The sequence below is a fragment of the Oncorhynchus mykiss genome, chromosome 17 (assembly GCF_013265735.2).
Source record: "Oncorhynchus mykiss isolate Arlee chromosome 17, USDA_OmykA_1.1, whole genome shotgun sequence".
Lineage (NCBI taxonomy): Eukaryota > Metazoa > Chordata > Actinopteri > Salmoniformes > Salmonidae > Oncorhynchus > Oncorhynchus mykiss.
In genome coordinates this window covers 93,080,023-93,144,815 of record NC_048581.1, presented here as the reverse complement: position 1 = coordinate 93,144,815, position 64,793 = coordinate 93,080,023, and the positions used below count along the sequence as shown (strand labels likewise).

At 45.8% G+C, this 64,793-nt stretch overlaps 2 protein-coding genes across 2 annotated transcripts; one reads left to right on the top strand and one right to left on the bottom strand.

The window, feature by feature from the left end:
- Positions 1-13,178: 13,178 nt before the first annotated feature.
- On the bottom strand, positions 13,179-44,675 carry LOC110494838 (inositol-pentakisphosphate 2-kinase). Its single transcript, XM_036950972.1, has 14 exons — positions 44,417-44,675; positions 43,966-44,025; positions 43,189-43,284; positions 39,970-40,036; positions 38,920-39,044; positions 33,715-33,804; positions 33,082-33,140; positions 22,880-22,952; positions 22,055-22,183; positions 20,138-20,288; positions 17,565-17,700; positions 14,971-15,073; positions 14,635-14,714; positions 13,179-14,265 (listed from the first exon to the last, which is right to left on the bottom strand). The coding sequence occupies exons 1-14, from the start codon at positions 44,495-44,497 to the stop codon at positions 14,007-14,009; spliced, it is 1,509 nt and encodes a 502-aa protein (XP_036806867.1). The 5' UTR covers positions 44,498-44,675; the 3' UTR covers positions 13,179-14,006.
- Positions 44,676-62,543: 17,868 nt separating this feature from the next.
- Positions 62,544-64,469, top strand: LOC118940168 (elastin-like). The gene is made up of 4 exons (XM_036948448.1): positions 62,544-62,553; positions 62,786-62,808; positions 62,914-63,711; positions 63,860-64,469. Exons 1-4 carry the CDS (start codon positions 62,544-62,546, stop codon positions 63,935-63,937), a joined length of 909 nt encoding a protein of 302 aa, XP_036804343.1. The 3' UTR covers positions 63,938-64,469.
- Positions 64,470-64,793: the final 324 nt, after the last annotated feature.

Here is a 64,793-nt window from a genome sequence, read left to right as displayed (position 1 = left end):
GAGAGCCCACTACAGCTGTATCAGACGGGACTGAGAGCCCACTACAGCTGTACCAGACGGGACTGAGAGCCCACTACAGCTGTACCAGACGGGACTGAGCCCACTGCAGCTGTACCAGACGGGACTGAGAGCCCACTACAGCTGTACCAGACGGGACTGAGCCCACTACAGCTGTACCAGACGGGACTGAGAGCCCACTACAGCTGTATCAGACGGGACTGAGAGCCCACTACAGCTGTACCAGACGGGACTGAGAGCCCACTACAGCTGTACCAGACGGGACTGAGCCCACTGCAGCTGTACCAGACGGGACTGAGAGCCCGTTACAGCTGTACCAGACGGGACTGAGAGCCCACTACAGCTGTATCAGACGGGACTGAGCCCACTACAGCTGTACCAGACGGGACTGAGAGCCCACTTCAGCTGTACCAGACGGGACTGAGAGCCCGTTACAGCTGTATCAGACGGGACTGAGTGTGCCTACAGCACTTTGCCTCCAGATAAATCACACCGGCCCCTTTAAACCAGGGATGTGTTATTTCAATAAAAGGTGGCTCTCTGTGAAGCCACCAGAGTGTTACACTACCTCGGGGGAACGAGAGTCATCTGGCTTCTCATAGCGGAGAATGAAAAAGCATACACAGTCACTCCCTAAGGATTGGCTGTCTATTACGATGGGATGCAAGCTTCAGTTCGTTATGAAATCCTACATTTTCTACTGGGTTCTATTTTCAAATATAGCCAACCGCAACAAAATAATTGCCACGATGCAGGCCCCATGGCAGCCCATTGGTTCAGCCTCACAGCTGGGAGGAGACAAGCTGGCCTTGGGGGACTGAGTTGATGCAGCAGGCCCCTGAATCAGGCCAAACCTGAAGGGAAGCAGTCATACGAGGCAGCAAGGACAGCCAGAGCCTACGGCTCCCTGTCCTTACGGGACTCTTTGGGTTTAACTGCTGCTACTCCTTCCCCTCTCAGAGTTTCACAGCATTGGGAAGGTTGGGCTGTGTTTAGACAAAACCAGCAGAGTGCCTCACTCCCCCTCCGCCCTGGTGCGGCTACTCTACAACAAGACAGGAACCCTACCATTCACCCCTACCCTACCATTCATGCATCGGACCCGGTTCTAATGTTTAACCCTCTACAGTCTAAGCCGGGGGTTTTAAACTAACACATGGAATTGCTTTCAGATGGTCATACCGATGATCATTTAACTATTTCATTTAGAATTTTAAGACCCCTTAAGCATTAAGGTATCAAAAAATAAATAAATTGGGTGGAACATGGAATTTGGTGGAACATTGAATTTGGCATTACTGCCAATATAAAGGAATAACAGATAGTCCCCCCCCAAAAAAAAAAAATCTAAAGGAAGTTTGTTCTGAAATGTCTGTTCTATATCTGAGAGAAGAAGAAAGAACAGGAAACATGTTTTTTATTTTTTATTTTAGGTATTAAACTCTCCATATATATATTTATATATACACTGCTCAAAAAAATTAAAGGGAACACTTAAAGAACACAATGTAACTCCAAGTCAATCACACTTCTGTGAAATCAAACTGTCCACTTAGGAAGCAACACTGATTGACAATAAATGTCACATGCTGTTGTGCAAATGGAATAGACAACAGGTGGAAATTATAGGCAATTAGCAAGACACCCCCAATAAAGGAGTGGTTCTGCAGGGGGTGACCACAGACCACTTCTCAGTTCCTATGCTTCCTGGCTGATGTTTTGGTCACTTTTGAATGCTGGCGGTGCTTTCACTCTAGTGGTAGCATGAGACGGAGTCTACAACCCACACAAGTGGCTCAGGTAATGTAACTCATCCAGGATGGCACATCAATGCGAGATGTGGCAAGAGGTTTGCTGTGTCTGTCAGCGTAGTGTCCAGAGCATGGAGGAGACAGGCCAGTACATCAGGAGACGTGGAGGAGGCCGTAGGAGGGCAACAACCCAGTAGCAGGACCGCTACCTCCGCCTTTGTGCAAGTAGGAGCAGGAGGCGCACTGCCAGAGCCCTGCAAAATGACCTCCAGCAGGCCACAAATGTGCATGTGTCTGCTCAAACGGTCAGAACAGCCCTCCATGTGCTCGCCAGAGGTAGCCTGACTGCCATTAGGTACCGAGATGAGATCCTCAGACCCCTTGTGAGACCATATGCTGGTGTGGTTGGCCCTGGGTTCCTCCTAATGCAAGACAATGCTAGACCTCATGTGGCTGGAGTGTGTCAGCAGTTTCTGCAAGAGGAAGGCATTGATGCTATGGACTGGCCCGCCCGTTCCCCAGACCTGAATCCAATTGAGCACATCTGGGACATCATGTCTCGCTCTATCCACCAACGCCACGTTGTACCACAGACTGTCCAGGAGTTGGCTGATGCTTTAGTCCAGGTCTGGGAGTTTAATAATGACATCACAATACCCCATAATGATATCACAATACCCCATAATGACATCACAATACCCCATAAAAATAAAAATAAACAAATACCTTATTTATATAAGCATTCAGACCCTTTGCTACGAGACTCTATATTGAGCTCAGGTGCATCCTGTTTCCATTGATCATCAATGAGATGTTTCTACAACTTGATTGGAATCGACCTGTGGTAAATTCAATTGATTGGACATGATTTGGAAAGGCACACACCTGTGTATATAACATCCCACAGTTGACAGTGCATGTCAGAGCAAAAAACAAGGCATGAGGTTGAAGGAATTGTCCGTTGAGCTCTAAGACAGGATTGGGTCGAGGCACAGATCTGGGGAAGGCTACAAACATATCTGCAGCATTGAAGGTCCCCAAGAACACAGTGGCCTCCATTCTTAAATGGAGTTAGTTTGAAAAGACCAAGACTCTTCCAAAAGCTGGCCGCCAGGCCAAACTGAGCAATCAGGGGAGAAGGGCCTTGGTCAGGGAGGTGACCAAGAACCTGATGTCACTCTTACAGAGCTCCAGAGTTTCTCTGTGGAGATGGTTGTTCTTTCTGGAAGGTTCTCCCATCTCTGCAGCACTCCACCAATCCAGCCTTTATGTTAGAGTGGACAGAAGGAAGCCATTTCTCAGGAAAAAGGCAGATGACAGCCGGCTTGGAGGATGCCAAAAGACACCTAAAGGACTCTGACCATGATAAACAAGATTCTCTGCTCTGATGAAACCAAGATTTAACTTCTTGGGCACCATCCCCATGGTGAAGCATGGTGGTGGCAGCATTGCTGTGGGGATGTTATTCAGTGGCAGGGACTGGGAGACTAATCAGGATCGAGGGAAAGATGAACAGAGAAAAATACAGAGAGAGCCTTGATGAAAACCTGCTCCAGAGCGCTCAGGACCTCAGACTGGGGTGAAGGTTTACCTTCCAAACAGGTCAACGACCCCAAGCACACAGCCAAGTCAATGCAGGAGTGGCTTCGGGACAGGTCTCTGAATGTTCTTGAGTGGCCCAGCCAGAGCCTGGACTTGAATTTGATGGAACATCTCTGGAGAGACCTGAAAATAGCTGTGAAGCGACGCTCCCTATCCAACCAGAGAATGGGAGAAACTCCCCAAATACAGGTGTGCCAAGCTTGTAGTGTCATACCCAAGAAGACTCAAGGCTGTAATCGCTGTCAAAGGTGCTTCAACAAAGTACTGAGTAAAAGGTCTGAATATTTGTGTTACATTGAAGTTAATTTTTTTATAAATTCTAAGATTTCTAAAAACGTGTTTTTGCTTTGTCATTATGGGGTTATTGTGTGTAGATTGATGAGGGAAAGAAACAATTTAATCAATTGTAGAATAAATGTAACGTAACAAAATGTGGAAAAGGTCAAGGGGTCTGAATACCTTCTGAATGCACTGTGAAGATCGAATGCGGTCTAATTCTTCCATTCGGCCTTCGTGGGGTCACCTGTTTTTTTTTTAAATTGCAGCTGCAGAGATTTAAAACACACTATCACTCAAATATCGTTGCATTAAAATCAGTGCACTCATGAGCACGGTCTTTCTCTCTCCATCAACTCCATTCAAATTGCATCCAACAGAGAAAATCCTGTTCTAGATTGATATACAAACGTCCTAGCCTACCTCTTTCAAATAAATTCAATATTAGACTTATATTTAACTAATTAATGATGGGTTATGCATAATGATTGTAATTTTCGCCTCTGTCTCTTGCGCAATACGCGAGCATGTCAGCCCTCCGCGCCTCTCTGATTCAGACGGGTTGGGTTACACGCAGAAGACATTGAGTTGTACAACTGACTAGGTTATCCCCTTCAACTTTCCTTGTGCTCCACTGGCCTGTCTCCCTAAAAGAAACGCTCATTAGCTCTTATTACAAATTCGTATTTACAATGGCGGCCTAGGAACAATAGGTTAACTGCCTTGTTCAGGGACAGAACGACTGATTTGTACCTCGTCAGCTCGTGGTTTTGAACGGTTACCAGTCCAACTCTCTAACCACTAGACTACCCTGCCGCCCCAAATTGTCAATTCAAAGAGGGACACAAGCGCTTGTTAAATACAGCAGCCAATAAAACTCTGTTAATGTGAAAGAGCGAACGCGTGACGGTGGGAGAAAAAGGCAGTTATTTATTCAATCTATGTGAAGCGAAGTGAAAGCCTTCTGCGTCCAACACTGCGCAAGTCGGCGTCGCCTAATGAACACACCCCCGCTGCCCAAGTCTGCGTCGCCTAATGAACACACCCCCGCTGCCCAAGTCTGCGTCGCCTAATGAACACACCCCCGCTGCCCAAGTCTGCGTCGCCTAATGAACACACCCCCGCTGCCCAAGTCTGCGTCGCCTAATGAACACACCCCCGCTGCCCAAGTCTGCGTCGCCTAATGAACACACCCCCGCTGCCCAAGTCTGCGTCGCCTAATGAACACACCCCCGCTGCCCAAGTCTGCGTCGCCTAATGAACACACCCCCGCTGCCCAAGTCTGCGTCGCCTAATGAACACACCCCCGCTGCCCAAGTCTGCGTCGCCTAATGAACACACCCCCGCTGCCCAAGTCTGCGTCGCCTAATGAACACACCCCTGCTGCCCAAGTCTGCGTCGCCTAATGAACACACCCCCGCTGCCCAAGTCTGCGTCGCCTAATGAACACACCCCCGCTGCGCAAGTCGGCGTAGCCTAATGAACACAACCCCGATGCGCAAGTCTGCGTCGCCTAATGAACACACCCCCGCTGCCCAAGTCTGCGTCGCCTAATGAACACACCCCCGCTGCCCAAGTCTGCGTCGCCTAATGAACACACCCCCGCTGCCCAAGTCTGCGTCGCCTAATGAACACACCCCCGCTGCCCAAGTCTGCGTCGCCTAATGAACACACCCCTGCTGCCCAAGTCTGCGTCGCCTAATGAACACACCCCCGCTGCCCAAGTCTGCGTCGCCTAATGAACACACCCCCGCTGCGCAAGTCGGCGTAGCCTAATGAACACAACCCCGATGCGCAAGTCGGCGTAGCCTAATGAACACAACCCCGATGCGCAAGTCGGTCTCGCCTAATGAACACACCCCCGATGCGCAAGTCGGCCTCGCCTAATGAACACACCCCCACTGCGGAAGTCGGCCTCGCCTAATGAACACACCCCGCTGCGCAAGTCGGTGTAGCCTAATGAACACACCCCCGCTGCGCAAGTCGGTGTAGCCTAATGAACACACCCCCGCTGCGCAAGTCGGCGTAGCCTAATGAACACAACCCCGATGCGCAAGTCGGCCTCGCCTAATGAACACACCCCCACTGCGGAAGTCGGCCTCGCCTAATGAACACACCCCGCTGCGCAAGTCGGTGTAGCCTAATGAACACACCCCCGATGCGCAAGTCGGCCTCGCCTATTGAACACACCCCCACTGCGGAAGTCGGTGTAGCCTAATGAACACACCCCCGATGCGCAAGTCGGCCTCGCCTAATGAACACACCCCCACTGCGGAAGTCGGCCTCGCCTAATGAACACACCCCGCTGCGCAAGTCGGTGTAGCCTAATGAACACACCCCCGCTGCGCAAGTCGGTGTAGCCTAATGAACACACCCCCGCTGCGCAAGTCGGTGTAGCCTAATGAACACACCCCCGCTGCGCAAGTCGGCGTAGCCTAATGAACACACCCCCGCTGCGCAAGTCGGTGTAGCCTAATGAACACACCCCCGCTGCGCAAGTCGGCGTAGCCTAATGAACACAACCCGGATGCGCAAGTCGGTCTCGCCTAATGAACACACCCCCGATGCGCAAGTTGGCCTCGCCTCATGAACACACCCCCGATGCGCAAGTCAAGAATCCAGTGGTCATTTTATTCAATATGTAACACCTATTTCCAATCACCTATTTAGAAATATCGATACTTGACACCCAGTGTCATAACATGTTCATAACACTGTTGTGACATATTGTGTTATTTTATGGCTGGTTATAACACCTCCACAAGGGTCCAAACGAACAAGGCAAATCATTCCAGTCCATCAGCCTACTGGTCAACAGTATGTTAAATGTGACATAGCATTTTCTTAGATTGACCTATTAAATTAATAATTGTAATCTCATACACATTGATGTCAGACATGCACCTACACCGCCCAATGCTCTGTTTCTGATGACTGGGATGAATGCAGGAGCAGGACAAGACCCCTCTATGTGACTGATGACTGGGATGAATGCAGGAGCAGGACAAGACCCCCTCTATGTGACTGATGACTGGGATGAATGCAGGAGCAGGACAAGACCCCCTCGATGTGACTGATGACTGGGATGAATGCAGGAGCAGGACAAGACCCTCTCTATGTGACTGATGACTGGGATGAATGCAGGAGCAGGACAAGACCCTCTCTATGTGACTGATGACTGGGATGAATGCAGGAGCAGGACAAGACCCCTCTATGTGACTGATGACTGGGATGAATGCAGGAGCAGGACAAGACCCTCTCTATGTGACTGATGACTGGGATGAATGCAGGAGCAGGACAAGACCCCTCTATGTGACTGATGACTGGGATGAATGCAGGAGCAGGACAAGACCCCCTCTATGTGACTGATGACTGGGATGAATGCAGGAGCAGGACAAGACCCCTCTATGTGACTGATGACTGGGATGAATGCAGGAGCAGGACAAGACCCCCTCTATGTGACTGATGACTGGGATGAATGCAGGAGCAGGACATGACCCTCTCTATGTGACTGATGACTGGGATGAATGCAGGAGCAGGACAAGACCCCCTCTATATGACTGATGAATACAGGAGCAGGACAAGACCCCCTCTATGTGACTGATGAATACAGGAGCAGGACATGACCCTCTCTATGTGACTGATGAATACAGGAGCAGGACAAGACCCCTCTATGTGACTGATGACTGGGATGAATGCAGGAGCAGGACATGACCCTCTCTATGTGACTGATGACTGGGATGAATGCAGGAGCAGGACAAGACCCCCTCTATATGACTGATGAATACAGGAGCAGGACATGACCCTCTCTATGTGACTGATGAATACAGGAGCAGGACAAGGCCCCCTCTATGTGACTGATGACTGGGATGAATGCAGGAGCAGGACAAGACCCCCTCTATGTGACTGATGAATGCAGGAGCAGGACAAGACCCCCTCTATATGACTGATGAATGCAGGAGCAGGACAAGACCCCCTCTATGTGACTGATGACTGGGATGGATGCAGGAGCAGGACAAGACCCCCTCTATGTGACTGATGACTGGGATGAATGCAGGAGCAGGACAAGACCCCCTCTATATGACTGATGAATACAGGAGCAGGACAAGACCCCCTCTATGTGACTGATGACTGGGATGAATGCAGGAGCAGGACAAGACCCCCTCTATATGACTGATGAATACAGGAGCAGGACAAGGCCCCCTCTATGTGACTGATGAATGCAGGAGCAGGACAAGACCCCCTCTATGTGACTGATGAATACAGGAGCAGGACATGACCCTCTCTATGTGACTGATGACTGGGATGAATGCAGGAGCAGGACAAGACCCCCTCTATATGACTGATGAATACAGGAGCAGGACATGACCCTCTCTATGTGACTGATGAATACAGGAGCAGGACAAGGCCCCCTCTATGTGACTGATGACTGGGATGAATGCAGGAGCAGGACAAGACCCCCTCTATGTGACTGATGAATGCAGGAGCAGGACAAGACCCCCTCTATATGACTGATGAATGCAGGAGCAGGACAAGACCCCCTCTATGTGACTGATGACTGGGATGGATGCAGGAGCAGGACAAGACCCCCTCTATGTGACTGATGACTGGGATGAATGCAGGAGCAGGACAAGACCCCCTCTATATGACTGATGAATACAGGAGCAGGACAAGACCCCCTCTATGTGACTGATGACTGGGATGAATGCAGGAGCAGGACAAGACCCCCTCTATATGACTGATGAATACAGGAGCAGGACAAGGCCCCCTCTATGTGACTGATGAATGCAGGAGCAGGACAAGACCCCCTCTATGTGACTGATGACTGGGATGGATGCAGGAGCAGGACAAGACCCCCTCTATGTGACTGATGACTGGGATGAATGCAGGAGCAGGACAAGACCCCCTCTATGTGACTGATGACTGGGATGGATGCAGGAGCAGGACAAGACCCCTCTATGACTGATGACTGACATAAGGTCATGTAGCTGATAGGTCTATCTGGCTTATATGATGATGGTGGTCGTAATGCTTCATACCAGTGTTATAAAGAGACATAATACTTCATGATAGTGTCATAAAGAGACATAACACTTCATGATAGTGTTATACTGTATATTTTCTACAAGTTATTTAACATTTTAAAAAACAAAATGACTAAAGACTTCATTACAACAAAGGACTTAAAGAAACAAACGTTGAAACGAAAGGAAACTTCTTGGCAGAGAAAACACATTTTAATAAATGTTGGTTTGGACACTTATGGCAGGTGTCCTAACCAGCTATAAAGTAACAACATGTCACATGTGTAAATATACATTTGAGTGTTGTGACAACAGTTGAGATGGTTACGCCAGCGTCATAACATGCTATGACGCTGGGTGTCGAGTGTTACCGCAATATCTGGTAATGCCACATGTACACATTTATATGCATGTCAATATAGCATTAGTACGATATCTAAAAAAATAAATATTTAAATAGAAAATGCTAAACAGCAATGTCCTATGTATTTTAAAATAGTTCTCTTTCTTTGTATTTATACTGTACACACACACACAGCTGTTATATCTTAGGTTTCAAAGTGCGCATAAAAAATGGCACCCTATTCCCTAGATAAGGCACTACAGCGTCAAAAAGCAGAGCACTATATAGGGAATAGGGTTCCATATCAGAGCCACATGTTGGTCAATCCAGTCATTCTGACAAAGATACTAATCAGATCAGTGGTTTGCTTCTCCATCCGCCTGTTCCAATGTTCCTGGATCTGTCCTGAAACGGTCCGTCTACAGGCCCTGGCCACTAGTGTCCTGAAGTGAATAGGGGGCCATTGAAGTAGTGTCCTGTAGTGAATAGGGCGCCATTGAAGTAGTGTCCTGTAGTGAATAGTGGGCCATTGAAGATAGTTCTGCTGTTACAGCCCCCGCCCAGGCACACCCAGAGACCCCCCATCCAGGCAAACCCATGACCCGGGCAAACCCATGAGCCAGAGACCCCCACCCGGGCAAACCCATGACCCAGAGACCCCCACCCAGGCAAACCCATGACCCGGGCAAACCCATGACCCAGGCAAACCCATGAGCCAGAGACCCCACCCGGGCAAACCCATGACCCAGAGACCCCCACCCGGGCAAACCCATGACCTGGGCAAACCCATGACCCAGTGACCCCCGCCCGGGCAAACCCATGACCCAGTGACCCCCGCCCGGGCAAACCCATGACCCAGGGACCCCCGCCCGGGCAAACCCATGACCCAGGGACCCCCGCAAACCCATGACCCAGGGACCCCCGCAAACCCATGACCCAGGGACCCCCGCAAACCCATGACCCAGAGACCCCTGCAAACCCATGACCCAGAGACCCCCGCAAACCCATGACCCAGAGACCCCCGCAAACCCATGACCCAGAGACCCCCGCCCAGGCAAACCCATGACCCAGAGACCCCCGCCCAGGCAAACCCATGACCCAGAGACCCCCGCCCAGGCAAACCCATGACCAAGGGACCCCCGCCCAGGCAAACCCATGACCAAGGGACCCCCGCCCAGACAAACCCATGACCAAGGGACCCCCGGGCAAACCCATGACCCAGGGACCCGGGCAAACCCATGACCCAGGGACCCAGGCAAACCCATGACCCAGAGACCCCCGCCCAGGCAAACCCATGACCAAGGGACCCCCACCCAGGCAAACCCATGACCAAGGGACACCCAGGCAAACCCATGACCCGGGCAAACCCATGAGCCAGAGACCCCCACCCGGGCAAACCCATGACCCAGAGACCCCCACCCGGGCAAACCCATGACCCGGGCAAACCCATGACCCAGGCAAACCCATGAGCCAGAGACCCCACCCGGGCAAACCCATGACCCAGAGACCCCCACCCGGGCAAACCCATGACCTGGGCAAACCCATGACCCAGTGACCCCCGCCCGGGCAAACCCATGACCCAGTGACCCCCGCCCGGGCAAACCCATGACCCAGGGACCCCCGCCCGGGCAAACCCATGACCCAGGGACCCCCGCAAACCCATGACCCAGGGACCCCCGCAAACCCATGACCCAGGGACCCCCGCAAACCCATGACCCAGAGACCCCTGCAAACCCATGACCCAGAGACCCCCGCAAACCCATGACCCAGAGACCCCCGCAAACCCATGACCCAGAGACCCCCGCCCAGGCAAACCCATGACCCAGAGACCCCCGCCCAGGCAAACCCATGACCCAGAGACCCCCGCCCAGGCAAACCCATGACCAAGGGACCCCCGCCCAGGCAAACCCATGACCAAGGGACCCCCGCCCAGACAAACCCATGACCAAGGGACCCCCGGGCAAACCCATGACCCAGGGACCCAGGCAAACCCATGACCCAGAGACCCCCACCCAGGCAAACCCATGACCAAGGGACCCCCACCCAGGCAAACCCATGACCAAGGGACACCCGGGCAAACCCATGACCCAGGGACCCGGGCAAACCCATGACCCAGGGACCCTCGCAAACCCATGACCCAGGGACCCTCGCAAACCCATGACCCAGGGACCCCGCAAACCCATGACCCAGGGACCCCCGCAAACCCATGACCCAGAGACCCCCGCAAACCCATGACCCAGAGACCCCCGCAAACCCATGACCCAGAGACCCCCGCAAACCCATGACCCAGAGACCCCTGCAAACCCATGACCCAGAGACCCCCGCCCAGGCAAACCCATGACCCAGAGACCCCCGCCCAGGCAAACCCATGACCAAGGGACCCCCACCCAGGCAAACCCATGACCAAGGGACCCCCACCCAGACAAACCCATGACCAAGGGACCCCCGGGCAAACCCATGACCCAGTGACCCCCGCCCGGGCAAACCCATGACCCAGTGACCCCCGCCCGGGCAAACCCATGACCCAGGGACCCCCGCCCGGGCAAACCCATGACCCAGGGACCCCCGCAAACCCATGACCCAGGGACCCCCGCAAACCCATGACCCAGAGACCCCTGCAAACCCATGACCCAGAGACCCCCGCAAACCCATGACCCAGAGACCCCCGCAAACCCATGACCCAGAGACCCCCGCAAACCCATGACCCAGAGACCCCCGCCCAGGCAAACCCATGACCCAGAGACCCCCGCCCAGGCAAACCCATGACCCAGAGACCCCCGCCCAGGCAAACCCATGACCCAGAGACCCCCACCCAGGCAAACCCATGACCAAGGGACCCCCGCCCAGACAAACCCATGACCAAGGGACCCCCGTCCAGACAAACCCATGACCAAGGGACCCCCGGGCAAACCCATGACCCAGGGACCCGGGCAAACCCATGACCCAGGGACCCGGGCAAACCCATGACCCAGAGACCCCCGCCCAGGCAAACCCATGACCAAGGGACCCCCACCCAGGCAAACCCATGACCAAGGGACCCCCGCCCAGACAAACCCATGACCAAGGGACCCCCGGGCAAACCCATGACCCAGGGACCCTCGCAAACCCATGACCCAGGGACCCTCGCAAACCCATGACCCAGGGACCCCGCAAACCCATGACCCCCGCAAACCCATGACCCAGGGACCCCCGCAAACCCATGACCCAGAGACCCCCGCAAACCCATGACCCAGAGACCCCCGCAAACCCATGACCCAGAGACCCCCGCAAACCCATGACCCAGAGACCCCCGCCCAGGCAAACCCATGACCCAGAGACCCCCGCCCAGGCAAACCCATGACCAAGGGACCCCCACCCAGGCAAACCCATGACCAAGGGACCCCCACCCAGACAAACCCATGACCAAGGGACCCCCGGGCAAACCCATGACCAAGGGACCCCCGGGCAAACCCATGACCCAGGCAAACCCATGACCCAGAGACCCCCGCCCAGGCAAACCCATGACCAAGGGACCCCCACCCAGGCAAACCCATGACCAAGGGACCCCCGCCCAGACAAACCCATGACCAAGGGACCCCCGGGCAAACCCATTACCCAGGGACCCGGGCAAACCCATGACCCAGGGACCCTCGCAAACCCATGACCCAGGGACCCCGCAAACCCATGACCCCCGCAAACCCATGACCCAGGGACCCCCGCAAACCCATGACCCAGAGACCCCCGCAAACCCATGACCCAGAAACCCCCGCAAACCCATGACCAAGGGACCCCCGGGCAAACCCATGACCCAGGCAAACCCATGACCCAGAGACCCCCGCCCAGGCAAACCCATGACCAAGGGACCCCCGCCCAGACAAACCCATGACCCAGGGACCCCCGGGCAAACCCATGACCCAGGGACCCCCGGGCAAACCCATGACCCAGGGACCCCCGGGCAAACCCATGACCCAGGGACCCTCGCAAACCCATGACCCAGGGACCCCCGCAAACCCATGACCAAGAGACCCCCGCAAACCCATGACCCAGAGACCCCCGCCCAGGCAAACCCATGACCCAGGGACCCCCGCCCAGACAAACCCATGACCCAGGGACCCCCGCCCAGGCAAACCCATGACCCAGGGACCCCCGCCCAGGCAAACCCATGACCCAGGGACCCCCGCCCAGGCAAACCCATGACCCAGAGACCCCCGCCAGGCAAACCCATGACCCAGAGATCCCCGCCCAGGCAAACCAGTGACCCAGGGACCCCCACCCAGGCAAACCCATGACCCAGAGACCCCCACCCAGGCAAATCAGCGACAAAAGGGACCCCCATCATATGTTAGCAAAAACATTGAAAAGTCACATCTTATATCATCGCGTAAATAATAAATAGCAAGCAGAAGTAAAATCAACATTTTAAAATGAATAGATTTGGTAGACCGTTCAAAATAATGAAACTACCTACATTTAATTGCAAGAGGACGTGTAAACTAACAGTCTATTGACTTTAGTCGTCAGATTAACAGGAACAGCTAGCATACTAACTGTTCCTGTAACGCTAGTTAGCATTGACTTGTGAAACTACCTCTGACCTCCTTCATACTGGCAGCAGAGACAAACATGGTACCCGGGATGGTATTCTGTTGCAGCTGGCAGTAGTCATAAAATCATTTAATTAGTTAGCATTGACTTGTGAAACTACCTCTGACCTCCTTCATACTGGCAGCAGAGACAAACATGGTACCCGGGATGGTATTCTGTTGCAGCTGGCAGTAGTCATAAAATCATTTTTTACCAGGTCTAGAAAACCAAAAACATATGCCATACTATGTTTCGTTTTTAAAGAGAAAACACAAATCTAAAATAAGGATAAGTTTCTCAGTTCATTCAAATCATTATTTCAGTTCCACAGCAGCGGTTGGTCTGGGGGTACGAGGTGGGGGTTAGGGTCCGGGTACAGGGGAGGGGGTAACAGCCAGACAGCACAAGGCCAGGCAGCGGAGGGAGTTGCTATACAGGATGGAACACCAGAGTACAATCCTCTCCGTCTCTGTCCCGGCCCAGGAACAGGCTCTGATTGGCCAGTTCCTCCAGGTTGTCTAGTTCCTGGTTGTTGGGCTGTGTCCTCCTCAGGTAGTGGTTGACTATCTTGGAGTCCAGTCTGCTCTGGTGAGAGATGCTCTCGTAGGGTTTAGGGTCCAGGTCTAGGATGGACACGGAGCATGTGAAGCGAGGCTTCGTAGTCTGGATCTCCAGGCTCTGGTCCAACCTACACGGACGAAACATACCGGAAAGCTTGAATTTGTAAAGTATAATTTTAACTTTAAAAAGTAGACAAGACACTAGCAACAAGCACAAGGTCAGCTAGAGAGCAGTGCCCCAAGAGCACATTTGTACACTTTAAAAAGCATGGTTGGACAATATATATATATATATATATATATATATATATATATATATATATATATATATATATATATATATATATATATATATATATATATATATATATATATATATATATATATATATATATATATATATATATATATATATATATAAATATAAATATAAATATAAAGGTGTCTGGGTGTGCGTGCAGGGTGTTGTTCCAGCCCAGCAGTAAGAGTTCTCTCACCCATCGTCTTCCCCACAGGTTGCTATGGCGACCATGATGGAGCAGTCCTTGGCTGTCATGGCAACTCTGTACTGGTGGACCTGATGGGAAGCAGCCATATTATACAACATGATATTACATTAAACTGCATGTATCATATTGTACACATTGACATTTCAAAGGAACAATGTATTAAAATATAATTGCATCTAAATGGAAAACACTAATCACAAAAGGGCCATCATCAATTCGACTGATATGTATTAAACAGTCTTCTGTAAAGAACCAAGACTGTTTTCTTCAATACTGTCGGTTTACCTCCTTACGTCACATTGGTCAGGAAGAAGAGATTCTCACCTTCCCGACAGCGTATTCCAGGGAGCCGTCGTCTTCAGCGGGACAGTTCTGGACCTTCTCCAGGAAGCTGGCATTGTACGGCCCGTCCATCTGAAGCCTGCATCTGGAGGAGAGAGAGAGTCAGTCACCGTCTGTAAAGGTCCACTCTGATATTTGCAGTAGCTTTTGATCATTTAAATGAATGATCCATATGTTGGACATGTGCCAGTCACAGCCATTAAGAGACTGGAAGAAGTCATGATTCTAGTATTGACGACCAGAAACACCAATCAGATCATGATTCCAGTGTTGACGACCAGAACCACCAATCAGATCATGATTCCAGTATTGACGACCAGAAACACCAATCAGATCATGATTCCAGTGTTGACGACCATAAACACCAATCAGATCATGATTCCAGTATTGACGACCAGAAACACCAATCAGATCATGATTCCAGTACAGACGACCAGAAACACCAATCAGATCATGATTTCAGTCGACCAGAAACACCAATCAGATCATGATTCCAGTGTTGACGACCAGAACCACCAATCAGATCATGATTCCAGTATTGACGACCAGAAACACCAATCAGATCATGATTCCAGTGTTGACGACCAGAAACACCAATCAGATCATGATTCCAGTCGACCAGAAACACCAATCAGATCATGATTCCAGTCGACCAGAAACACCAATCAGATCATGATTCCAGTCGACCAGAAACACCAATCAGATCATAATTTCCAGTCGACGACCAGAAACACCAATCAGATCATGATTCCAGTCGACAACCAGAAACACCAATCAGATCATGATTCCCAGTCGACGACCAGAAACACCAATCAGATCATGATTCCCAGTCGACGACCAGAAACACCAATCAGATCATGATTCCAGTTGACGACCAGAAACAACAATCAGATCATGATTCCAGTCGACGACCAGAAACACCAATCAGATCATGATTCCAGTCGACGACCAGAAACACCAATCAGATCATGATTCCCAGTCGACGACCAGAAACACCAATCAGATCATGATTCCCAGTCGACGACCAGAAACACCAATCAGATCATGATTCCCAGTCGACGACCAGAAACACCAATCAGATCATGATTCCAGTACAGACGACCAGAAACACCAATCAGATCATGATTCCAGTATTGACGACCAGAAACACCAATCAGATCATGATTCCAGTCGACGACCAGAAACACCAATCAGATCATGATTCCAGTACAGACGACCAGAAACACCAATCAGATCATGATTCCAGTATTGACGACCAGAAACACCAATCAGATCATGATTCCAGTCGACGACCAGAAACACCAATCAGATCATGATTCCAGTACAGACGACCAGAAACACCAATCAGATCATGATTCCAGTATTGACGACCAGAAACACCAATCAGATCATGATTCCCAGTCGACGACCAGAAACACCAATCAGATCATGATTCCAGTCGACTACCAGAAACACCAATCAGATCATGATTCCCAGTCGACGACCAGAAACACCAATCAGATCATGATTCCCAGTCGACGACCAGAAACACCAATCAGATCATGATTCCCAGTCGACGACCAGTAGCACCAATCAGAACATGTGTAAGCCTACATGACTGATTTGCAGGGTTATAGAGCACACATAATCTGATTACTAAAAATAAACTTACAAGAGAAATAAATAGTTGTGAAAAACTAGGTGATGACTCGTTGGATGACTTCAGACAAGATGTTGGTAAAATACATGACACCTTTGTTCTGAATGACATTCAATTCAGCACTGAACAAAGGTGAACATTAAAGTAGGGCTGGGCAATATATCACATCAAATCATTTCAAATAGTTTTAGTTTTAGTTTTAGCATGATATTCACCTCTTCCTCTCTGTCTACACACAACAGAGCTTATTTAAAGACATCATTATTAAATTGCCCATGAGTTTAATAAAATAGACTTCCAGGCCATATGGCCCAGCTCTAGCTAAGAACGTAGCACCCGAGTTTAATAAAATAGACTTCCAGGCCATATGACCCAGCTCTAGCTAAGAATGTAGCACCAGAGTGAGTCACAATCAGAGACCACTATGACGACACACCAAATGGGTCTGACGGATCCTTATTGTCATCTAACGCCCTTTAAAGGGGGGAAAGTCACCTAAAAGTAACTGAAAGTGATCCGATTACATTACGGAGTTGGTGTTATCCAAAATGAGGTTACTGATTACAATTGTATTACCATAACTAGTAGCTAACGTATTACATATAGAAAGTAACCTACACTGGTGATTTGACCGCATGCACACGTCATCTAGCGGTCTATGCATGTTAGTACACGCCAAATTAGACACATTTACACAGTACAAAAACCATCCAACACTATGGTACACTCAATATGGCCGCCGGGCCAACCCATGATAGAACAGTGAGTTGAATGGGAAGGTCCACAGTACATCTAATACTTCACTGAAGAACAGTAAAAAAAAAAAACATCCAACACTATAGTTATGGTACACTCAATATGGCCGCCGGTCCATGATGGAACAGTGAGTTGAATGGGAAGGTCCCATTCAAGTCATTCATCTGGTTCAGGTTCTCACCTCTCTTTGGGGAACATTTGTAGATGCTGTTCCACTCGTTTAAGAAGGGGGCTCAAACCCTCAATATCTAAATTATCCAACATCTGAGTCCCCAGGATTTTGTCCAAGACACAATCTTTGGGTAGGCAGTGGTTACCTGAAAAATAAAAATGGATTAGACTCAAAACAATACTCAGTCGGGCCCCTTTATGCTTCCAAAACAGCCTGAATTCTTCTGCGCATGGAAACATTGCTCAATTGGTATCAAGGGACCTAACGTGCCAGGAAAACATTCCCCGCGCCATTACACCACCCGCCTGTACCGTTGACACCAGGCAGGACGGGGCCATGGACGGACTCATGCCGTTTACGCCAAATCCTGACTCTGCAATCAGAATGACGTAACAGGAAGCGGGATTCGTTGGACCAGGCAATGTTTTTCCACTGCTCATTTGTCCAGTGTTGGTGATCGTGTGCCCACTGGATCACACATATATCTTAACTCTAGGCTTAGGGGCTCCATTTTCACATCCGGATGAAAAGTGTGCCCAGAGTAAACGGCCTACTACTCAGGCCCAGAAGCTAGGATATGCATATAATTGGTAGACTTGGATAGAAAACACTCTAAAGTTTCTAAAACTGTTTGAATGATGTCTGAGCATAACAGAACCGATTTGGCAGGCGAAACCCCGAGCACAATCCATCCATGGAATTTTTTTTTTTTAGGTCAATCTGTTTTCCATTGGTTTCTATGGTAAGCCCGTTTTAAAATAAATATGTTTGCAGTTCCTATAGCTTCCACTAGATGTCAACAGTCTTTAGAAATTGGTTGATGTTTTTCTTTCGAGAAATTAGGTAGCACGGCTGTCCAGAAGCAGGGTCCAGCCAGGGCTCTCTAATGTTTTGATGAGCACAACCCTGGAACGCGCTTTCATTGTTTTCCTCCAGGTATTGAACACAGTTTATCCCGTCTTAAATTTTATTGATTATTTACGTAAAAAAAATACCTAAAGTTGTATTAGGAAAGTTGTTTGAAATGTTTGGATCAAGATTACAGGTAACTTAGATATTTTGTAGTCATGTTGCGCGAGTTGGAACCAGTGTTTTTTTAAAAATAAAATGCCCCAAATAAATGGACATTTTGGAGATATGACGGAATTAATCGAACAAAGGGACTATTTGTGATGTTTATGGGACTTATTGGAGTGCCAACAGAAGAAGATCTTCAAAGGCATGAATTATATCATTATTTCTGACTTTTGTGTTGTGCCTGGCGGGTTGAAATATGATTGTCTGTTTGTTTGATGGGGTGCTGTCCTCAAATAATAGCATGGTTTGCTTTCACCGTAAAGCCTTTTTTGAAATCTGACACCGTGGCTGGATTAACAAGAAGTTCAGCTTCAATTTGGTGTGTGGTTTGGTGTGGGGGTGTGGTTTGCTCTTGTGAATGTATGAAAGTTAAATATTTGTTATATTTCTTTTTGAATTTGGCGCTCTGCCATTTCACCGGATGTTGCCAAATCGGTCCCGTTAATGGGATTTAAGCCACTTAAGAGTTAAAACGGGCCATTCGTTGACATCCCCGATTCACTCCCTGATGAAGGCATAACAGCCGAACCACATCTGTGAAGTCATTAGAAACACTGCAGTGAAGCGTAAACCTGGTCCTGTGCCCCAGAGCAGCCTAGAGCCAAGTCTCACCGTTGCGTAGCAGGTCCCGTGCCCCAGAGCAGCCTAGAGCCAAGTCTCCCTGCCAAGTCTCACCGTTGCGTAGCAGGTCCTGTGCCCCAGAGCAGCCTAGAGCCAAGTCTCCCTGCCAAGTCTCACCGTTGCGTAGCAGGTCCTGTGCCCCAGAGCAGCCTAGAGCCAAGTCTCCCTGCCAAGTCTCACCGTTGCGTAGCAGGTCCTGTGCCCCAGAGCAGCCTAGAGCCAAGTCTCCCTGCCAAGTCTCACCGTTGCGTAGCAGGTCCCGTGCCCCAGAGCAGCCTAGAGCCAAGTCTCCCTGCCAAGTCTCACCGTTGCGTAGCAGGTCCTGTGCCCCAGAGCAGCCTAGAGCCAAGTCTCACCTTTGCGTAGCAGGTCCTGTGCCCCAGAGCAGCCTAGAGCCAAGTCTCACCTTTGCGTAGCAGGTCCTGTGCCCCAGAGCAGCCTAGAGCCAAGTCTCACCTTTGCGTAGCAGGTCCTGTGCCCCAGAGCAGCCTAGAGCCAAGTCTCCCTGCCAAGTCTCACCTTTGCGTAGCAGGTCCTGTGCCCCAGAGCAGCCTAGAGCCAAGTCTCCCTGCCAAGTCTCACCGTTGCGTAGCAGGTCCCGTGCCCCAGAGCAGCCTAGAGCCAAGTCTCCCTGCCAAGTCTCACCGTTGCGTAGCAGGTCCTGTGCCCCAGAGCAGCCTAGAGCCAAGTCTCACCGTTGCGTAGCAGGTCCCGTGCCCCAGAGCAGCCTAGAGCCAAGTCTCCCTGCCAAGTCTCACCGTTGCGTAGCAGGTCCCGTGCCCCAGAGCAGCCTAGAGCCAAGTCTCCCTGCCAAGTCTCACCGTTGCGTAGCAGGTCCCGTGCCCCAGAGCAGCCTAGAGCCAAGTCTCCCTGCCAAGTCTCACCGTTGCGTAGCAGGTCCCGGTGCAGCAGGCTGGCCTCACACGTCACTCTGCCCTCAGACAGTTGTGTATTCCTGAGATGCCCGGAGCGAGGACAGTCCCAGGAGCTCAACAGGGCGCTCACGATCACCTGAATCAACTCATTCAGAACCACCTGGGGTAGAAACAAAAGTTACAGGTTAAGAGGACATATTAGACATATTACACAAATATCCTGTATTGTGTGTTGACAGAGTAAATATAAATATACAGATATAAATATATAGTATATAAATATACATATATAAAATATACTGAACAATATAAAAATGCAACATGATCTAAAATAAAAAGATCCCAGGAATGTTCCAAACACACAGAGAACATATCTATCAAAATGTTGTGACCAAATGTGTTTACATTCCTGTTAGTGAGCATTTCTCCTTTCCACCTGACAGGTGTGGCATATCAGCAAGCTGATTAAACAGTATAATAATTACACAGGTGCACCTTGTGCTGGGGACAATAAAAGGCCATTTAAACAATGTGCAATTTTGTCACAGATGTCTCAATGCATTTGGCATGCTGACTGCAGGAATGTCCACCAGAGCTGTTGCCAGAGAATTGAATGTTAATTTCTATACCAATCCAGGCTGTATCACATCCGGCCGTGATTGGGCGACGCACAATTGACCAAGCATCGTCCGGGTTTGGCCGGGGAAGTCCGTCATCGTAAATAACAATTTGTTCTTAACTGACTTGCCTAGTTAAATAAAAGGTGAAATAAAAAAAAAAAAGAGAATTTGGCAGTACGTCCAACCGTCTTAGGGAAGCTCATCTGTGTGCTCGTCGTCCTCACCAGGGTCTTGACCTGACTGCAGTTTGGCATCGTAACCGACTTCAGTGTGGAAAATGCTCACCTTCTATGGCCACTGGCACGCTGGAGAAGTGTGCTCTTCACGGATGAATCCCGGTTTCAACCGTACCGGGCAGATGGCAGACAGCATGTGTGGTGTTGTGTGGGTGAGCAGTTTGCTCTATTGTGATTAGAGAGCCCCACGGTGGGGTTATTGGTATGGGAAGGCATGAGCTACGGACAACGAACACAATTGCATTTTATCGATGGTAATTTGAATGCAGAGATACCGTGATAAGATCCTGAGGCCCATTGTTGTGCTGTTCATCTGTCGCCATCACCTCATGTTTCAGCATGATAATGCACGGCCCCATGTCACTAGGAACTATACACAATTCCTGGTAGCTGAAAATGTCCAAGTTTTCCATGGCCTGCATATCCACCAGACATGTCACCCATTGAGCATGTTTGGGATGCTCTGGATCGACGTGTACGACAGCGTGTACCAGTTCCCACCAATATCCAGCAACTTCACACAGCCATTGAAGATAAGAGGGACAACATTCTACAGACCACAATCACCAGATTAACTCCATGTGAAGGAGATGTGTTGCGCTGTATGATGCAAATCTAGTTCACACCAGATACTGACTGATTTTCTGATCCACGTCCCTGCCTTCTTTTTTTTTTTTTAAGGGATCTGTCACCAACAGATGCATATCTGTATTGCCAGTCATATGAAATCCATAGATACGGCGCCAAATTAATTTATTACACTGATTTCCTTATGAACTGTAAACTCAGTAAAATCTTTGAAATTGTTGCATGTTGCGTTTCTATTTTTGTTCAGTGTAAATAAACTTGCATGTGCAGGGCGAGTGGGAAAACGACGGGAGCGTTTTACCCATAATAACAAGGACAAAGTATCCAACACAGAAACATTTTACATCAGTTCACCAATTTTCGACGCTCCCAAACATGACCAAAGAAATCCTGCTTGTAACCAGAAACCGTCACCCACAACAACCAACATTAAAAAGGAAAGTGAAACACTAAATATGCGGATGTCTAGTTTGGATACCAACTTTACTAGACTGCTGCCTGTTGAGAAGGCTGCCACTAGGGAGGAAGTACGGCCGTAGATGCTGAGCCAATTCATCCAGGTCCTGCAACACGTCGGCATCGTCATTACAGCTGTAGATACACTCTCCACCCTGGATAGACAGAGTAAGGAAAGATGTAAAAAAATAAATTTAAAGGGCGCTGTAACTGATTTGTCAAGCCCCAAAAGGGCAGGGAAATGCCAGGGACCAAACGATATCACAATACTTAAGATGCAGATTCTATAGGTATTGGGATTTTGTGGATTCGCTTTTTCCGAACATATTGCTCACCATATGTCTGCTGCAGAGTGATAAGCGAGAGCCATGAGAAAACACATTTTGATCAGTCATGGAAATGGAAATAAAATAAGTGCTGAAAACATGTTGGCTCACTACTCAAAAAAAAACAGAACAAGCTATGATGGAAAAAATACTGGAGTTTTGGTGCAGGTACAACCAACTACGGCAAAAATATTATTGAGAAAAATAATAGTGTGATATATCATCAACTATAATATCCCGATATGCAACAATCGGTTTCCCCACCCTCACTACAAGCCAATCAGTGCCCACCCCCCCTACAAGCCAATCAGTGTCCGCCCCCCCTACAAGCCAATCAGTGTCCGCCCCCCCCCCAGGTCTGCAGGGTCTATACTATATAACAGAAATGAAACTACATCTTGGTTACCTCGACGGGGGCACAGGATAAATCACATTTTACTGGTCACGGTTAGCAGATATTGCGAGTGTAGCGAAATGCTTGTTGGCATTCGGATAACAGCAGACCTGGTGAAAGCTCTGACATACCTTGAAAATGTTGAAGTTATTCTGTGGTTCCTCTATCAAGTGCTTGATGGCGAGGGACATTCTCTGTTTGTTCCTGGACAGAGAGATTCAGGGTGAGTATTCATGTATCTTTATTGCTGTGGAATCAAAGAGCACCAGGCTCTACTCTGAACAGGGCTTGATATCGGTCTACATAAACGAGGCAAGTCAAAAATAAAAAAGGTCAGATAATCAGAATATAGAATACAGTTGTCCGATTGGACATGTACAAAACCATATATACACATACTACATCAGCATATCTACAGTGCCTTGCGAAAGTATTCGGCCCCCTTGAACTTTGCGACCTTTTGCCATATTTCAGGCTTCAAACATAAAGATATAAAACTGTATTTTTTTGTGAAGAATCAACAACAAGTGGGACACAATCATGAAGTGGAACGACATTTATTGGATATTTCAAACTTTTTTTAACAAATCAAAAACTGAAAAATTGGGCGTGCAAAATTATTCAGCCCCTTTACTTTCAGTGCAGCAAACTCTCTCCAGAAGTTCAGTGAGGATCTCTGAATGATCCAATGTTGACCTAAATGACTAATGATGATAAATACAATCCACCTGTGTGTAATCAAGTCTCCGTATAAATGCACCTGCACTGTGATCGTCTCAGAGGTCCGTTAAAAGCGCAGAGAGCATCATGAAGAACAAGGAACACACCAGGCAGGTCCGAGATACTGTTGTGAAGAAGTTTAAAGCCGGATTTGGATACAAAAAGATTTCCCAAGCTTTAAACATCCCAAGGAGCACTGTGCAAGCGATAATATTGAAATGGAAGGAGTATCAGACCACTGCAAATCTACCAAGACCTGGCCGTCCCTCTAAACTTTCAGCTCATACAAGGAGAAGACTGATCAGAGATGCAGCCAAGAGGCCCATGATCACTCTGGATGAACTGCAGAGATCTACAGCTGAGGTGGGAGACTCTGTCCATAGAACAACAATCAGTCGTATATTGCACAAATCTGGCCTTTATGGAAGAGTGGCAAGAAGAAAGCCATTTCTTAAAGATATCCATAAAAAGTGTTGTTTAAAGTTTGCCACAAGCCACCTGGGAGACACACCAAACATGTGGAAGAAGGTGCTCTGGTCAGATGAAACCAAAATTGAACTTTTTGGCAACAATGCAAAACGTTATGTTTGGCGTAAAAGCAACACAGCTCATCACCCTGAACACACCATCCCCACTGTCAAACATGGTGGTGGCAGCATCATGGTTTGGGCCTGCTTCTCTTCAGCAGGGACAGGGAAGATGGTTAAAATTGATGGGAAGATGGATGGAGCCAAATACAGGACCATTCTGGAAGAAAACCTGAAGGAGTCTGCAAAAGACCTGAGACTGGGACAGAGATTTGTCTTCCAACAAGACAATGATACAAAACATAAAGCAGAATCTACAATGGAATGGTTCAAAAATAAACATATCCAGGTGTTAGAATGGCCAAGTCAAAGTCCAGACCTGAATCCAATCGAGAATCTGTGGAAAGAACTGAAAACTGCTGTTCACAAATGCTCTCCATCCAACCTCACTGAGCTCGAGCTGTTTTGCAAGGAGGAATGGGAAAAAATGTCAGTCTCTCGATGTGCAAAACTGATAGAGACATACCCCAAGCGACTTACAGCTGTAATCGCAGCAAAAGGTGGCGCTACAAAGTATTAATTTAAGGGGGCTGAATAATTTTGCACGCCCAATTTTTCAGTTTTTGATTTGTTAAAAAAGTTTGAAATATCCAATAAATGTCGTTCCACTTCATGATTGTGTCCCACTTGTTGTTGATTCTTCACAAAAAAATACAGTTTTATATCTTTATGTTTGAAGCCTGAATTGTGGCAAAAGGTCGCAAAGTTCAAGGGGGCCGAATACTTTCGCAAGGCACTGTATTTCTTTACATAATGGAACTGCTATATTCACACAAAGCAAGAGAACAATGTAAACAGAGCCAACAGTCTCAGCAAAGTGGTGAAAAATATCAGCTCAGAAAATATAGTTTCTCGAATGTTGGATGATCTGGGCCAATAGCTGAAAGGTATTTTCTAGAAGACACTCCAGGATCTGTCTGATTGTTGTATCAAACCCCTCAGTGGATATGAATATGACCTGGTCTATTAAACCCCTCAGTGGATATGACCTGGTCTATTAAACCACTCAGTGAATATGACCTGGTCTATTGAACCACTCAGTGAATATGAATATGACCTGGTCTATTAAACCCCTCAGTGGATATGAATATGACCTGGTCTATTAAACCACTCAGTGGATATGACCTGGTCTATTAAACCACTCAGTGGATATGACCTGGTCTATTAAACCCCTCAGTGGATATGAATATGACATGGTCTATTAAACCCCTCAGTGGATATGAATATGACCTGGTCTATTAAACCCCTCAGTGTATATGAATATGACCTGGTCTATTAAACCACTCAGTGGATATGAATATGACCTGGTCTATTAAACCCCTCAGTGAATATGACCTGGTCTATTAAACCCCTCAGTGGATATGAATATGACATGGTCTATTAAACCCCTCAGTGGATATGAATATGACCTGGTCTATTAAACCACTCAGTGGATATGACCTGGTCTATTAAACCCCTCAGTGAATATGACCTGGTCTATTAAACCCCTCAGTGTATATGACCTGGTCTATTAAACCACTCAGTGGATATGAATATGACCTGGTCTATTAAACCCCTCAGTGAATATGACCTGGTCTATTAAACCACTCAGTGAATATGAATATGACCTGGTCTATTAAACCCCTCAGTGAATATGAATATGACCTGGTCTATTAAACCACTCAGTAGATATGAATATGACCTGGTCTATTAAACCCCTCAGTGAATATGAATATGACCTGGTCTATTAAACCAATTAGTGGATATGACCTGGTCTATTAAACCAATTAGTGGATATGACCTGGTCTATTAAACCCCTCAGTGAATATGACCTGGTCTATTAAACCACTCAGTGGATATGACCTGGTCTATTAAACCACTCAGTGGATATGACCTGGTCTATTAAACCACTCAGTGGATATGAATATGACCTGGTCTATTAAACCCCTCAGTGAATATGACCTGGTCTATTAAACCACTCAGTGGATATGACCTGGTCTATTAAACCACTCAGTGGATATGACCTGGTCTATTAAACCCCTCAGTGAATATGACCTGGTCTATTAAACCACTCAGTGGATATGAATATGACCTGGTCTATTAAACCCCTCAGTGAATATGACCTGGTCTATTAAACCCCTCAGTGAATATGACCTGGTCTATTAAACCACTCAGTGAATATGACCTGGTCTATTAAACCCCTCAGTGAATATGACCTGGTCTATTAAACCACTCAGTGGATATGAATATGACCTGGTCTATTAAACCATTCAGTGGATATGACCTGGTCTATTAAACCACTCAGTGGATATTAATATGACCTGGTCTATTAAACCACTCAGTGGATATGACCTGGTCTATTAAACCACTCAGTGGATATGACCTGGTCTATTAAACCACTCAGTGGATATTAATATGACCTGGTCTATTAAACCCCTCAGTGGATATGACCTGGTCTATTAAACCACTCAGTGGATATGACCTGGTCTATTAAACCACTCAGTGGATATTAATATGACCTGGTCTATTAAACCCCTCAGTGGATATGACCTGGTCTATTAAACCACTCAGTGGATATGACCTGGTCTATTAAACCACTCAGTAGATATGAATATGACCTGGTCTATTAAACCACTCAGTAGATATGAATATGACCTGGTCTATTAAACCACTCAGTAGATATGAATATGACCTGGTCTATTAAACCACTCAGTGGATATGAATATGACCTGGTCTATTAAACCACTCAGTGAATATGACCTGGTCTATTAAACCACTCAGTGAATATGACCTGGTCTATTAAACCACTCAGTTGATATGACCTGGTCTATTAAACCACTCAGTGGATATGAATATGACCTGGTCTATTAAACCCCTCAGTGTATATGACCTAGTCTATTAAACCACTCAGTGAATATGACCTGGTCTATTAAACCACTCAGTGGATATGACCTGGTCTATTAAACCCCTCAGTGTATATGACCTGGTCTATTAAACCCCTCAGTGAATATGACCTGGTCTATTAAACCCCTCAGTGGATATGAATATGACCTGGTCTATTAAACCACTCAGTGGATATGAATATGACCTGGTCTATTAAACCACTCAGTGGATATGACCTGGTCTATTAAACCACTCAGTGGATATGACCTGGTCTATTAAACCCCTCAGTGAATATGAATATGACCTGGTCTATTAAACCCCTCAGTGAATATGACCTGGTCTATTAAACCACTCAGTGGATATGACCTGGTCTATTAAACCACTCAGTGAATATGACCTGGTCTATTAAACCCCTCAGTGGATATGACCTGGTCTATTAAACCACTCAGTGGATATGACCTGGTCTATTAAACCCCTCAGTGAATATGAATATGACATGGTCTATTAAACCACTCAGTGGATATGAATATGACCTGGTCTATTAAACCACTCAGTGGATATTAATATGACCTGGTCTATTAAACCACTCAGTGGATATGACCTGGTCTATTAAACCACTCAGTGGATATGACCTGGTCTATTAAACCACTCAGTGGATATGACCTGGTCTATTAAACCCCTCAGTGAATATGAATATGACATGGTCTATTAAACCACTCAGTGGATATGACCTGGTCTATTAAACCACTCAGTGGATATGACCTGGTCTATTAAACCACTCAGTAGATATGACCTGGTCTATTAAACCACTCAGTGAATATGACCTGGTCTATTAAACCACTCAGTAGATATGACCTGGTCTATTAAACCACTCAGTGGATATGAATATGACCTGGTCTATTAAACCACTCAGTGAATATGAATATGACCTGGTCTATTAAACCACTCAGTGGATATGACCTGGTCTATTAAACCACTCAGTGGATATGACCTGGTCTATTAAACCACTCAGTGAATATGACCTGGTCTATTAAACCCCTCAGTGGATATGACCTGGTCTATTAAACCACTCAGTGGATATGACCTGGTCTATTAAACCCCTCAGTGAATATGAATATGACATGGTCTATTAAACCACTCAGTGGATATTAATATGACCTGGTCTATTAAACCACTCAGTGGATATGACCTGGTCTATTAAACCCCTCAGTGAATATGAATATGACCTGGTCTATTAAACCACTCAGTGGATATGACCTGGTCTATTAAACCACTCAGTGGATATGACCTGGTCTATTAAACCCCTCAGTGAATATGACCTGGTCTATTAAACCACTCAGTGGATATGAATATGACCTGGTCTATTAAACCACTCAGTGGATATGACCTGGTCTATTAAACCACTCAGTGGATATGACCTGGTCTATTAAACCCCTCAGTGAATATGACCTGGTCTATTAAACCACTCAGTGGATATGAATATGACCTGGTCTATTAAACCCCTCAGTGAATATGACCTGGTCTATTAAACCACTCAGTGGATATGAATATGACCTGGTCTATTAAACCCCTCAGTGGATATGACTTGGTCTATTAAACCCCTCAGTGGATATGAATATGACCTGGTCTATTAAACCACTCAGTGAATATGACCTGGTCTATTAAACCCCTCAGTGAATATGACCTGGTCTATTAAACCCCTCAGTGAATATGACCTGGTCTATTAAACCCCTCAGTGAATATGACCTGGTCTATTAAACCCCTCAGTGAATATGAATATGACCTGGTCTATTAAACCACTCAGTGGATATTAATATGACCTGGTCTATTAAACCACTCAGTGAATATGACCTGGTCTATTAAACCCCTCAGTGGATATGAATATGACCTGGTCTATTAAACCACTCAGTGGATATGACCTGGTCTATTAAACCCCTCAGTGGATATGACCTGGTCTATTAAACCACTCAGTGGATATGACCTGGTCTATTAAACCCCTCAGTGGATATGACCTGGTCTATTAAACCACTCAGTGGATATGACCTGGTCTATTAAACCACTCAGTGGATATGACCTGGTCTATTGAACCACTCAGTGGATATGAATATGACCTGGTCTATTAAACCACTCAGTAGATATGACCTGGTCTATTAAACCACTCAGTGAATATGACCTGGTCTATTAAACCACTCAGTGGATATGACCTGGTCTATTGAACCACTCAGTGGATATGAATATGACCTGGTCTATTAAACCACTCAGTAGATATGACCTGGTCTATTAAACCACTCAGTGAATATGAATATGACCTGGTCTATTAAACCCCTCAGTGGATATGACCTGGTCTATTAAACCACTCAGTGGATATGAATATGACCTGGTCTATTAAACCACTCAGTGGATATTAATATGACCTGGTCTATTAAACCCCTCAGTGGATATGACCTGGTCTATTAAACCACTCAGTGGATATGAATATGACCTGGTCTATTAAACCACTCAGTGGATATGAATATGACCTGGTCTATTAAACCACTCAGTGAATATGACCTGGTCTAATAAACCCCTCAGTGGATATGACCTGGTCTATTAAACCACTCAGTGAATATGAATATGACCTGGTCTATTAAACCACTCAGTGAATATGAATATGACCTGGTCTATTAAACCCCTCAGTGGATATGAATATGACCTGGTCTATTAAACCACTCAGTGGATATGAATATGACCTGGTCTATTAAACCCCTCAGTGAATATGACCTGGTCTAATAAACCCCTCAGTGGATATGACCTGGTCTATTAAACCACTCAGTGGATATGACCTGGTCTATTAAACCACTCAGTGGATATTAATATGACCTGGTCTATTAAACCCCTCAGTGAATATGACCTGGTCTAATAAACCCCTCAGTGGATATGACCTGGTCTATTAAACCACTCAGTGGATATGACCTGGTCTATTAAACCACTCAGTGGATATGAATATGACCTGGTCTATTAAACCCCTCAGTGGATATGACCTGGTCTATTAAACCCCTCAGTGGATATGACCTGGTCTATTAAACCCCTCAGTGGATATGACCTGGTCTATTAAACCACTCAGTGGATATGACCTGGTCTATTAAACCACTCAGTGGATATGAATATGACCTGGTCTATTAAACCCCTCAGTGAATATGACCTGGTCTAATAAACCCCTCAGTGGATATGACCTGGTCTATTAAACCCCTCAGTGGATATGACCTGGTCTATTAAACCACTCAGTGGATATTAATATGACCTGGTCTATTAAACCCCTCAGTGGATATGACCTGGTCTATTAAACCCCTCAGTGAATATGACCTGGTCTATTAAACCCCTCAGTGGATATGACCTGGTCTATTAAACCCCTCAGTGGATATGACCTGGTCTATTAAACCACTCAGTGGATATGAATATGACCTGGTCTATTAAACCCCTCAGTGGATATGACCTGGTCTATTAAACCCCTCAGTGAATATGACCTGGTCTATTAAACCCCTCAGTGAATATGACCTGGTCTATTAAACCCCTCAGTGGATATGACCTGGTCTATTAAACCCCTCAGTGGATATGAATATGACCTGGTCTATTAAACCACTCAGTGGATATGACCTGGTCTATTAAACCCCTCAGTGGATATGACCTGGTCTATTAAACCCCTCAGTGGATATGACCTGGTCTATTAAACCACTCAGTGGATATGAATATGACCTGGTCTATTAAACCCCTCAGTGGATATGACCTGGTCTATTAAACCCCTCAGTGGATATGAATATGACCTGGTCTATTAAACCCCTCAGTGGATATGACCTGGTCTATTAAACCACTCAGTTGATATGACCTGGTCTATTAAACCACTCAGTGAATATGAATATGACCTGGTCTAATAAACCCCTCAGTGGATATGACCTGGTCTATTAAACCCCTCAGTGGATATGAATATGACCTGGTCTATTAAACCCCTCAGTGAATATGAATATGACCTGGTCTATTAAACCCCTCAGTGAATATGAATATGACCTGGTCTAATAAACCCCTCAGTGAATATGACCTGGTCTATTAAACCCCTCAGTGAATATGAATATGACCTGGTCTATTAAACCCCTCAGTGAATATGAATATGACCTGGTCTAATAAACCCCTCAGTGGATATGACCTGGTCTATTAAACCACTCAGTGAATATGAATATGACCTGGTCTAATAAACCCCTCAGTGGATATGACCTGGTCTATTAAACCCCTCAGTGGATATGACCTGGTCTATTAAACCCCTCAGTGAATATGACCTGGTCTATTAAACCACTCAGTGAATATGACCTGGTCTATTAAACCACTCATGAAGACCATACAACCATCACAAGACAAACAGCCAGCGAGGCTCCTTGACTGTCACCTGCTCTATCTGCACGCTGCTACCACAGATCAGATCTAGACTACTACACATCTCTATAGTACCAGATAGACCTAGACTACTACACATCTCTATAGTACCAGATAGGCCTAGACTACTACACATCTCTATAGTACCAGATAGGCCCAGACTACTACACAGCTCTATAGTACCAGATAGACCTAGACTACTACACATCTCTATATTACCAGATAGACCTAGACTACTACACATCTCTATAGTACCAGATAGACCTAGACTACTACACATCTCTATAGTACCAGATAGACCTAGACTACTACACATCTCTATATTACCAGATAGACCTAGACTACTACACATCTCTATATTACCAGATAGATCTAGACTACTACACATCTCTATAGTACCAGATAGGCCTAGACTACTACACATCTCTATAGTACCAGATAGGCCTAGATTACTACACATCTCCATAGTACCAGAGCACCACCAGAGAGGAATACGCAACTAGAAAACATTTGGCTCCCCTAAATATCTTTTGTCAATGACTCAACATTGTCAGTCTATGGATAGTCTATGTATAGTCTATGTATAGTCTACGGATAGTCTACGGATAGTCTACGGATAGTCTACGGATAGTCTACGGATAGTCTACGGATAGTCTACGGATAGTCTATGTACAGTCTACGGATAGTCTAAAAAAAATAAAAAAAACGTAGACTGTTACTTTCTTACTTCACTCATTTCAGTCTAACTTTTCGCCGACGTGGTTACGGACCTTTTTGTTGTCGGGACAAGAGGCTAAAATCTGTCCTGTTATCTGAAGGACAAGAGGCTAAAATCTGTCCTGTTATCTGAAGGACAAGAGGCTAAAAATCTGTCCTGTTATCTGAAGGACAAGAGGCTAAAATCTGTCCTGTTATCTGAAGGACAAGAGGCTAAAAATCTGTCCTGTTATCTGAAGGACAAGTGGCTAAAAATCTGTCCTGTTATCTGAAGAACAAGAGGCTAAAATCTGTCCTGTTATCTGAAGGACAAGAGGCTAAAATCTGTCCTGTTATCTGAAGGACAAGAGGCTAAAAATCTGTCCTGTTATCTGAAGGACAAGAGGCTAAAATCTGTCCTGTTATCTGAAGGACAAGAGGCTAAAAATCTGTCCTGTTATCTGAAGGACAAGTGGCTAAAAATCTGTCCTGTTATCTGAAGAACAAGAGGCTAAAATCTGTCCTGTTATCTGAAGAACAAGAGGCTAAAATCTGTCCTGTTATCTGAAGGACAAGAGGCTAAAATCTGTCCTGTTATCTGAAGGACAAGTGGCTAAAATCTGTCCTGTTATCTGAAGGACAAGAGGCTAAAAATATGTCCTGTTATCTGAAGGACAAGTGGCTAAAAATCTGTCCTGTTATCTGAAGGACAAGAGGCTAAAATCTGTCCTGTTATCTGAAGGACAAGAGGCTAAAAAAGTTCAATATCAAGCCCTCCAAGGGACAGTGATAACTGGGGGGGGTGAAGGGTACTGTTACTTACCCTGAGAACAGGTCCAAGGGACAGTGATAACTGGGGGGGGTGAAGGGTACTGTTACTTACCCTGAGAACAGGTCCAAGGGACAGTGATAACTGGGGGGGGGGGGGTGAAGGGTACTGTTACTTACCCTGAGAACAGGTCCAAGGGACAGTGATAACTGGGGGGGGTGAAGGGTACTGTTACTTACCCTGAGAACAGGTCCAAGGGACAGTGATAACTGGGGGGGTGAAGGGTACTGTTACTTACCCTGAGAACAGGTCCAAGGGACAGTACCGGCTCAGCCGTTTCCACTTTCCATTGGCTAACTGTTTATTTAGAGAGAAGACCACAACAGTCAGTCAATCTGTCTCCATCGGGTGCAATTCTACAATCCCACCACCAGGGGGCAGATACCGATTACACCAGAACAGTCAACTTTCACAACAAATGCCTACTAGAATATTTCAAACCCATTTCTATTGTTTGGTGTCGTCAAAACAAGCGGTAACATTAAACATATGCAAATTAATAGATTTAATTTGTCACAGACATGTTTAGCAGATGTTATTGTGGGTGTAGAGAAATGCTTGTGTTCCTAGCTTCAACAGTGCAGTAATATGTAACAATTCACAACATATACAAGTCTAAATGTATAAATATTAGGATGAGCTATGTCTGAGTGGCATTGACTAGAATACAGTAGAATGTAGTATATACATATGAAATGAGTAAAGCAGTATGTCAACATTAAAGTGACCAGTGGTTCCATGTCGTTCTATGTAGATTATCTTGTTCTATTCATTCATTCAAAATGTACATGTCATTTCTACTGATGAAGAACCCTCAACCAGTAGTACAACAGGTTCTTCCAGTTTCATTTCCAAAACAATATCAACTCGCCTTGAAATGTTGATGCATACAAAACCGGCACACCTTCCTCTTGACGTCTTTCGTAATGTGTCTGGAGGCTGGTAGAAATCCACATTTGGGCTGTAAAACACAAGACAAGAGTGAATAAACAAAAGTGAGTCAGCCAAACGGTGGCTGGCGGATGAGTCGATTTGATAAATCGTTTTCCAAACAAAACGTCTCTTTTCAAGCGCAACACAATCATCCATTTCTTATAATGACTTCCAAACCCACGCTCCCAAGCCCACCCTTCCCTTATAGCCTGTTCTCAGTAACCCAGGGCCGTACCTATTCATTATACTAGGAGTATCATCAGGTATTTGTCTTTCAAGTACTCTGTCAAGTTCGTTTATCCAGGAAATGTCAATTGATTTGAGAACCAGTTCTGTGTTTTGACTCGCTGATCAGTAAAATCCTACTTTTAATATTAACTGTTGTTAATGGCATTTTCAGTCAGCCATTGTGTGGCTATGAAGTGAGGACAACTGGTCATTCATAACAGAAACAAAATCCTCTGATCTCATGTTAACAACAAACTACCTCATCTATAGACCTTAATATCCCTATATAGAGAGGAGAGACACCTCACCTATAGACATTAATATCCCTATATAGAGAGGAGAGACACCTCACCTATAGACATTAATATCCCTATATAGAGAGGAGAGACACCTCACCTATAGACATTAATATCCCTATATAGAGAGGAGAGACACCTCACCTATAGACATTAATATCCCTATATAGAGAGGAGAGACACCTCACCTATAGAACTTAATATCCCTATATAGAGAGGAGAGACACCTCACCTATAGACATTAATATCCCTATATAGAGAGGAGAGACACCTCACCTATAGACATTAATATCCCTATATAGAGAGGAGAGACACCTCACCTATAGACCTTAATATCCCTATATAGAGAGGAGAGACACCTCACCTATAGACATTAATATCCCTATATACAGAGGAGAGACACTTCACCTATAGACCTTAATATCCCTATATAGAGAGGAGAGACACCTCACCTATAGACATTAATATCCCTATATAGAGAGGAGAGACACCTCACCTATAGACATTAATATATCAGAGGACAGACACCTCACCCAAGACAATATGCCGTGCCTTATACCTTAAAGTAAATCAGACCGCTTGACGTTTCACATTTTGTTAAGTTACATCGGGCCGTTGTCCTGTTGGAAGGTGAACCTTCACCCCAGTCGGAGGTCCTGAGTGCTCTGGAGCAGGTTCTCATCAAGGATCTCTCTGTACTTGGCTCCGTTCTTTCCCTCGATCCTGACTTGCCTCCCAGTCGCTGAACAACATCCTCCACACAGCGTGATGCTGCCAACACCATAAGGATGGTGCCAGGTTTCCTCCAGATGTGACGCTTGGCATTCAGGACAAAGAGTTCAATCTTTGCCATATGGCATGTGAAGGCCAAACTCCAAGCGGGCGTTCACGTGCATTTTACTTAAGAGTTGCTTGTGTCTGACCACTCTAGCAAAAATGCCGAATTGCTCATTAAAATAAATAATTGACTTGCCTAATTAAAGGTTAAATAAAAAATTGAAAACATTGGTGTTGTTGCAGAGATTGTTGTCCTTCTGGAAGGTTATCCCATCTCCACAGAGGAACTCTGGAGCTCTGTCAGTCTCCATCGGGTTCTTGGTCACCTCCCTGACCAAGGCCCTTCTCCCCCCGATTGCTCAGTTTAGCCTGGTGGCCAGCTCTAGGAAGAGTCTTGGTGGTTTGAAACTTCTTCCATTTCAGAATGATGGAGGCCACTGTGTTCTTGGGGACCTTCAATGCTGCAGAAATATTTTGGTACCCTTCCCAGGATCTGTGCCTCGACACAATCCTGTCTCGGAGCTCTACAGACAATTCCTTCGACCTCATGGCTTGTTTTTTTGCTCTGACATGCACTGTCAACTGTGGGACCTTATATAGACAGATGTGTGCCTTTCCAAATCATGTCCAATCAATTGAATTTACCACAAGTGGACTCCAATCAAGTTGTAGAAACAACAAGGATTAACAATAGAAACAGGAGGCACCAGAGATAGATAGATGGGAGGGGTTGAATGGACTGGATGGTGTTGAGAGATAGATGGGAGGGGTTGAATGGAGCTGAAGGGACTGGATGGTGTTGAGAGATAGATGGGAGGGGTTGAAGGGACTGGATGGTGTTGAGAGATAGATGGGAGGGGTTGAATGGAGCTGAAGGGACTGGATGGTGTTGAGAGATAGATGGGAGGGGTTGAAGGGACTGGATGGTGTTGAGAGATAGATGGGAGGGGTTGAAGGGACTGGATGGTGTTGAGAGATAGATGGGAGGGGCTGAATGGAGCTGCAGGGTGGGACTGGATGGTGTTAAGAGATAGATGGGAGGGGCTGAATGGAGCTGAAGGGACTGGATGGTGTTGAGAGATAGATGGGAGGGGTTGAATGGAGCTGAAGGGTGGGACTGGATGATGTTGAGAGATAGATGGGAGGGGCTGAATGGAGCTGAAGGGACTGGATGGTGTTGAGAGACAGATGGGAGGGGTTGAATGGAGCTGAAGGGACTGGATGGTGTTGAGAGATAGATGGGAGGGGCTGAATGGAGCTGAAGGGACTGGATGGTGTTGAGAGATAGATGGGAGGGGTTGAATGGAGCTGAAGGGACTGGATGGTGTTGAGAGATAGATGGGAGGGGCTGAATGGAGCTGAAGGGACTGGATGGTGTTGAGAGATAGATGGGAGGGGTTGAAGGGACTGGATGGTGTTGAGAGATAGATGGGAGGGGCTGAATGGAGCTGAAGGGACTGGATGGTGTTGAGAGATAGATGGGAGGGGCTGAATGGAGCTGAAGGGACTGGATGGTGTTGAGAGATAGATGGGAGGGGCTGAATGGAGCTGAAGGGACTGGATGGTGTTGAGAGATAGATGGGAGGGGTTGAAGGGACTGGATGGTGTTGAGAGATAGATGGGAGGGGCTGAATGGAGCTGAAGGGACTGGATGGTGTTGAGAGATAGATGGGAGGGGTTGAATGGAGCTGAAGGGACTGGATGGTGTTGAGAGATAGATGGGAGGGGTTGAAGGGACTGGATGGTGTTGAGAGATAGATGGGAGGGGTTGAAGGGACTGGATGGTGTTGAGAGATAGATGGGAGGGGCTGAATGGAGCTGCAGGGTGGGACTGGATGGTGTTAAGAGATAGATGGGAGGGGCTGAATGGAGCTGAAGGGACTGGATGGTGTTGAGAGACAGATGGGAGGGGTTGAATGGAGCTGCAGGGTGGGACTGGATGGTGTTGAGAGATAGATGGGAGGGGTTGAATGGAGCTGAAGGGACTGGATGGTGTTGATAGATAGATGGGAGGGGCTGAATGGAGCTGAAGGGACTGGATGGTGTTGAGAGACAGATGGGAGGGGCTGAATGGAGCTGAAGGGACTGGATGGTGTTGAGAGATAGATGGGAGGGGTTGAATGGAGCTGAAGGAACTGGATGGTGTTGAGAGATAGATGGGAGGGGCTGAATGGAGCTGAAGGGACTGGATGGTGTTGAGAGATAGATGGGAGGGGCTGAATGGAGCTGAAGGGACTGGATGGTGTTGAGAGATAGATGGGAGGGGCTGAATGGAGCTGGAGGGGCTGAATGGAGCTGAAGGGACTGGATGGTGTTGAGAGATAGATGGGAGGGGTTGAATGGAGCTGAAGGGTGGGACTGGATGATGTTGAGAGATAGATGGGAGGGGCTGAATGGAGCTGAAGGGACTGGATGGTGTTGAGAGACAGATGGGAGGGGTTGAATGGAGCTGAAGGGACTGGATGGTGTTGAGAGATAGATGGGAGGGGCTGAATGGAGCTGAAGGGACTGGATGGTGTTGAGAGATAGATGGGAGGGGTTGAATGGAGCTGAAGGGACTGGATGGTGTTGAGAGATAGATGGGAGGGGCTGAATGGAGCTGAAGGGACTGGATGGTGTTGAGAGATAGATGGGAGGGGTTGAAGGGACTGGATGGTGTTGAGAGATAGATGGGAGGGGCTGAATGGAGCTGAAGGGACTGGATGGTGTTGAGAGATAGATGGGAGGGGTTGAAGGGACTGGATGGTGTTGAGAGATAGATGGGAGGGGCTGAATGGAGCTGAAGGGACTGGATGGTGTTGAGAGATAGATGGGAGGGGCTGAATGGAGCTGAAGGGACTGGATGGTGTTGAGAGAGATGGGAGGGGTTGAATGGAGCAGAATGGTGGGACAAATAAGAAATGTAAAACATATAGATCTGTAAAATGTATATAGTTTCAGCAATTGTGAAATAGCACAGTTAAAAATAGAAATCAAACTGTATGGACATCAGAAATAGAGGAAGGTCTAAAAACAAACTAAATATAACTACTGTAAAATAGATGGTGTCTGTAAAATGTGTATAAACTGAAGGTAGAAGTGTTATCATGTATTAGTTTACTCCAATTGGGGGAAGGGTGGTAGGGTTTGGGGAATAATAAAGCTATATTCATATTTATTTATTTTTTTTAAGTTTATATTCACACTCACACCAAAACTATATTGGGGATTGGAAATGATGCAGACAATTACATTTGATAGAAGCTACATTCGAGCCACAATATTAAAGCTGATCAGGCCCTGAAAAACAAAAACAAGAGGAATACTGTGCGACGGTTGTGTTTGATAGAGACAGTGTTGTAACTGTCTAAACTTTTCAGTTTATTTCACGTTTGAGTATTATCAACTTCACCTTGTTTTGGTAACGGTATATGTTTCCCATGCCAATACAGCCACCTGGGTTGAATTGATAGACATACACCGACTCATTCCAGGGTTTTTTTTTTTATTTGTACTATTTTCTAAATTGTAGAATAAATAGTGAAGACATGAGAACTATGTAAGTGTTAAACAAATCAAAATATATATTTTATATTTGAGATTTTTCAAAAGAGCCACCCTTTGCCTTTATATGACAGCTTTGCACACTCTGGGCATTCTCTCAACCAGCTTCACCTGGAATGCTTTTCCAAGAGTCTTGAAGTAGAGGACCTGTACCTAACACTCTACACAGAGAGGACTGATACGGTACCTTATTCTCTATACAGACACTAGAGGACTGCGACTGTACCTTAATCTCTACACAGAGAGGACTGATACGGTACCTTATTCTCTATACAGACACTAGAGGACTGCGACTGTACCTTAATCTCTATACAGAGAGGAGGTCTGTGTTCTCTGCAGCAGCAGCAGGAGGAGAGCTGGGTGAGGTTAGGCAGACACAAGGCACATCCACTCAACGTATCCATCACTTTGTCACAGCGAGACTCTGCCATGACATGGAACACACAGACAGATGGGTTGTTATAACACATTCATAACACACGGGCTTTGGAGACAACATTCTATAAACACAAATGTACAGTCAGAGACATTAGGGGCGGGTTTACCAGACTCCCATTTAGCCTGGCTGTGGACAAAAAAATTAAACTCAATGGAGAATGTCATTTCCTCCTCCCCGTGTTGTGGAGAATGTCATTTCCTCCTCCCCGTGTTGTGGATTATGTCACAGGAGGCAGTCCTTTCTTTTGGCTCATTCAATCAAAAAAACGTGTACTATGAAGGAAATAAGGTTCTGTTTTGGGACACAGACTGTTTCCACAACACAGTGGAGGAGGAAGTGACATATTCCACAACACAGTGGAGGAGGAAGTGACATATTCCACAACACAGTGGAGGAGGAAGTGACATATTCCACAACACAGTGGAGGAGGAAGTGACATATTCCACAACACAGTGGAGGAGGAAGTGACATATTCCACAACACAGTGGAGGAGGAAGTGACATATTCCACAACACAGTGGAGGAGGAAGTGACATATTCCACAACACAGTGGAGGAGGAAGTGACATATTCCACAACACAGTGGAGGAGGAAGTGACATATTCCACAACACAGTGGAGGAGGAAGTGACATATTCCACAACACAGTGGAGGAGGAAGTGACATATTCCACAACACAGTGGAGGAGGAAGTGACATATTCCACAACACAGTGGAGGAGGAAGTGACATATTCCACAACACAGTGGAGGAGGAAGTGACATATTCCACAACACAGTGGAGGAGGAAGTGACATATTCCACAACACAGTGGAGGAGGAAATGACATATTCCACAACACAGTGGAGGAAATGACATTTCATGATAAAACCTGAAATATGTCAAACCGTGATAATAAAGTAAAGAAAACAAGTACCTGGCCTTTCCTGCTGGACCTTCAATGACAGCTGGCGGACAAAGTCTAATGGGAGCTTCACAGCCTCCTGCAACAAGATGGAATAACTGATTAATTAATCTATATCATGAACCTATATCAGGGAAAATAAGAACGGACGATAACCTCAAGTTTAAACTATTTGACTGCCATAAGAAACTAATAAAGTCCTTCCATTTCAACAAACAGCTACCACGCCAGGCTAACGGCGTGACACCGCTGCGCCAGGCTAACGGCGTGACACCGCTGCGCCAGGCTAACGGCGTGACACCGCTGCGCCAGGCTAACGGCGTGACACCGCTGCGCCAGGCTAACGGCGTGACACCGCTGCGCCAGGCTAACGGCGTGACACCGCTGCGCCAGGCTAACGGCGTGACACCGCTGCGCCAGGCTAACGGCGTGACACCGCTGCGCCAGGCTAACGGCGTGACACCGCTGCGCCAGGCTAACGGCGTGACACCGCTGCGCCAGGCTAACGGCGTGACACCGCTGCGCCAGGCTAACGGCGTGACACCGCTGCGCCAGGCTAACGGCGTGACACCGCTGCGCCAGGCTAACGGCGTGACACCGCTGCGCCAGGCTAACGGCGTGACACCGCTGCGCCAGGCTAACGGCGTGACACCGCTGCGCCAGGCTAACGGCGTGACACCGCTGAGCCAGGCTAACGGCGTGACACCGCTGCGCCAGGCTAACGGCGTGACACCGCTGAGCCAGGCTAACGGCGTGACACCGCTGAGCCAGGCTAACGGCGTGACACCGCTGAGCCAGGCTAACGGCGTGACACCGCTGCGCCAGGCTAACGGCGTGACACCGCTGAGCCAGGCTAACGGCGTGACACCGCTGCGCCAGGCTAACGACGTGACACCGCTGAGCCAGGCTAACGGCGCGACACCGCTGAGCCAGGCTAACGACGTGACACCGCTGAGCCAGGCTAACGGCGTGACACCGCTGCGCCAGGCTAACGGCGTGACACCGCTGCGCCAGGCTAACGACGTGACACCGCTGAGCCAGGCTAACGGCCTGACACCGCTGAGCCAGGCTAACGGCGTGACACCGCTGAGCCAGGCTAACGGCGTGACACCGCTGAGCCAGGCTAACGGCGTGACACCGCTGAGCCAGGCTAACGGCGTGACACCGCTGCGCCAGGCTAACGGCGTGACGTGACACCGCTGCGCCAGGCTAATGGTAGGGTAGCCTAGTGGTTAGTGTTGGACTTGTAACCGAAAGGTTGCAGCTTCGAATCCCTGAGCTGACAAGGTACAAATCTGTCCTTCTGCTAATGGCATTACATGACACCGTTAACATGCTAATGGCATTACATGACATGACACCGTTAACATGCTAATGGCATTACATGACACCGCTACCATGCTAATGGCATTACATGACATGACACCGTTAACATGCTAATGGCATTACATGACATGACACCGCTAACATGCTAATGGCATTACATGACACCGCTACCATGCTAATGGCATTACATGACATGACACCGCTACCATGCTAATGGCATTACATGACATGACACCGCTACCATGCTAATGGCATTACATGACATGACACCGTTAACATGCTAATGGCATTACATGACACCGCTACCATGCTAATGGCATTACATGACATGACACCGTTAACATGCTAATGGCATTACATGACATGACACCGCTAACATGCTAATGGCATTACATGACACCACTACCATGCTAATGGCATTACATGACATGACACCGCTACCATGCTAATGGCATTACATGACATGACACCGCTACCATGCTAATGGCATTACATGACATGACACCGCTACCATGCTAATGGAATTACATGACATGACACCGTTAACATGCTAATGGCATTACATGACATGACACCGCTACCATGCTAATGGCATTACATGACATGACACCGCTACCATGCTAATGGCATTACATGACATGACACCGCTACCATGCTAATGGCATTACATGACATGACACCGCTACCATGCTAATGGCATTACATGACATGACACCACTACCATGCTAATGGCATTACATGACATGACACCGCTACCATGCTAATGGCATTACATGACATGACACCGCTACCATGCTAATGGCATTACATGACATGACACCACTACCATGCTAATGGAATTACATGACATGACACCGTTAACATGCTAATGGCATTACATGACATGACACCGCTACCATGCTAATGGCATTACATGACATGACACCGTTAACATGCTAATGGCATTACATGACATGACACCGTTAACATGCTAATGGCATTACATGACACCGCTACCATGCTAATGGCATTACATGACATGACACCGTTAACATGCTAATGGCATTACATGACATGACACCGCTAACATGCTAATGGCATTACATGACACCGCTACCATGCTAATGGCATTACATGACATGACACCGCTACCATGCTAATGGCATTACATGACATGACACCGCTACCATGCTAATGGCATTACATGACATGACACCGCTACCATGCTAATGGAATTACATGACATGACACCGTTAACATGCTAATGGCATTACATGACATGACACCGCTAACATGCTAATGGCATTACATGACATCACTATCATGCTAATGGCATTACATGACACCGCTACCATGCTAATGGAATTACATGACATGACACCGCTACCATGCTAATGGAATTACATGACATGACACCGCTAACATGCTAATGGCATTACATGACACCACTACCATGCTAATGGCATTACATGACATGACACCGCTACCATGCTAATGGCATTACATGACATGACACCGCTACCATGCTAATGGCATTACATGACATGACACCGCTACCATGCTAATGGCATTACATGACATCACTATCATGCTAATGGCATTACATGACATGACACCGCTACCATGCTAATGGCATTACATGACATGCACTGTTAACATGCTAATGGCATTACATGACACCACTACCATGCTAATGGAATTACATGACATGACACCGTTAACATGCTAATGGCATTACATGACACCACTACCATGCTAATGGAATTACATGACATGACACCGTTAACATGCTAATGGCATTACATGACACCATTAACCTGCTAATGGCATTACATGACACCACTACCATGCTAATGGCATTACAGGAGTCGGTTAACAAGTGGGGGAAAAGGCAACATGCTGTTTGCAACAATATGGTTATCTTACTCCATTGTGGACGAATTTCTCCCCCAGCAGTGGCTTCATGACATTTTGACTATAGTCAACTATGTTCTGTATGTGGCGGAAAGCTTGATCTGTTGTCTGGAAGAGAAGAAACAGACCGTCAAGAGAAATTAGGTTGATGTGACATCCCGAGTGTGATCATTTTTCTATGGATGATGCATACTTGTGTTTGCAGCTTCGCTTGCTGGGTTGATACAAGCAGTCAATGAAAGCCTTTAACTCCAAGTTGGACCTTCGGGCCTTGTTAAGATAAATATCTTGGATCAGCTTCCCTTTCCCCATTAGAGGATGAAATGTAAAACTGACCCAGGATCAGCGTCTAGGGCCAACTTCACCCTAGCCTGGCTCCCACCAGTGCTTATTTCCAAAACCCAAATGTATATCAAATTCCTTAGAAATTATCACAAGGAGTTTATTCATTTATTTATCCAACCTTTAACTAGGAAAATCAGTTATGAACAAATTATTTTCACCCTGGCCAAACCCAGACAACACTGGGCCAATTGTGCGCAGCCCTACGGGACTCCCATCCACGGCCAGATGTGATACAGCCTGGATTCGAACCAGGGACTGCAGTGTCTTAGACCACTGCGCCACTCGGGTGCCCAATTGAGTTGTTGATTAACCATAAACACACTAAACGTTTCCCAGAATAAACCAGTCCACGACATATGGTAGTACATTTGTTACCATGCAAGTTACGGTTGGAATGTTTATGAAGTAACAAGTCTACATACTAATGACACAACTTTTACTAACCTTAGGTGAGTTTTCAGCATCTTCTGTAGAATACTTCAGTAGCCGAAGGACTCTGGCGTGCTAGATAGGAAAGAGAGAGTTGTTAGATACAACAACATTGTGAATCTTATTTATAAATACGGTGGAGTAAAAATGTATTCGCTGAAACCCACTTGATAACTCAGCAAGGTTAGATAGATAACTAGCTCGTTTGACTTTTAAGGCATCAAAGACATGCAGCTAAGTTGAGTTAACTGGCTAGCTTGTCAGCTAAGTTAGCAACTGGTGTGGAAAAGTACAAGAATTAGATGACTTCTAGGGAAACTATCTGATAGCAAATAAAGCAAACAATATTTAACTTTCCACTGTTAGACATGGACGGCGCCAGACAACTTGACCAGCTAGCTATTAGCTATAAGCTTACTAATGTTAGCTAGTTAGCTGCATATGCTACTGTTGCTAACTAGCTCACCTGAACATGAGAAACCACTAGGCTTTTGTTGCCCTCGCCGTGGTATTTCCAGTCGTTCTCGTCCATTTTATCCAGTTCCATAACACAACTGTGCGATGTACTAAAATGTATCTCTGTATAAACTCCAATAACTTTCCAAGGCCAACACACCACAAGTTCCGATGCTGAAACAATTACTTCAGCTACTGACACCAAGACAGTGACACCACAGATGGTTAATTACTTTACAAAAAAAAAAAAGATTTGCTGCAACGACCGCTTTCTGGAGGAAGTCCCGCCCACAGACGTCTTCTTCTTCTTCGGTGAGGTTTAACGGCGGGTTCATTACCGCCCCCAAAGTAAGTATAGTACATTACACTTAGTGATACAACATGGTATAGGAGAGCCGGATTGATTTTTTTTACATGAATACAATAAAAATATACATTTATTTTTAATTACCCTTCCAACTAACCCTATACTCATTAAATCCCATCACCTTATTCTACTACGATCTGATCATACCCCAGGCCAATGACCTGAGAGGACGGGCCACCACTCAACACTGTAAATCATCTGAAGTCAAATGTCATACTCCCAAGTACTTCTCTGCAGCTGCCACCACATCATCCATTTTCTGTGACTTACGTTCAACCTCTGCGGTACAGTTGATAACCATTGCTATGAACACAATACAGTAAGCCAACCTTACTGAGGCCCTCAGTTCTGGAACAGATGTTATGTTCACAGGGATCCTCTCAGAATACCTCACTGTCGATCCATCCTCCTCTACTTTCTTCAATGCCTCAGCATACAGTACAACACCTTCTGTACTACTCTGACCATGGCCACCTCAACCTGCCTCTCTCGCACAGGACACCTCCGATCCTCTGCAACAAACTGAAATGGTCTGAAATCCATTCGGGCTGTATCACCGCCTGGTACGGCAACCACTCCGCCCACAACCATAAGGCTCTCCAGAGGGTAGTGTGGTCTGCACAACGCATCACCGGAGGAAAACTACCTGCCCTCCAGGACACCTACACCACCCGATGTCACAGGAAGGCCATAAAGATCATCAAGGACAACAACCACCCGAGCCACTGCCTGTTCACCCCACTATCATCCAGAAGGTGAGGTCAGTACAGGTGCATCAACGCAGGGACTGAGAGACTGAAAAACAGCTTCTATCTCAAGGCCATCAGACTGTTAAACAGCCATCAGTAACATTGACTGGCTGCTGCCAACATACTGACTCAAATCTCTAGATTGTGCATCTGTAGTAGTTTGTGAGTGCTTTTGGTGACAAGCCAAATTTCTTCAGCCTCCTGAGGTTGTCTTGAAATCTCCCTCCTACACACTGCTGTGACATGACCATACGCTTGGCAGTGTCTGTTATGGGTGTAAGATGGCACAGTGATGCCATCTGTTGGTAAATGTTCATTACTGCAACTCTTGTGTTTTACCGGGGTGTTTGAGATACCCGGATGTGTTGTGATGTACTGAACAAGACTGGTTACTCGCATCAATGCCTCTGTCTCGTCATTTAGCATTCAAACAGTGTCGTGTCTTTGGCTATGCCGGATTAAGTGATATGACATGCTATTCTATAAAATAATTTCTCCGTAATTAATATTACCTGATTGAGCTAATCATGTAAATGTAATTAACTAGAGAGTCGGGGCACCACAAAATAATATTTATAGAGCTGTTATCTTCCGAATAAACTCTTAAAGACCTAGTCATATTTTACATCAATAGCAGTCAATATTAATCGTCACCTTAATTCAGTCTCATCTGGAAGTTGTAAATTCTTGGTTATCTGCACGAACCCTGGCTAACAAGTTGAATCAACAATACAAAATTAGGTTTAATTATTTATTTACTAAATACCCAACCAATCACACAGAATTACATATACACATAATTAATCATAACTTGATTACAAATTACGTCATAAAGGAAAACGTCCCTAGCGGGCGGAACAGATATGACAGCTGGTTACACAAAAGAAAAGGGGCTGGGTTTGAGTGAAAGAGCGGGAAGACTGAGGAACAAAGGGCGAAGCTGTGCTATCGTAAATACAGTATCTTATGCATTCTAAATTACCGCCCATTTTGAAAAGGAAAATGCAATAAATATTTACTCTGAGCTGCGCTTTGGTAGGTTGGTGGTAGATGAAAGGCCGTGTTGCCCAACCGAGTCCTTTGTCCTTTGAAGAATGTCTCTGCTGGTAAATTGGATACGTTGTAGTAACTTTGTTGTGTGGTAGACGGGACACTGTCTGTTCCTTCCTAACCTGCGTTTGCAGCTGCTGTTGCTAACTCAACGGCTAGGAGGTATCACTTCTGTAGTGAATAAGAGTTCAAAGTTCATACCATTCGCAACCAAAGCTCATGCTGATGTTGACTTTGTTCTGTAGTTATTATCTGAACCATTCTGACATCGGACCGTCGTAATCACATTCTCGGAACAGGAGGTTATATTTTTACAAGGCTTTATATAGGAAGGGGCGTGTTTGAAAAGTTGTGGGCGTGTTTGAAAAGTTGAGGGCGTGTTTGAAAAGTTGTATATTCCATGTCCCACTGATTGAGCAGAGCCCTTATGAAAACCCAAATCTCACATTTTAGAAGCTAAAATCACATTTCATCCCATCACGAATAATTTCATATTCAAACATTTAAATTGAACAACAATTCCATGTGAATCTGATAACTCTGATGTGTAGACTTTCCACTGTAGAGTTTATGTCATCTTATCATTGATGAGAATGTCTCAGATGACAACCGAACTGACATCATATTCATTAAGTACCACCGCATATGTTCAATTGTTCGAATTACCAGAATATAGTTCATTTCCCCCCACATTCTGACGTTCCCAGAATCTATGTTAACCAAGGGGTTTTGCAAATGTAACATCAGTAGGGTAGAGAGAGGAAAAAGGGGGGGGAGAGGTATTTATGACTGTCATAAACCTACCCTCCCAGGCCAACGTCATGACAGCACCTAGAACACTGCAGTGGATTGGGCACAAAACTCTAACAGCATAACTCATATATCCTAACATTACTTTATAGCAGTGAATGTCATCTATTAATTTACTCATAGTCACCTTTCCAACAAGTTAGTTTGTCAAATTTCTGCCCTGCAAGAGCAGGTCAACTGTAAGTGCTGTTATTTCATCTCTTTTTGTTCAGGCCCATATTCTTTCAGGATGCCAAGGATGCCAATCAGCGTATGCACAGAGATACCGTGATGAGATCGAGGCCCATTGTTGTGCCATTCATCCGCCGCCATCATCTCATGTTTCAGCATGATAAAGCACGGCCCCATGTCACAAGGATCTGTACACAATTCATGAAAGCTGAAAATGTCCCAGTTCTTCCATGGCCTGCATACTCACCAGCCATGTCACCCATTGAGCATGTTTGAGATGCTCTGGATCGACGTGTATGACAGCGTGTTCCAGTTCCCGCCAATATCCAGCAACTTCGCACAGCCATTGAAGATGAGTGGGACAACATTCCACAGGCCACAATCACCAGCCTGATCAACTCTATGTGAAGGAGATGCGTCGTGCTGCATGAGGCAAATGGTGGTCACACCAGATACTGACTGGTTTTCTGATCCACGCCCCTACCTTCTTTCTTTTTTTTAAAGGTATCTGTGACAAACAGATGCATATCTGTATTCCCATTCATGTGAAATCCATAGATCAGGTACTATTGAAATTGTTGCATGTTGCATTAATATTTTTGTTCAGTGTACAATATTTCAGTGATGTGACTTCTGTGCTGATAAACCTATTCTATGCCATGTTATTGGCCTATTCGGACGGGTATTACTGGAGACGTTGGTTTTGTAATTATTAACGAAGCACGTGCGTTATTCCACAGGACTATTCACACAGGATTAGTTCGTCTCTCCAAACTGCCCCCTGTAATTCTTAATATTTTCAAATTGAATTGACACTTATGACGGAAGCTTGGAGGTTTTTCACGTGAAGATATTTCGGTCATGTCTAGACGCTGCACTGATAACTCAGTGTTTGGCTGCCAGATGGTGTCCCCTACAATATTTAAATTGATGAAGTGTGATCCTAATCATTATTTCAGCGATCCATCCATGGTAGACGTCCTTCCTGATAACAATACCACTCATCCAGCTGATTTGAGCTACTGAACCATATTTACACTGGACTGTGTTTATGGATGAGAAAAATAACCATTTCCAATAAGTTTAGCAGGGATTGTGCTTTGAGATCTATTGCCTAGGACAGGGCTCTCCAACCCTGTTCGTGGAGAGCTACCATCATGTAGGTTTTCACTCCAACCCTGTTCGTGGAGAGTTACCATCCTGTAGGTTTTCACTCCAACCCTGTTCATGGAGAGCTACCATCCTGTAGGTTTTCACTCCAACCCTGTTCGTGGAGAGCTACCATCCTGTAGGTTTTCACTCCAACCCTGTTCGTGGAGAGCTACCATCCTGTAGGTTTTCACTCCAACTCTGTTCGTGGAGAGCTACCATCCTGTAGGTTTTCACTCCAACCCTGTTCGTGGAGAGCTACCATCCTGTAGGTTTTCACTCCAACCCTGTTCGTGGAGAGCCACCATCCTGTAGGTTTTCACTCCAACCCTGTTCGTGGAGAGCTACCATCCTGTAGGTTTTCACTCCAACCCTGTTCGTGGAGAGCCACCATCCTGTAGGTTTTCACTCCAACCCTGTTCGTGGAGAGCTACCATCCTGTAGGTTTTCACTCCAACCCTGTTCGTGGAGAGCTACCATCCTGTAGATTTTCACTCCAACCCTGTTCGTGGAGAGCTACCATCCTGTAGGTTTTCACTCCAACCCTGTTCGTGGAGAGCTACCATACTGGAAGGTTTTCACTCCAACCCTAATCTAGCGCATCCGATTCAGGTTAATTAATAAGGTTAATTACAACTGGGGTTGGTGCAAAAACCGACAGGAAGGAAGCTCTCCAGGAACAGGGTTGGAGAGCCCTGACATAGGACACCAACAGCCAGCCAAGGTTTCATTAAATAAACTATAGGCAATGCTTTTTATTGCACATTTAGGCCAAATTAAACTGATGCAATTGTCAATATTCAACTTCAATTCATTGGCACAATGAAGAAAAGCTTAGCCATACTCATTGATCGCCTAATAAAAACTTTATTATACTTTTGGTGAATTTACGAGGCATTGCTAGTCAAGACATTGCTCGATACATATGACCAATTTATAGCCTATGCGCACGGTTCTGACTGTCTGCCCCCGATCCTCTCTCTTCCTCGCCTGCTCCCCTGTCCCTTGGCCAGAAACATACCACCCTGCATCACACTACTGGCTTACCTCTGAAGCTAAGCAGGGTTGGTCCTTGCCAGACTCTGGATGGGAGACCAGATGCTGCTGGAAGTTGTGTTGGAGGGCCAGTAGGGAGGCACTCTCCCCTCTGGTCTAAAATAAAAAATCCCCAGGCACATTGCTCTGTGTAGGGTGTTGTCTTCAGATAAATCACTAAAGATTCTATGGCACTTATTGTAAGAGTAGGGGTGTTAACCCTGGTGTTCCGGCTCAGTTCCCATTCGGATCCTTGTTACAGGGAATATTTTACCTGTTAGTGGGACAACATCCCAACCTATTGGCCTTCATGTGTACTGCACCTTGTGTATGTACTATGGTTGCATTGTGGGGCATTCCATGTTAACGTGACTGTAGTATACACGTGACATTACTAAAACACAAATAGTTCTCATACTAGTAGAAAGAGGAGGAAGGGAAGCGCTACTAAGGGACACACTAGTACATTCTGGTAGACAGAAGGTGCTCTTTGGTAAAAGGGGTGAATTGGTTATTAAAAAGAAAAGAGGACCAATGCACTCTTCATATAATTAATTAAAATGCATTTATTAGTAATAAAGTAGCAGTAATAAAGGCATTTTAATCAATTATATGAAGAGTGCCTAAGTCCTCCTACTAGCTTCCAATTTGCTCGTTCAACTCCACTGTAACTGTGGTCCAGGTCGTTGCTGTAAATGAGAATGGGTTCTCAGTCAACTTATCTGGTTAAAAAAATAAAATAATAATTTCTGCAGAAGTCAGGAAATGCATACTTCTTGCGGTTCGCCGAGCAGCGCAGAGGTGTTGTGAAGGAAGTTGTCAAGGAAGTGAGCTTGTGTTTGTTTACACAAGACGTCCTGCTCACCCACCGTTAACCAATCATGTCGATAAGGAGCCCTCCGCACTGTTACAACATTTGAGAGGCGCACGTGTTGCGTTTATATTTTGTTCAGTAGAAGCAGACCCCAATAAGAAAACAATAAGAAATATAGACTAATGAAGAGAAACAAAGTTATAAATCCTATGTGCAACAATAACACACAGATGAGATTTAGTTGACATGATGAGCGACGGTGTGCAGAACGGTGTGCTAGTGATACAATTCGATGATGACATTTGCATACATACAAAACAAATGGCATACGTGTTAATAGGGAGGAACAACTTTCTGTCATAAGGATCGGACCAAGGCGCAGCGTGGTATGCGCACATTCTTATTTATTTAAAGAACGAAACACTGAACAAACTAACAAAACGAAACGTGAAGCTATACAAACGAGTGCTGACAGGCAACTCCACATAGACAAGATCCCACAAAACACCAAAGGGAAATGACAACCTAAATATGATCCCCAATCAGAGACAACGATAAACAGCTGCCTCTGATTGGGAACCATATCAGGCCACCATAGACCTACATATTACCTAGACCTACAAAAACCCTAGACAATACAAAAACTATGGTGCCCATGTAACGGATGTGAAACGGCTAGCTTCGTTAGCGGTGCGCGCTAAATAGCGTTTCAATCGGTGACGTCACTTGCTCTGAGACCTTGACATAGTGGTTCCCCTTGCTCTGCAAGGGCCGCGGCTTTTGTGGAGCGATGGGTAACGATGCTTCGTGGGTGACTGCTGTTGATGTGTGCAGAGGGTCCCTGGTTCGCGCCCGGGTATGGGCGAGGGGACGGTCTAAAGTTATACTGTTACACCCACCCTAGTCACACCCTGACCTAACCAAAACATAAAGAAAACAGAGAGGTCAGGACGTGACAGTATCTTTCAAGATGATTCAATACTTATCTAGATACATGGACTTCCATGTAATACAGAAACAAGATGTCTTCGGTTGAACCTAACTGACCACACTGAGGATGAGTGCCGGATGTGACACAGCCTGGAACACAATGTCCATCTGACAAGGCAAAGAATGTCGGCTAGCGCAGATATGACCCGTTTAACCCCTTAGACTATGCCTCTCAAATGAACATGCAGATGCAGACCAAAGAGTGAAATAGAACAAAGTTCTGTGTGTGAGGATAACCAAAGTACAGCTTGGCCCAACTGATCCCCTCATGCGTCTGAACAATCCACACTAACCTGGATGATGGTGTGTTGACTGATAAATGTATACTCCTATAAAACGCACAAAAACAATCAATACCCCAGTTCATTACTTCACAGAACATCACCGCTGCGATAAAGTGGAAGTTGGCTGCAGGAGGAGCAAACTGAAGCCTTCTGGTCTCACCCTGGACGTTCCTGAAGGATCCAGCCTCTCGGCTCATCCGGTCGTTTGCGACGTGCCGGTGAAAAGCTTTCATAAATGCAATTGAATAGTTAAGTGGAAGGTTATTATTAGTCATGTGAATTGTAAGCTAATTGAAGTTGAGAGACACGTCAAGACAATCAATTTCTTTAGACAAGAAAATGACCTCAATGCCTTCGTCAGTGAGGGCATCAACAACGAGGTGGCGGTGGAGAGCAAGTGTTCTGTGACAATAAAAAAATTAAAAAATATGTTTTTTTTATAATCAAACGTATTCCAATTGCATCAACTATGAGGTGGACTCCAATTACATACCGGTCATGTCATCTTCGTCACCACATACCCTGCCAGAAACGCAGCATGGTATCGACGAAGATGCCACAATGCTGTTGCTGTGTCTCCACCACAAGGCTGTGAACCTCCAGTTCTGCCATCTCTAATACATCAGCAACAATATGATGGAGTTGAACATCTCTAATACATCAGCAACAATATGATGGAGTTGAACATCTCTAATACATCAGCAACAATATGATGGAGTTGAACATCTCTAATACATCAGCAACAATATGATGGAGTTGAACATCTCTAATACATCAGCAACAATATGATGGAGTTGAACATCTCTAATACAACAACAACAGTATGATGGAGTTGAACATCTCTAATACATCCGCAACAATATGATGGAGTTGAACATCTCTAATACATCCGCAACAATATTATGGAGTTGAACATCTCTAATACATCAGCAACAGTATGATGTAGTTGAACATCTCTAATACATCCGAAACAATATGATGGAGTTGAACATCTTAGTTCAGAACCTGCAACACACAGAACATGTTCCCTGTAAACTGCACGACTGCCATCCAGAAGACTTTTTAGCGTGTGCAGAGAAGCACGAGACTCAACTTCACTCAACTTTCTGGAGTTTCCTCTGATAATAATGGTATTGGAATAATAATGCATTGTCAGTAGGTCTTAGCATCATGTCTGATCCTCTGTAATAATGCATTGTCAGTAGGTCTTAGCATCATGTCTGATTCTCTGTAATAATGCATTGTCAGTAGGTCTTAGCATCATGTCTGATTCTCTGTAATAATGCTAAGGGAATAATAATGCATTGTCAGTAGGTCTTAGCATCATGTCTGATTCTCTGTAATAATGCATTGTCAGTAGGTCTTAGCATCATGTCTGATTCTCTGTAATAATGCTAAGGGAATAATAATGCATTGTCAGTAGGTCTTAGCATCATGTCTGATTCTCTGTAATAATGTTAAGGGAATAATAATGCATTGTCAGTAGGTCTTAGCATCATGTCTGATTCTCTGTAATAATGCATTGTCAGTAGGTCTTAGCATCATGTCTGATTCTCTGTAATAATGCATTGTCAGTAGGTCTTAGCATCATGTCTGATTCTCTGTAATAATGCATTGTCAGTAGGTCTTAGCATCATGTCTGATTCTCTGTAATAATGCATTGTCAGTAGGTCTTAGCATCATGTCTGATTCTCTGTAATAATGCATTGTCAGTAGGTCTTAGCATCATGTCTGATTCTCTGTAATAATGCATTGTCAGTAGGTCTTAGCATCATGTCTGATTCTCTGTAATAATGCATTGTCAGTAGGTCTTAGCATCATGTCTGATTCTCTGTAATAATGCTAAGGGAATAATAATGCATTGTATTTTGTATAGTATTTTCTTTCACCAAACAACAGGAGGTTCAGTCACCTCCTTGTCTGAAGGACACGTGGATAAACAGGTTACTAATGCTAGCCCGGCAGGATTTGTTTCCCAAAGGTCTCATGGAATGTTGGCCTCCTTGCACATGCATCTTCTGCACATCTATCACTCCAGTGTTAAATTGCTAAATTGTAATTATTTCGCCACTATGGCTTATTTATTGCCTTACTTTGATTTATTTATTTTATTTCACCTTTATTTACCTCCCTAATCTCACTCCATTTGCACACACTGTATATAGATTTTTCTATTGTATTATTGACTATGTTTTGTTTATTCCATGTGTAACTGTTGTTTGTGTCACACTGCTATGCTTTATCTTGGCCAGGGTTAAGTCTATATACAGTGAGTGCAAATGAGGTACGTTAAGGAAATAAATAGGCCATGGTGGCGAAGTAATTACAATATAGCAATTAAAACACAGGAATGGTGGATCGGCAGAAGATGAATGTGTAAGTAGAGATACTGGTGTGCAAAGGAGCAATATAAATAAATAAATACAGTATGGGGATGAGATAGATAGATGGGCTGTTTACAGATGGGCTATGTACAGGTGCAGTGATCTGTGAGCTGCTCTGACAGCTGGTGCTTAAAGTTAGTGAGGGAGATATGAGTCTCCAGCTTCAGAGATTTTTGTAGTTCGTTCCAGTCATTGGCAGCAGAGAACTGGAAGGAAAGACGACCAAAGGAGCAATTGGCTTTGGGGGTGACCATTGAGATATACCTGCCGGAGCAGGTATGATGCATATTAATTACTTAAAAATCATACAATGTGATTTTTGTTTTAGATTCCGTCTCTCACAGTTGAAGTGTACCTATGATACAAATTACAGACCTCTACATGCTTTGTAAGTAATTCTTGTTCTCCCCACTGTATATCATTACGTGGACACGCACCTAAAGGATAGTTCCCTTTCTCAGAATCAGCTCACACAGCAAGGGAGATAACTGTCTCTCTGAACATCCTGTTTGGGTTGATAAGTTGATAAGGATTTAAGTACCTTCACAAATAAATTACAAAATATAAAATCAGGAGAGGACAGTAAAGTCATTCAGTTCAGTCAATCTGCATTTCATTCCTTCAGGTAACAAGACAGGACACGTTCATGAACATGTCCGCTGTTAGTCCAACTGGGTAACCAGGATATGTCCGCTGTTAGTCCAACTGGGTAACCAGGACATGTCCGCTGTTAGTCCAACTGGGTAACCAGGATATGTCTGCTGTTAGTCCAACTGGGTAACCAGGACATGTCCGCTGTTAGTCCAACTGGGTAACCAGGACATGTCCGCTGTTAGTCCAACTGGGTAACCAGGACATGTCCGCTGTTAGTCCAACTGGGTAACCAGGACATGTCCGCTGTTAGTCCAACTGGGTAACCAGGATATGTCCGCTGTTAGTCCAACTGGGTAACCAGGACATGTCCGCTGTTAGTCCAACTGGGTAACCAGGACATGTCCGCTGTTAGTCCAACTGGGTAACCAGGACATGTCCGCTGTTAGTCCAACTGGGTAACCAGGACATGTCCGCTGTTAGTCCAACTGGGTAACCAGGACATGTCCGCTGTTAGTCCAACTGGGTAACCAGGACATGTCCGCTGTTAGTCCAACTGGGTAACCAGGACATGTCCGCTGTTAGTCCAACTGGGTAACCAGGACATGTCCGCTGTTAGTCCAACTGGGTAACCAGGACATGTCCGCTGTTAGTCCAACTGGGTAACCAGGATATGAATGCTGTTAGTCCAACTGGGTAACCAGGACATGTCCGCTGTTAGTCCAACTGGGTAACCAGGACATGTCCGCTGTTAGTCCAACTGGGTAACCAGGACATGTCCGCTGTTAGTCCAACTGGGTAACCAGGATATGAATGCTGTTAGTCCAACTGGGTAACCAGGACATGTCCGCTGTTAGTCCAACTGGGTAACCAGGACATGTCCGCTGTTAGTCCAACTGGGTAACCAGGATATGAACGCTGTTAGTCCAACTGGGTAACCAGGACATGTCCGCTGTTAGTCCAACTGGGTAACCAGGATATGAACGCTGTTAGTCCAACTGGGTAACCAGGACATGTCCGCTGTTAGTCCAACTGGGTAACCAGGACATGTCCGCTGTTAGTCCAACTGGGTAACCAGGATATGAACGCTGTTAGTCCAACTGGGTAACCAGGACATGTCCGCTGTTAGTCCAACTGGGTAACCAGGATATGAATGCATACACAGGAAGTGTTTTCACTTATTGAGAGAAAATGTTACAGTGGTGTACGAGAGATGTTTGCATTACAGACATTACTACACTTCTAATATATTTGTTTATTCACATCTTTGGTCTCCATTTCTGCTACTAGCTCAGTTTCGGTTTCCAGCTGGGCAAACCTTGTGTATATAAATATGGATCTGTTGAGCTGAAAAGTAAGTGACAGACTTGCATGGTTATGATTTGAAAAAGTGTTTTTATGACCAATGTTTGACATCAGTGACAGTAAGACGACGTACATCGTTTGCAAGTTCATCTCCCCGGTCAGTGACGTTGTCCAAAATCAAGAAGTTTGTTGGTCACTATTAAAGCGATCTCAGTTCCCGATTTGTACTCCAAGGGTTCAGCAAATCGCCCATTTGCTGAAGAGGTCAGTCATGGTTTGGGCATACTGGTTACCAGCCATGGTTCAAGACTCGGCCAAGCTGAGCAATCGGCGGAGAAGGTCCTTGGTCAGGGAGGTGACCAAGATGGTCACTGACAGAGCTCCTCTGTGGAGATGGGAGAACCTTCCAGAAGGACAAGCATCTCTGCAGCACTCCACCAATCAGGCCTTTATGGTAGAGTGGCCAGACAGAAACCACTCCTTAGTAAAAGGCACATGACAGCCCGCTTAGAGTTTGCCAAAAGGCACCGAAAGGACTCTGACCATGAGAAACAAGATTCTCTGGTCTGATGAAACAAAGACTGAACTCTTTGGCCTGAATGCCAAGCGTCACGTCTGGAGGAAACCTGGCACCATCGCTACGGTGAAGCATGGTGGTGGCAGCATCATGCTTTGGGGGTGTTTTTCCAGTCGGCAGGGACTGGGAGAGTAGCCAAGACAAATGTAGGAGTGGATCTCTGAATGTCCTTGAGTGGCCCAGCCAGAGCCCGGTCTTGAACCCGATCGAACATCTCTGGAGAGATCTGAACATAGCTGTGCAGTGACGCCTCCCCATCCAACCTGACAGAGCTTGAGAGGATCTGCAGAGAAGAATGGGAGAAACTCCCCAAATACAGGTGTGCCAAGCTTGTAGCGTCATACCCAAGAAGACTGGAGGCTGTAAACGCTGCTTTAACAAAGTAAAGGGTCTGAAAACTTATGTAAATATGATATCAGTTTTTTATATTTAATACATTTGCAAAAAAATAAATACATACATTTTTGCTTTTTTTTTTTTTTTTTTTTTTTTTTAACCTTTATTTAACCAGGCAAGTCAGTTAAGAACAAATTCTTATTTTCAATGACGGCCTGGGAACAGTGGGTTAACTGCCTGTTCAGGGGCAGAACGACAGATTTGTACCTTGTCAGCTCGGGGGTTTGAACTCACAACCTTCCGGTTACTAGTCCAACACTCTAACCACTAGGCTACCCTGCCGCCCTTTGTCATTATGGGGTATTGATGAGGAAAATGAACAATTGATATAATTTTAGAATGAGGCTGTAACGTAACAAAACGTGGATGAAGTCAAGGGGTCTGGATACTTTCAAGATTTACTGAATGTCAGGAGAGTTGGGGGCAGGGGTCGTACGTCAGGAGAGTTGGGGTCAGGGGTCGTACGTTAGGAGAGTTGGGGTCAGGGGTCGTACGTCAGGAGTGTTGGGGGCAGGGGTCTTACGTCAGGAGAGTTGGGGTCAGGGGTCGTACGTCAGGAGAGTTGGGGTTAGGGGTCGTACGTCAGGAGAGTTGGGGTCAGGGGTCGTACGTCAGGAGACTTGGGGTCAGGGGTCGTACATCAGGATAGTTGGGGTCAGGGGTCGTACGTCAGGAGAGTTGGGGTCAGGGGTCGTACATCAGGAGAGTTGGGGTCAGGGGTCGTATGTCAGGAGAGTTGGGGCCAGGGGTTATACTATATGTACAGCTAATGTTTGTGTTCCAAATTTCAACATATTCATATATTTAGGGCACTAAAGAGCCCTGGTCAAAGATGTCCTAAATGAGGAATAGGGTCCCATTTGGGAATCATCTCTTTTTATACTTTCTGTGAATGTTGACAAAGGAAAACCTTTCTTGATGTTGGAATATTCTGTAAAAAAAAATTGTGATTTTTCAACAGTTGTTTTCCTTTGATTACATTTCTCTCAGTGAGTTTTTACTTGAATGTGTCCAACCCATTACATTACATTCTCACATTAACATCAATATATTTAAAAAAAACAACCCAACAACAACCTCTTTGAGCAAACAACAATTCTCATTATACTAGCCTGAATGCCAGTCTGTTCGTGCCATCATGCCAACTCCTTGTCTTGCCATTGGCTTGACAATGAGATCGAGTTGACAAGAGCACCAACAGATCTAGGACCAGGCTACATAAAGTACCATCATGACAGGCTTGGCGGGAGGGGGGGGGGGGGGGGGTATGTATTTGACATTAGAACAGACTGGTATTTATTCCTGATAAAAATAACTTTTCAACTACATACAGTACGGCATGTAGTCATGTCATAGTCAAACAAACAGACACAAATGTAATATGGCTGACAAGGTGCTCACACCCTGAAGTCACGTGAACAGACAAAGGCTACAAGCCAAACGGCACCTTGTTCCCAACAGCAGGGGTTTGGAGGTGGACCTTTTGGTTCTCTGCCCTGACGCCCACACAGCTGATTCAAAGAATCAACTAAATCATCAAGCTTTGAAATCAGCTGTGTGGTGTCAAGGCAAAAAAAACAAAAACGAGGCCCGAGATAGATAAACCATTCCCTGCATAACGCTACTACATTTAACCAGAGGCCTGAGATAGACAAACCATTCCCTGTATAATGCTACTACATTTAACCAGAGGACAGTACTGGACTACTACCACTCCATAGGAATAGGGGCCATTTAACATGCAGCCAAAAACAACCCTGGGCAACAAGTTCCAACAACAAGAGGGTTGTGTTCAACAAAGTGCAGCATATTGAACGCAGATAGAAATGCAATCAATTGGAGATGACACGATTCTTTCCTCAACATGTCTGTTCTATACACCATATTTCTATTCAACTTTCCTTCCTGGACAGAACCCCTGACTTGTCCCTATCTGACTGTTCCTTCCTGGACAGAACCCCTGACTTGTCCCTATCTGACTGTCCCTTCCTGGACAGAACCCCTGACTTGTCCCTATCTGACTGTTCCTTCCTGGACAGAACCCCTGACTTGTCCCTATCTGACTGTTCCTTCCTGGACAGAACCCCTGACTTGTCCCTATCTGACTGTTCCTTCCTGGACAGAACCCCTGACTTGTCCCTATCTGACTGTTCCTTCCTGGACAGAACCCCTGACTTGTCCCTATCTGACTGTTCCTTCCTGGACAGAACCCCTGACTTGTCCCTATCTGACTGTTCCTTCCTGGACAGAACCCCTGACTTGTCCCTATCTGACTGTTCCTTCCTGGACAGAACCCCTGACTTGTCCCTATCTGACTGTTCCTTCCTGGACAGAACCCCTGACTTGTCCCTATCTGACTGTTCCTTCCTGGACAGAACCCCTGACTTGTCCCTATCTGACTGTTCCTTCCTGGACAGAACCCCTGACTTGTCCCTATCTGACTGTTCCTTCCTGGACAGAACCCCTGACTTGTCCCTATCTGACTGTTCCTTCCTGGACAGAACCCCTGACTTGACCCTATCTGACTGTCCCTTCCTGGACAGAACCCCTGACTTGTCTATCTGACTGTTCCTTCCTGGACAGAACCCCTGACTTGTCCCTATCTGACTGTTCCTTCCTGGACAGAACCCCTGACTTGTCCCTATCTGACTGTTCCTTCCTGGACAGAACCCCTGACTTGTCCCTATCTGACTGTTCCTTCCTGGACAGAACCCCTGACTTGTCCCTATCTGACTGTTCCTTCCTGGACAGAACCCCTGACTTGTCCCTATCTGACTGTTCCTTCCTGGACAGAACCCCTGACTTGTCCCTATCTGACTGTTCCTTCCTGGACAGAACCCCTGACTTGTCTATCTGACTGTTCCTTCCTGGACAGAACCCCTGACTTGTCCCTATCTGACTGTTCCTTCCTGGACAGAACCCCTGACTGTTCCTTCCTGGACAGAACCCCTGACTGTTCCTTCCTGGACAGAACCCCTGACTTGTCCCTATCTGACTGTTCCTTCCTGGACAGAAACCCTGACTTGTCACTGGCACCCTATTCCCCATTTAGAGCACTACTAGGACCCTGGTCAAAAGTAGTGCACTATATAGGGGATAGGTTTCCATTCGGGACATGAAAACTGACTGCGGCTACACCGAGAAAGAAGCCAAAGAGAAGAGGTCCCTTTTAGAAATAGATTTGAAGGCATGTCATTTAGCTTGGTTCAGCTGTAAAGGCTTGGAGCAGAAAGCTGTCGAATGATCTCACAGCATCAGTGGAAACACAAGGCGCTGGCTCTTCACTCGACACCCAGTGTCATTATACATCATGACCATGTCATATGTCCTAACAGCTGTCATAACATGTTCATAACACTGTCATAACATGTTCATAACACTGTCATGACATGTTCATAACAGCTGTCATGACATGTTTATAACAGCTGTCATGACATGTTTATAACAACTGTCATGACATGTTCATAACAGCTGTCATGACATGTTCATAACAGCTGTCATGACATGTTCATAACAGCTGTCATGACATGTTTATAACAGCTGTCATGACATGTTTATAACAGCTGTCATGACATGTTCATAACACTGTCATGACATGTTCATAACACTGTCATGACATGTTCATAACAGCTGTCATGACATGTTCATAACAGCTGTCATGACATGTTCATAACAGCTGTCATGACATGTTCATAACAGCTGTCATGACATGTTCATAACAGCTGTCATGACATGTTCATAACAGCTGTCATGACATGTTCATAACAGCTGTCATGACATGTTTATAACAGCTGTCATGACATGTTTATAACAGCTGTCATGACATGTTTATAACAGCTGTCATGACATGTTCATAACAGCTGTCATGACATGTTTATAACAGCTTTCATGACATGTTTATAACAGCTGTCATGACATGTTTATAACACTGTCATGACATGTTCATAACAGCTGTCATGACATGTTTATAACAGCTGTCATGACATGTTTATAACACTGTCATGACATGTTCATAACAGCTGTCATGACATATTTAGACGCGTTGTGACATATATTGTGTTATTTTATGGCTGGTTATAACACCTACATAGTAGTGTCAAAAAACACACATTTATTCAAATTTTTATTGAAAGTTATTTCATTTGAAAGTTTGTTTCTTAAATCTTTTGTTGTTGTTGTTGTTGTTGGAATGAATTCCTTTAATGTCATGTTTTTTAATATTTTCAATAACTTGTATAAAATACACTTTATGACACTGGTATGAAGCATTACGACCACCATCATCATATCAGCCAGATAGGCCTATCAGCTACATGACCTTATGTCAGTCATCAGTCACATAGAGGGAGGGGTCTTGTCCTGCTCCTGTATTCATCCCAGTCATCAGTCACATAGAGGGGGTCTTGTCCTGCTCCTGTATTCATCCCAGTCATCAGTCACATCGAGGGGGTCTTGTCCTGCTCCTGCATTCATCCCAGTCATCAGTCACATCGAGGGGGTCTTGTCCTGCTCCTGCATTCATCCCAGTCATCAGTCACATAGAGGGGTCTTGTCCTGCTCCTGCATTCATCCCAGTCATCAGTCACATAGAGGGGGTCTTGTCCTGCTCCTGCATTCATCCCAGTCATCAGTCACATAGAGGGGGTCTTGTCCTGCTCCTGCATTCATCCCAGTCATCAGTCACATAGAGGGGGTCTTGTCCTGCTCCTGCATTCATCCCAGTCATCAGTCACATAGAGGGGGTCTTGTCCTGCTCCTGCATTCATCAGTCATATAGAGGGGGTCTTGTCCTGCTCCTGCATTCATCAGTCACATAGAGGGGGTCTTGTCCTGCTCCTGCATTCATCCCAGTCATCAGTCACATAGAGGGAGGGGTCTTGTCCTGCTCCTGCATTCATCCCAGTCATCAGTCACATAGAGGGGGTCTTGTCCTGCTCCTGCATTCATCCCAGTCATCAGTCACATAGAGGGGGTCTTGTCCTGCTCCTGCATTCATCCCAGTCATCAGTCACATAGAGGGGGTCTTGTCCTGCTCCTGCATTCATCCCAGTCATCAGTCACATAGAGGGGGTCTTGTCCTGCTCCTGCATTCATCCCAGTCATCAGTCACATAGAGGGGGTCTTGTCCTGCTCCTGCATCCAGTCATCAGAAACAGAGCATTTTGGTGGGGGGTGGGGTGGGGGGGGTGGGGGTGGGGGGTGGGGGGGGTAGGTGCATGTCTGAAATCAATGTGTACGCAATTACAATTTAATATGGTCATTTAAAAAAAAAATATATATATATATAACAAACAATGTTGACCAGTAGGCGTAATGGAATGCTTTGCCTTGTGTTGTAGGTTGACTCTTATGTAGGTGTTATAACCAGCCATAAAATAAACAATATATGTCACAACAGGTCTAAATATGTCCTGACAGTGTTATGAACATGTTATGACAGGTTACGACAAGTCATGTCAACTGTTATGACGCTGGGTGTGAAGTGTTAGCCACAAGGCATATCATAGTGGACATTTAACATTCCTAAAAACGGTGTCAAACGTTACCCTGATACTACACCCTACACTGAAACATTTCAGTGAACATATTTGTTGTTTATTGTGAAGATTTAACAATGTTCGTTGATGCCTTCATCCTGACTACTGCTGCCTTCTTGGGGGGGGGGAGGGGGAAAGAGACTGCCTGAAATGGGACTTTCCTGGTTAAGTAAAGAATGCCATTCCCGACACGGTGCCCTTTGTAGGGATTACGGTGCCCTTTGTAGGGATTAAGGTGCCCTTTGTAGGGATCAAGTTGCCCTTTGTTGGGATTAAGGTGCCCTTTGTAGGGATTAAGGTGCCCTTTGTAGGGATCAAGGTGCCCTTTGTAGGGATCAAGGTGCCCTTTGTAGGGATCAAGGTGCCCTTTGTAGGGATCAAGGTGCCCTTTGTAGGGATCAAGGTGCCCTTTGTAGGGATCAAGGTGCCCTTTGTAGGGATCAAGGTGCCCTTTGTAGGGATCAAGGTGCCCTTTGTAGGGATCAAGGTGCCCTTTGTAGGGATCAAGGTGCCCTTTGTAGGGATTAAGGTGCCCTTTGTAGGGATTAAGGTGCCCTTTGTAGGGATTAAGGTGCCCTTTGTAGGGATCAAGGTGCCCTTTGTAGGGATCAAGGTGCCCTTTGTAGGGATTAAGGTGCCCTTTGTAGGGATTAAGGTGCCCTTTGTAGGGATTAAGGTGCCCTTTGTAGGGATTAAGGTGCCCTTTGTAGGGATTAAGGTGCCCTTTGTAGGGATTAAGGTGCCCTTTGTAGGGATCAAGGTGCCCTTTGTAGGGATTAAGGTGCCCTTTGTAGGGATTAAGGTGCCCTTTGTAGGGATTAAGGTGCCCTTTGTAGGGATCAAGGTGCCCTTTGTAGGGATTAAGGTGCCCTTTGTAGGGATTAAGGTGCCCTTTGTAGGGATTAAGGTGCCCTTTGTAGGGATTAAGGTGCCCTTTGTTGGGATTAAGGTGCCCTTTGTAGGGATTAAGGTGCCCTTTGTAGGGATTAAGGTGCCCTTTGTAGGGATTAAGGTGCCCTTTGTAGGGATTAAGGTGCCCTTTGTAGGGATTAAGGTGCCCTTTGTAGGGATTAAGGTGCCCTTTGTAGGGATTAAGGTGCCCTTTGTTGGGATTAAGGTGCCCTTTGTAGGGATTAAGGTGCCCTTTGTAGGGATTAAGGTGCCCTTTGTAGGGATTAAGGTGCCCTTTGTAGGGATTAAGGTGCCCTTTGTAGGGATTAAAGGTGCCCTTTGTAGGGATTAAGGTGCCCTTTAGGGACACAGCCATAACGGTCAACACTGATTTAACGTCCAAATACAACCGACATGGAAACGAGAGATAAGAGAGAGAAAAGACTGATCGTTTAATTATAAAATAAAAACAATTCTCATATTTGGTCGGGTGAAGAATCTGTGGTAAAAAAAAAAAAGGCAACGGTTTCTTGCATTGAGTTTCTTCACCCGCTCTGTGAACTTGATAGGAAACGTTTTGATAGAACGTTTCTCCACTAAACTACATTTACACCGTATTCAGACATGTCATTTCTGGCTGTCATCGACAAGTACAAAATCTGTTGTTTAAAAAAACATAAATCAGAATAGGACTTTCTGTTTATCTGACAACACCGGTGTTTTGCACACTAAAGACTGGTAGCAGATGGGGACCGCTGTGCTTTCACCAACAGGTTACAAACATAAGCAACAACGGCCTGTGAAACAGTTTTTAACATGATTACTCTGGTAAATAAAGCGCTGGTAAAAAGAAAAGTAACTTCATGGAAATGACAGAGGTTTAATTTTATCCTGGGTTGTGTTCATCAGGAAAAAAACGCTTTATGACTGAGGTTTAATTTGATCCTGGGTTGTGTTCATCAGGAAAAAATGCTTTGCAACAGAAACCAAGGTAGTTTTCTTCCGTGTGGTTTGTACTGAACATACTCTAACAAGAACACCAACAACATGAGATATTACCTTTAACATAGGGGCCCAGAGTTATTCCCAAATGGCACCATATTCCCTATATAGTGCACCACTTTAGACCACAACCATTGGCCCTGGTTAAAAGTAGTGCCCTATCTAGGGAATAAGGTACCATTTGGGATGAAACCCAAGGCTTGACCAGGTCCTAAATATACCCTGGACCAAAGACTCCTGGCCAGGTTACGAGGCTACCAGAAAAACTCCTGGCCCTAAAACAAA

Coding starts and splice junctions, on each gene's coding strand:
- LOC110494838 (XM_036950972.1), bottom strand. CDS start 44,497: ATGGAACTGGATAAAATGGACGAGAACGACTGGAAATACCACGGCGAG. Junction 22,953..33,081: donor CCCTTGGACCTGTTCTCAGG/GTAAGTAACAGT, acceptor CTCTCTGTCCAG/GAACAAACAGAGAATGTCCC. Junction 14,715..14,970: donor TGGAATACGCTGTCGGGAAG/GTGAGAATCTCT, acceptor GCTTCCCATCAG/GTCCACCAGTACAGAGTTGC.
- LOC118940168 (XM_036948448.1), top strand. Junction 62,809..62,913: donor AGAATGCCATTCCCGACACG/GTGCCCTTTGTA, acceptor GTAGGGATTAAG/GTGCCCTTTGTAGGGATCAA. Junction 63,712..63,859: donor TGCCCTTTGTAGGGATTAAG/GTGCCCTTTGTT, acceptor GTAGGGATTAAG/GTGCCCTTTAGGGACACAGC.